We start from the raw sequence: 60,000 nt of genomic DNA on the forward strand, positions 1-60,000 counted from the left end.
GTGGAATGTTGTCTATTCTCCTATTTTGAGTAAACATCTGCTTTCTGGCAGCATTTACCCTGCTGATGGGGGATGTGAGAGAACAACGAATCTTTCCATCTGCTGTAAATCCTCTGGGAATAATTGGTTTGGAGCATGGGATAAGCGGGCAAAGACCTGATCTAGGTGAGGCATACTGCGCCAAAAAGCCCAAGCCGTTTTCTTTCCAATTCCACGAAATGCTGAAACAGTATCACAGCCTGATACAGCATGGAAAAAAAAGAAGTCCATAAGATGCATCTTTACCTAGTTCACTTGCGATTAGATGGCAAGGGATGTAACGTAGTTTATTACCATGTCCGAATGCTATCCAAATTTCACAGTTATGGGAAACACTTGATACTGCTACTGCAATGACCACCACATCAGTATCTGTTGCATGTATCATCACCTTGCTGAGACCATGACAGAAGGAATGAGAAGCATGGAACAAGAGTCTGGTATCTGCTTGTGCAAAACAAGCCTGACACATCAGCTATAGGAGATGATACAGCATTCGGGCCATGTGTACTGATCACTTGATTCTGTGCTGGAGTTTCAAATTCTTGTAAGGCACTAGCTAAGAGTTTGAAGAAGTTTTCTTGGTTTGCATCGCAGCAAAGAAAGTTTTTCCAGTTTGAAGGAATCTTAGTGGTGTTATCAACCCGGATATGATTACCGCTGCCACGTGCTTGTGTCTTCAAGCTATTCTCCTTGTAAACGTCCCAAACAACATCAATGCGAACCACGTCTTGCAGTAAATGCTTTATATAGGGCAAAAACAACAACTGTGAATAGTCCCTGAATGTCCTAATCGGAATACTGGATCTATGTGGATCAAGCATATGCACAAGGGCAGCACCGTCAATTATTCTGACATCAACTTTTGGGATGGATTCTGGTTGCGGAACAAGTGACTCCAAACATTCCAATAAATCTGATTTGCTTGTATGGTGCATTATGCCATTGGATGCCAATGATGGAGGCCAGGCATGATTTTCGTGAGCAAAGAAGGCATCCATATCACTGTCCCGAGATTGGCATGATATATACATACGGGAGAAGAGCTGGACATCATTCTGAAGATTGGAAATCTTAGAGGTTGCATTTGATTTCTTTGTAGCAACAGAGTTCAGAAGAGGAAAATTGTTCTTATGTATTGTGTCATTGAAAGCAGTTGCACTGCTACTGATGCGGTCCTCAAGAAATTGCTGATACTGCCTTTTCCCCATGTCTTCTGTACACCTCACAGCTTCTATTACCCTTTCAGACATTATTGTTTTGTTTTGTTTCAAGTGAGTACAGATCTGCACTTGTATCAGCAAATGGGTTACCAAGTTCCTCCATTACGTCAGTGACATTCTTAACATGAGACAGGAAAGTCTTTTGCACACTTGGTATTTGTTCATGGTGGCGCTCAGTGTCATTTAGCTTTTTGGACCGGTTGTCATTGTACTCCATTAATAGTCTAGCCATTTCTGGTCCTGCTATCATCCACCTTCTCAAGGCTGTATCACTTTCCGTTATTCCTATTATACCACCATCTCCCTTCACCATTGCATTTAGTTGTTCATGAACTTGATCATGCTAAAAAATGCTGAAAATTTGGGCTTGGATTTTTGTGTCACAAAGTTGCCTTGGAGGAATTCAGCATGTGTTGTGGGACACTTCTTCTGCAGGGCAAGTAAATCACTGACATGAACTGTCATCCAGCGAGCATAGTGGTAACGAAGCGGTTATTTGTACTACCACTACAAATAGCGAAAACTACCGCTTTTCACTATTTGTACTCCCAGAACTCTTATGTGTTTAAAGTTGCAAACCACCGCTCCTTTACCTATTTGTAGCTACTCCCAGCACTCTTATGCGTTTAAAGTTGCATTTGTGAGCTTTCAAGGACCAGCCGACCAGCCTCCACTTTTCGCGGTCTTTCTTTGAGAAGTGTGAAGCAAAAAAAAAGTAAATGGCCCTCTCGGTAAACGAGACATTCTCATCTTTTCTCCAATTTGAAAACATTCGAAAATGAGAATAATGTACTTTTTATTAAAAAGTCAACAAAGAAGGTAAGTAAACTAGATACGACAATTTTTTTCCTTAATTAAGTGGCAACTCATTTCTCGTCATTCTCACTCTTAACTCTATCAACTAAGAAGAGTACACCACCTCAAACATTTGTCAGTTCATATCTTTGCTTTTATGGGGTCTATTTTCATTTTGAAAAGTTCAAAGTGAACAACTAAATGACGCCGATTCAGTGGTGTATTTGGTCTATCTTCATGTGAATAAATATTTTATTATTGACTTTTCCAAAATTCCAATAGGTCATTCATTTGTATGTCGTGATCTATTTTTCCTTGATTTCAGCTGTCTCAGCTCTAAACTATACTTTTCTTTCTCAATAAATAATTCATTTTCTGTTTGCAATGTATTACAGAGATGTTGATTTACCACATGTAAAAATTTCAAAGTTGTATCTGAAGCTGTTTCTGAATTATACGTGATTATCCATTGGGATGGATAGAATAAAAAATGAAGAAGTATGGAAAAGAACACAGCAGAAACCAGTGGGAGGGGATATAGGAAGAAGACGATGGAGGTGGATTGGACACACGCTTAGAAAAAATGACTCAACTATAACAAAGAAAGTATTGGACTGGAACCCTCAGGGCAGAAGATCAAGGGGAAGGCCACGAGGAACATGGAGAAGAATTAAAGAAGCGGATATACAGAGAAGTGGTAAGACCTGGAATGAGATAAAAAAGTTGGCTCAGGATAGAGAAGGATGGAAACTGTTTGTCTGTGGCCTATACCCTGACCCAGGGTGAAAAAGGCATTGATGATGATGATCCATTGGGATGCTGTGCTTTGGTCACATTTTTTCCTATTAAGCTATATATAGAGATTTTCCACCACATAAACGGTCATAACTTTTTAACCAGTTGAGACAGAGCGATAATTTTTCACTCTAGTTAATGTTTCACTCCCCTTTATTTTTCTACGCTAAATTAATACCCATAGCCACTATTTTGAAAAATTCTTGCAAGTGCCTACTAAGACTAAGAGGGTTGAACTTGAACCTGAACATGCTCCTTCTTCTTCTTCTTCTTCTACTAATAACTACAACTAGATAGGTGCTACTCCTCTCCTGAATGATCGGAACCGTTTAAGAAGCTAAATTACGGGTTCCACCGGCGCAGCTCTCTAGACTTCCAGTCCCACAGTGCCCAGTATGGGCGGGAGACCTTACCCCCGATGTTCCTCGAGCCTCGAGGTAGTTTCACCTTATATTTGTTTTAGTTTTAGCTTTTGAACTGTGGATCTTTTGTCAAACGTTTTATTTTAATTTTTCAAATTTAGTAGCACTTTAAAGGCCTGCGTTAGGTATCGCTCTGCTGTACTGTAACTGTAAGAGCGTAAGAATAACATGGTAAAAGTATGCTGATGAAAATGATATTGACAATGAAATTACAGTGCAACCTCGATATAACGACATCGTCGGGACCGGGAAAACGTGTCGTTATAGAGGGATGTCGTTACAGAGAGGTTTCCTATGTGTGTATATCAGGAGGTGTTTTGGGTCTTGTGTAGTGAATGTATACTTTTTCATTTTCCCTCTGTAGTTTATCCGGGCTTGGGACCGGCAATGAATGGAGAGTGGACAAAGGATTTATAAACAGTCCAGTTTTGACGTCACAGGCATTCATTGTGTGAAAGGCGAGCCTTCTGATTGGCTGCGGTTTTGTACAAATGTGACTATTGATTGGCTGAAAAAGAAGCGTTTTCATTGGCTACAATAAGAACTAGCTCTGGGCTTATTACGAGTAGACAACATACATAGAATGGAAGATACCACTTGTAATAGTTACGAATAATTTCATGGTAGACAAACACCTTCAAGGTTTGTCGGACCAGAAATGTCGTTATACAGGGGTTTTGCTGAAATGTACGTCGCTATAGAGGGGTTTTTATTACTAATGATATATAGTAAAATAAAATGGGACCTGAGTACCATGTCGTTATACAGGGAATGTCGCTATAACGGATGTCGTTACATCGGGGTTGCACTGTATAAGAAGAAGAACAATAGAACTTATAAACAAATCAATAAAGAAGTAAGAAAAGACTGCCTCAAGAAGTGAAAAAATTGTCCCTGTTGTTGAGATGTGAAGTGGACATAATCGTGTCTGTTAAGAATTAGAAGAAATGAAAGATGCCACTTTTTATTTTAAATGTAGATTGCACATTAGCAGAACACTAAAAAAAAAAAGTAAAGAAAGAAAATCCAATGTGGCAACTTGGTTGCTAGTGAAAAAAGTAAAATTACTCCGCTCAGCATTGCTGCTGATGTGATGTCTAGTGTTAGTTAGGTGTCACTATATTAGAGTGATATCTTGTTACTTCATATTTTCATTTTAAAACCTGTAGAACAACTTGATTGATTTGTAAATTTCCTTATATGACCATTGTTTTAGTTTTCCGCAGCCATTATAATTCAATTTGAAATATTGAAAGGTACTGGAGAGGAGTCTTAGCGGGGTTTTTTTTTTTTGTCTGTTAGTTTTAGTTATAGGTCATAGTGCAGGTCCAAGTGTTGGAAATGTACAAGGTTTTATTTATTATTTTAAGGTTAGTTGAAGGAATACTTTCCTTAGCTCAAGGAACGTGCAGAAGACCTCCCCTATTTACTACTTACTACAAGTACTAGTGCTAGACTACTTCTTCCGCCACCTCACTCCTAAACGGACTGACACCACAGGCAACTGATATTATTCTCTCTCTCTCTCTCTCTCTCTCTCTCTCTCTCTCTCTCTCTCTCTCTCTCTCTCTGAGTGTGTATCTGTCTGTCTATTTCTGCCCATCTCCCCTCTTTTTACTAATTAGTTTGTAGGTGTTTGGCAAATTCTCAAGAACAGCCAAGATATATGCGGCTGTGTGGCACTCACTTCCGGATTGGAAGGTCCTGGGGTCGAGCCTCGAGAGAGATAGTGGAGGAAGGAGGTGTAACAAAGTTCAGTGTGAATGAGGATGGTGGTTTTGAGTATTTGTTTTAAGTAACGGGAAGAATGAGGCGTGATTTGAGTGTTTTTTGTGATGTGTTTGTTATGGATGCAACATAGAAAGTAAATCGATATTTGTATCCACTTGTGAATGTTATGTGCATAGATGATGAGGGTCATGGCGGGCGAAAGACTGGAAATTCATGACCAACCTGAAACTGACATTGTACCATTATGACGTGTGACAAATACACAGGAAGGACGGTATCGAATTGTATCTTCAGTGACAAACAGGATCAATAGCTTGTTTCAAGTTATGGGAGAACATCAGTTTCTGCAAAGAATCTCCCAGTTGGAACAGTTTTTGACTCTTGTCTCTGAAGATAAAGACTTTGACATTGTTGACATGACTGACTTAATACAGACAAATCCCCATTCTAACCCTCTTTCTGACTTTTCAGAGACACCAGACATTGTAAATGCACATACTGACCAGAGACCACAGACATTATAAATACACACTCTGCCCAGACAGAGACCACAGAAGTTATGGACACACAAACTGACCAGACAGAGAGACCACAGACGTTATGGACACACCGACAGAGACATGCGACCATAAAGATGCCCTTGACACGACAGAGACAGTTAGACCGAAATTTTTCAAATGTGACTCTACACAGGAAATTTCATACAGAATTCCCTTAATACCTTTACTCATTGTCCATTTGTAAAATTTATTTTCATGTAATAAACCACCAAAAAAGTAAATTTTTAACGTGGGTGGGGGCTGTCACGTTACTGTAGAACGAGCTTAAGTCTCAATGGGATATTAGCTTTAGGCAACCACGAGTTGGTATTTTTCAAACCTGTTGCTATGCTATCTTGTGATGACAACGTCTCTCAGTCGCCAAACGTCACTAGCTATCCTTCACATAATGCAGGGTTGATTGTGTGAAGTACGTTTGGGGCCGGAAGATAGCAAGGCATAGTGCAGGCTACTGTATTGTGTCAGTCCGTGAACGGGTGACCAATTCATAGTACAGAGAAGGCAAATCTGTTACTATATGTCCCAATAAAAATATAATACAGAGAAGGCCGAAACTGTGTTATACAGGCCGGTACAGAATAAAACAAATATAACACAGGAGACCAAACACTGTGTTGTAGAATATCAAAATTTCAAAAGCTGGTCGGTCAGTGACGAAATAAAAAGGGACATTATAAGTCGTAATATCACATCTCAATAAAAGAGTGTGATAGTAAAAAGGTGCCTGTTAACAATTGAGTCGGTCAAGTCTCTATCCAGATTCAAAAGGATAGTGCAAAGTCCTGTATGTAAAACAAATTTGAGAAGCACGGTTGTTCTCAATACTTGTTGGGTAGTGTTCATGCTACACATCTTCACGAAAAATCAGAGCAATGCTGTGTCAAGATTACAGAGGAGCAAGAATACAAGATTTGTTTGTGTGTCTTTAAATGTTACGGAATAGGTACATTTTCGTTGTCAAAACTTTCATTTTTAATTTGACATTTTCTTGATCTTTTAAAATAAAATTATAATTTAATTTAATCAACAGACTTGTTTAATAATTTAAAGATATACTTTTGTGGGGACCTTTTGTAAAATTATTAGTCCGATTGTAGTTGTAAATTTCTTTATATTCTAATGTCATAAAATCAGTGACACCACTGAATCCCTACCAGCGCTTTTACTCACTGAGTCCCTACCACCAGTGCTATTACTCACCGAGTCCCTACCACCAGTGCTATTACTCACCGAGTCCCTACCACCAGTGCTATTACTCACCGAGTCATAGAGCTTTACTCACCGAGTCCCTACCACCAGTGCTATAACTCACTGAGTCCCTACCACCAGCTCTTTTACTGACTGAGTCATAGAGCTTTTACTCACCGAGTCCCTACCACCAGTGCTATAACTCACCGAGTCCCTACCACCAGCGCTTTTACTCTTCGAGTCCCTACCACCAGCGCTTTTACTCACTGAGTCATAGAGCTTTTACTCACTGAGTCCCTACCACCAGCGCTTTTACTCTTCGAGTCCCTACCACCAGTGCTATTACCGAGTCATAGAGCTTTTACTCACTGAGTCCCTACCACCAGCGCTATTACCGAGTCATTGAGCTTTTACTCACTGAGTCCCTACCACCAGCGCTATAACTCACCGAGTCCCTACCACCAGTGCTATTACCGAGTCATTGAGCTTTTACTCACTGAGTCCCTACCACCAGCGCTATAACTCACGGAGTCCCTACCACCAGCGCTTTTACTGGAGTCATAGAGCTTTTACTCACCTAGTCCCTACCACCAGTGCTATTACCGAGTCATTGAGCTTTTACTCACTGAGTCCCTACGACCAGCGCTATTACTCACTGAGCCCCTACCACCAGCGTTATTACTCACCGAGTCCCTACCACAAGCGCTATTACAGAGTCATAGAGCTTTTACTCACTGAGCACCTACGACCAGCGCTATTACTCACTGAGTCCCTACCACCAGCGCTATTACTCACTGAGTCCCTACCACCAGCGCAGATACTATTAGCCACCAAATCCCTGCCACCAGGGGGGACAATATAAGCTCAAATTAGACCCCAAATATTCTTACAGTGATACAGAAAAAAACAACGAACAGATCTCTTTCAAATTTACACAAAATGTTTCTTACAACAAGATGGATAGGTTTAGCAATAGTCTTGAAAATAAATTTTTCAGAATTTTTTTTCCGATTTCTTAGTGAAAATTTGGTGTGACATGACAGGAAAAAAAATTGATTTAAAAATTCATAAAACTGCTAAATTTTTGTTTAGCCCAAAAGCCAACCATCATGATGCAAAACACATCATAAGAAAAATTCTGACCAAATTTGAAGACAATCTGATGGGGAAACAATCCAGATGTGAATGTTAGAAAATCAGAGAATGACGCACAATGAAATTTTGAGAAAATGAAAAATTTGTCTTTAATTTGATAATAAAGCTAATTATGCAGACAAAGGCCAACATTCATCAAGTATAACCAATATGGAACAAGAAAACAGTAATATTTTATAAATTGATCAAATTCTGAAAAAAATTATAAACGATTCGCTAACCCATACCTCTAAGAAAAGAAATTGCGAAATAATTTAATATCTGCTGTTATTCACCAAAAAATTACTTTAGTGGTCAAATATGCTTTATAGTTCTAATTCTTTAATTATATCTCATGAACTAATAATGTAATGTATAATTTGATGCTAAACACCAAAAATAACTGAATTAAAAAAAAAACTTTTTTAAGGGGCAACATAAGCTAAAATTAGACGTAAAACCCTAAAATTTCTAACATAGATGCACCAAAAACTAGCATATAAATTTCTTTCAAATTTAAACACAATGTTTCTTTCATAAATAGCTATATCATGAAAACTCTTGGAATAATTTTTTTAGAATTTTTATTTGATTTCAACTGAAAATTTAGCGCGGATCGACAGGAACAAATGAATTTTAAAATTTATAAAATTGCTAAATTTTAATTTACCCCCAAACACTTACATCATGATGTAAAACACATCATAGAAAAGATTCTGAATAAATTTGAAGATAATTTAAAGGAAAATGACTAAGGTAGGATTGCTAGAAAATCAGACAAATGACATAAAACAGACATTTGAGAAAGCGCAAGCTTTTTCTATAATTTGACATAAAGTTAAAAGGCTGATTTTGCAGACAACTAAAAGAAATGATCCATCAAACTTTCAAAATATGACCGTAATAGGACAAGAAAACGAAAATTTTGTAGATTGATCTAAGTCTAAAAACATTATCATCGGTTCACTAACCCATACCCCTTAGATAAAAAAAAATGCTGTAAAATTGATTTTTTTACGCCCAGAGATAAAATAATTTTGTGGTCAAATATGATGTCATACCTTATGAATTCATCATTATAATCACAAAACCTAATTTTTTACTGTATACAATAAGTTATACAGATGATTTCTAGATATATTAAATGATTTTTCAAAATATGATATGGCACGCTGTCCTCATTTTTCATTTTTTTATTCTACTTGAGAGACAAGTCGTATAAAATTAGATATCTAGTCAAGTTGAACTGCAAAATCAATTTTATTTTAGACAATAAAACAGTTAAATAGTGCACTAGCTCTGAATAAAAAGCAATTTGCTTTCCCAAACCCTTGGAATAAAAATCTCTTTCGCCTCAATACAGAAAAAGTCAACACTACTTGTTTGCCTCCACTTTTTTTGTAGTTCCACAAAGAGGGTTGATCCTGCTCTGGATGGAAAAATTGAAATAAAAAAGAGACACATTTCATTAGCAATTTTTGGAAATGACATTATTGTCATAAAATGCATTTGTCAAAGACTAGCAATTTTTAAAAAATGATCATTATTCACACCAACACACTTGAAATTTCATTGGTTTTACATCCATAGAACAAAACTCTTGGCAACAAACTATAGTCTGTCGTTAAGTTAATACATTCAGTAGTAATTCAATTCAAATGATGCTTTGCCATTTTCATTTAGAAAAATGAGCATTTATTTTATTGATCACCAATAAAAAATGTAAAGGCGCTATGGAGCAGGCACTTATGTTGGTAACAACAAGATATGTTGTTACCAACATAAGTGCCTGCTCCACTCACTTTTCTGAATTAAAAAATTCACCCCATATACCGGAGCATACTCAATGTCTCAATCGTTTCTATGTTATGTGTTTGTGTTGAGAATATTAACAAGATATGAAGTGAATAGAAAAGTGCCAGAAGACAATAGAGAATAAAAATTTTTTCGCGGCGGTGGTGGGGTTTGAACCTGCGACCTTATTGGTACGACAACTCCGCCTGGCAGGTGAGAGCGTGGCTCTACCGTGTGAGCTATCCACGAACACAAAAATATTCGTTTCAAACTCAAAGTCATTACTAGATCCCTCTCTCACCCACTTCTTGAGACCGCCGATTCGTTCGTACACCACCATCGCGAATAATTTTGACCAGCAGTTAAGCTTAATAGCCAATATTCTCAACACAAACATATAACATAGAAACGATTGAGACATTGAGTATGCTCCGGTGTATGGGGTGAATTTTTAATTCAGAAAAGTGAGTGGAGCAGGCACTTATGTTGGTAACAACAAGATATGAAGTGAATAGAAAAGTGCCAGAAGACAATAGAGAATAAAAATTTTTTCGCGGCGGTGGTGGGGTTTGAACCTGCGACCTTATTGGTACGACAACTCCGCCTGGCAGGTGAGAGCGTGGCTCTACCGTGTGAGCTATCCACGAACACAAAAATATTCGTTTCAAACTCAAAGTCATTACTAGATCCCTCTCTCACCCACTTCTTGAGACCGCCGATTCGTTCGTACACCACCATCGCGAATAATTTTGACCAGCAGTTAAGCTTAATAGCCAATATTCTCAACACAAACATATAACATAGAAACGATTGAGACATTGAGTATGCTCCGGTGTATGGGGTGAATTTTTAATTCAGAAAAGTGAGTGGAGCAGGCACTTATGTTGGTAACAACAAGATATGAAGTGAATAGAAAAGTGCCAGAAGACAATAGAGAATAAAAATTTTTTCGCGGCGGTGGTGGGGTTTGAACCTGCGACCTTATTGGTACGACAACTCCGCCTGGCAGGTGAGAGCGTGGCTCTACCGTGTGAGCTATCCACGAACACAAAAATATTCGTTTCAAACTCAAAGTCATTACTAGATCCCTCTCTCACCCACTTCTTGAGACCGCCGATTCGTTCGTACACCACCATCGCGAATAATTTTGACCAGCAGTTAAGCTTAATAGCCAATATTCTCAACACAAACATATAACATAGAAACGATTGAGACATTGAGTATGCTCCGGTGTATGGGGTGAATTTTTAATTCAGAAAAGTGAGTGGAGCAGGCACTTATGTTGGTAACAACAAGATATGAAGTGAATAGAAAAGTGCCAGAAGACAATAGAGAATAAAAACCCCACCGCCGCGAAAAAATTTTTATTCTCTATTGTCTTCTGGCACTTTTCTATTCACTTCATATCTTGTTGTTACCAACATAAGTGCCTGCTCCACTCACTTTTCTGAATTAAAAATTCACCCCATACACCGGAGCATACTCAATGTCTCAATCGTTTCTATGTTATATGTTTGTGTTGAGAATATTGGCTATTAAACTTAACTGCTGGTCAAAATTATTCGCGATGGTGGTGTACGAACGAATCGGCGGTCTCAAGAAGTGGGTGAGAGAGGGATCTAGTAATGACTTTGAGTTTGAAACGAATATTTTTGTGTTCGTGGATAGCTCACACGGTAGAGCCACGCTCTCACCTGCCAGGCGGAGTTGTCGTACCAATAAGGTCGCAGGTTCAAACCCCACCACCGCCGCGAAAAAATTTTTATTCTCTATTGTCTTCTGGCACTTTTCTATTCACTTCATATCTTGTTGTTACCAACATAAGTGCCTGCTCCACTCACTTTTCTGAATTAAAAATTCACCCCATACACCGGAGCATACTCAATGTCTCAATCGTTTCTATGTTATATGTTTGTGTTGAGAATATTGGCTATTAAGCTTAACTGCTGGTCAAAATTATTCGCGATGGTGGTGTACGAACGAATCGGCGGTCTCAAGAAGTGGGTGAGAGAGGGATCTAGTAATGACTTTGAGTTTGAAACGAATATTTTTGTGTTCGTGGATAGCTCACACGGTAGAGCCACGCTCTCACCTGCCAGGCGGAGTTGTCGTACCAATAAGGTCGCAGGTTCAAACCCCACCACCACCGCGAAAAAATTTTTATTCTCTATTGTCTTCTGGCACTTTTCTATTCACTTCATATCTTGTTGTTACCAACATAAGTGCCTGCTCCACTCACTTTTCTGAATTAAAAATTCACCCCATACACCGGAGCATACTCAATGTCTCAATCGTTTCTATGTTATATGTTTGTGTTGAGAATATTGGCTATTAAGCTTAACTGCTGGTCAAAATTATTCGCGATGGTGGTGTACGAACGAATCGGCGGTCTCAAGAAGTGGGTGAGAGAGGGATCTAGTAATGACTTTGAGTTTGAAACGAATATTTTTGTGTTCGTGGATAGCTCACACGGTAGAGCCACGCTCTCACCTGCCAGGCGGAGTTGTCGTACCAATAAGGTCGCAGGTTCAAACCCCACCACGCGCCGCGAAAAAATTTTTATTCTCTATTGTCTTCTGGCACTTTTCTATTCACTTCATATCTTGTTGTTACCAACATAAGTGCCTGCTCCACTCACTTTTCTGTGTTGAGAATATTGGTTATTAAGCTTAACTGCTAGTAAAAAAAAAAACAAAAAAAACTTCGCGATGGTGGCGCGCGAACGAGCCGGCGATCTCCAGTAGTGGGTGAGAGAAGGCTTTAGAAATATGACTTGGGTTTGATACGAATATTTTTGTGTTCGTGGATAGCTCAGACGGTAGAGCCACGCTCTCACCTGCCAGGCGGAGTTGTCGTACCAATAAGGTCGCAGGTTCAAACCCCACCACCGCCGCGAAAAATTTTTTATTCTCTATTGTCTTCTGGCACTTTTCTACTCACTTCATATCTTGTTGTTATCAAAATCAACTTGGAATAATAGTAATAATGTGATTGTGATGAGATGAAGTGTTCACTTTTTGACTTCCAGATAATTCATTGTATATTGCAGTTCTATCCGTATAAAATGATATATTTTTAGTAATTACGCAAATTCTATTTTTAGTAAGAGTACAAATAAGCTCTGGCGTTATTTGCAATGGTAGTACAAATAAGCGTAGCCTAGTGGTAATGGTCAAGAGCAAAGAACCATGGAATTATCTTTCGTAGTGACTCTACATATGCATCATAATTCTGTTCACGTTGTGATCTTAGAAATTGTAGCAAAAGGAGCTCCAGTTGCCAAACTTGGTACCAGTAATAGAACTGAGGATAGTCAGAACACATCTTTTCACACCAGGCATCAAAGTGTAGCTGCTCACTCTCTGATGTGTTGATTTGGTACTCAACATATGCCCTATGGAGAAGAATGTACAAAACTGCTGCTGTTACTTGATGTGCCCACTGCCCTCTTGATATGTGTGATCCCTTTTGTACACTAGCTGCACGCCCCTCAGTTGTTACATTGCCTGAAATCATCACATGTGTCCAACCGCTTCCATCCAGCCAGTCACCAATCGCTTTCAACATAGCCATTTCTATATGGAGACCACCCATCAGTATGACATATTGTCGCTCCCCATACTCATCTGGCCATTTCCATTGAATCCTTTTAGCAATGGCATACAGTGGTTGGTCAACAGTGAGCACTGGAATCTGTCCTGGATTGACATGGTGAGTTATTTCTTTGATGACATTCACCCCATGCTTGACCATGGCAGGTGTATGTGCAGAATCCCGAAACAAGGGTAGTAGAGAAATAATTGCAGGTGGTTTAGGTGCAGATAACTGGGATGTAGCAAAAAAGGCAGACCATGATATCATATTCATCTGATCCACTGTCTGATCTTTAGCCAGTTCTGTTCTGACATGTTCCAGCCACAGCTTGTGCCTTTGATCATCATTTTTCTTAGTAGGAAGTGCATGTAGTTGGTGATCAGCTATTGTTGGAGCTACGTTATTTGAGAGTGGCACTGGTGGCACGTCAGTGTAAGATTTTGGTAATGGCCTGATTGATTTCAATGGTTGATTTGCATTGTTATCTCCTCTAATCTCTGGGAGAACTCTAGCAACACCAAAATTATCATTTGTGACATGTTGTGTGATGGATATTGCAGTGCCATGGAAAGAATCTTGACTTCAGGTAGATGAGGGATTGTGATCTATATTGTCAAGGTTTCCGGTGGTGAACAGTTTGTCTTTTAGGGTTGATGGACAGACATAGCCTTCATTCTCATATCTGTCAATTACTCTATTGGCTTCTTCTGTGGAGAGCTGCAACCGACAGACCTTTATCAAATAAATTGTCAACGAGATCCCGTTTGCGTGTTTTGTTGTGGATGAGTAGGCCTAGATACAATAGAAGAGCAGTTTCACGGTCTAAATTGTGTCTTGCTGCTACAGAATCTGCCCTACCCCGTTTGATAGCATTGAAGACAAGCAGCTGTGTGATGGATGAGTCAGCTGTGCTTATTTCTTTATCATGAATGTGTTATGTTTTGTGTTTGAGTCATTCAAAATCATGCTCACTAATGCAGATAAAGATGATGGTAGACAGTTATATTGTTCATCACACAAAGAGCCATTGAAGTGATAGTTTGTCTCAAAAATCTCTTTACGGATTATTTTTGCTACTCTCATTAACATGATCGCCACGTCGTCACAGTCAAAATTACATGCATTAAGTAAAGCATCACCAACATCTTTCTTGAATGAAAGCACAGTACCAGATTTGCTGTTATGAGATTCAAGTGCTGGAATGTGTTCTTGGAGTTTCTGTACAAGTTTGTGGAATGAATATGGCCAGTTGGGTCTCCATCAAATATTTGCAGGGAGTCACAATACACTTTCTTAATATCAGAGAGTTTGAAAACATGATTTAGGTCTCCACCTAGCTGGCCATACTCTTCTATGTAGGACACCACCTCAGCAAATGCAAATGACTCTGCGTTTATGTGATGAGGTGTTTCAATTGAGCGTCTTTTCCGAGATCTACATCTGTTGTAGTATGCTGCCAAACACTTCAAATGATATTGGGCATCAATAGCGACCACATCCCCAGCTGATAACTTAGCCAGTAGTTTGGTATCTCTGAATTCTGTGGCAATCCGTCTGACACGAGTATCAAGGGACATAGTCTCAACCTTGTTAAGATTTCCGGTGGTGCTGTCACAGAAAAAACAAGTCGGCACATCACTAGAGTCTGTTGTCGTGGAACTTGAGGGAGTGCTTGTACTGCGTAGATGCTGTTCCACTGGTGAAGAAGGAAGTTCTTGGGAAACTTTTTCTTTTCGCTTCCTGGCTCGTTCTACTTTTCCAGCATTACATAGAACGTAGCACGCTTTATGCCATTTAGCAGAATGTGAAGTAAGAGCTTCCGCCAAATCATTACCATCATTGAGTGTGGATATGTTAATATTTAGTGGCAAACTGTTAAGTTCATGAAGAGCAGATAGACTGTTGGCAAGTGATGTGTATCCTACTCCCGTTGGACATATAAGTGTTCCACCATGTTCTTGGCACAGAATACAAATGCTCCAGTTAATTGGCTGTACTGATGCCGCACATGGGTGAGTAGCCAATCGAAGTTTCTTGCAAGACATAATTAGCTATATATGATGTTTACTGTTTAGGTCCGTAGTTTCTGGTGGAAAAGAAGAAAAGACAATAGTTGTAGCGCTCTCTTCCTGATAAAAATGTGTGATTTTCACATGAACAAAACTAAAGTTATTGTCAGTTATTAGCTGAGAACGATTACTACGATGGCACAATTCGTAAATATGAGGTCAATTTGGATTTTTAAACATTATAATATGTTGTTTTTCATTTTGGGAGGAAACTATTAATATAATGGAATTAAAATGTGTTTTATCGTATTCCCCGCCCTTATAAACATATATATAGACACCAAAATCTCTAAAATCGGTGCATTTATAATTAAAATACAGGCAAATCCGAGTTTGATGGCGGCCATTTTGAATATTTAATTTTTGGCAGGAAAGACCGGAGATACAAGTTGGTTCCCGCGATTTTTGAATTCAGCATACTCAAAAACCCCTAGGTCCAAATTTTCATGCTTCTATCCGGAAGTGCACGATATGACAAAAAATGTTACATATCCGCTTCAGTAACATTAACTATCTTTGCCTATCGTAGCATCTTCGAAGATCCGATCCGCCATACTTTTGGTACGTATGTTATAAGAATCAGGCTAGACCGGGAAGATTCCCGAGGTGGTCTAGAGCATTTTTTAACCGCCCATATATGTCCTCTACATATATGGGGAACGCCCACTTCGGTGGAGACTTTTTCTGAACTTTTTCCTTATTTTGTACATCGTGAACGAGCTTGGGAAATCCGTTCACGACAGTTTGAACATTATTATTATTATTATTATTATTATTATTATTATTATTATTATTATTATTATTATTATTATTATTATTATTATTATTATTTTATTATTATTATTATTATTATACATGTAGTTGTATTTTTTATTACCATGCACTTTTCACTACATTTTGTCTTGCCTTTTGAAATAAGGTCGTTTAATAAATTTTGAACTGAAATCAAACAACATACAACCTATTTGTTTAATCTTTTCCCTCATTGTTACTTTGATTTTATGTCACTCGTTGCATCTTTGTATTCTGTTCTCGAATTCATGAACAGCCACTTGAAAATAGGGGGATAATTAATTCCAATAGACATTGCTGTGAGCCTGAAATCGATCTCAAATCTCGATACCATGGTTGCCAGATAGCCATTGGTCTGGCCAATTTGGCCAAAATTGACCACACAGAGAATAATGTTTCTATAAGTAATCTAAAATTGACATTTATATCTATTTTTAATGTTTCCTAGTCCGATATAATTTTTATGATTACCAAAACTGATGAGTTTTCCAAGGAGACCATAGTTTTAGTATTGTTTGCCCACGTAAAGTTCTATTTGGTCACTTTTCACATCGATCACTGGTCTCGGGCACGCCTGTGTACTCCCTTGGCAAAAAAATTCTTAATTTTCAAGTTCAACACGTTGACGCCATTCCTGGTGACTCGAGAATTTTGATCGACTTTTAATTTTGTAAAAAGATGATTTACTTTTACTCACTTTTAAGATTATTATTTTAATTTAGAACACAGTGAGTCGTCAAAATGTATTGCCTTGTGTATTTCTTGTACGTAACAATATGAATCCGGAGAAAAACGAAACAAAAACGAACAAACAAAACAAAAACCAACCAAAAAAAAAAAAAAAAAAAAAAAAAAAAAAAAAAAAACAAAGATAAAAGAAAAATAGAGAACATCTTTAGGTATAGTTATAGGGTCTTGAATGTGTTTAAGGGAGCGTCAGAGAGAAAAGGGGGGGGGGGGTGGGAGAGATTGGAGATAAAGTATAGATAAATATATATATAGAGAGAGAAGGACTGCTTTGTAGCTACTTGTACTCGATTTTTATTTTTTATTTTGGTTCCTATCCTTATTTATAAGGTTACAGCTTGGGACACTTTTGGTGTAGACAATATCGGCGTGAGCAGCAAGGAAGATAACTTGACACTCTTTTAAGGACTCTTTTGTTTTTAAAGGTTTGAGGTCATTTTAGGGCTAGTAGAAAGGAAAAAACGGGATGCCAGTCAAAACAAATTACAGTTGTAGAAGACATGATAGACGATGAACAATAGACCAGCCCTACAATTCAAAGGACAAGGGATTATTTTGAAAGAACAGGATCTTGGAAGAAGACAAAGACTGCCCGGGGGGGAAGGCCTCGAAGCACAGCCGTACTCGAGGCCAGTGATCGATGTGAAAAGTGACCAAATAGAACCTGACTTGTGCAAGCAATACTAATACTCTGATCTCCTTGGAAAATTCATCGGTTTTGATAATCACAAAAACAATTCTAAAGGACTAGGAAAAATTAAAAATAGATGTAAATGTTAATTTTAAATTAATTGTAGAAACATTATTCTCCGTGTGGTCAATTTTGGCCAAATTGGCCAGGCCAATGGCTATCTCGCAGCCACGGTAAGAATCTCGTCAATGTTTGATAAATCGGTTTCGAGAATTGAGATCTATTTCAGGCACCCGGTTTCGAACAACTCTCAATCAAGATTTCCTGAGATTAAATAAAACACTGTAAATGATATTATTCAGCCGTTGAATTGCTATAAATTTAATGCCTGTCCATTTCTGATGCCTATAATAGGCTCAGTATCAAAGTTGTCACTATCGATTAAGGCAAAGAGAGTGTAGGGTAACGTAGTTACCAAGAGCTCTCACATCTCTTAACCGCAATGCTATTGTGGCGTGCCAGGCGAGACAGCGAGGTGGGTGTGCTCCGCGTGTATCATGCGCGCTAGGCTTACTGATACAATGAAGAAAATACGAGTAGAAGACTGAAGATGCGTGGCTTCACCAAAAGCGGGAAGTGGGAGCTCTTGGTAACATAGCAATCGTTACCTACACGCTCTTTGATTAAGGTAAGCATAGACGATAATTGGTCCTTTTAAAATATTTTTATTTCCGGTGGACTGAATACACAGCTGTGTTTTCAGTCCACTGGTGGACTGAAAACACAGTTCCAAATAAAAGATGTTAAGAGTCAATCAAACTTCTCGAGTCACCAGGAATGGTGTAAACGTGTTGAAGTTGAAAATTAAGAAATTTTTTGTTAAGGAAGTACCAAAAAAAAAAGTAAAAATAAAAAAAAAAATTAAGGAAGAAAGAAAGAAAATATGCCTAGAAAAGAGCTCGAATCCCTAACTCACCCCACCTGGGTTACAGTTACGCTGTGCTAAACAGCAGGCCACCTCGCTTTCTCGCGCTTGGTCAAACAGCCCGTGGCGTAACATCTCTTCCGGTGGACTGAAAACACAGCTGTGTATTCAGTCCACTGGTGGACTGAAAACACACTTCCTAAATGTTATGCCTATCCACTTTTGATGATGACTACCTTACAATAGGCTCAGTATCAATGTCGTCATTATCGATAAATGGTCCGTTTTAAATATTTTTATTTCCGGTGGACTGAATACACAGCTGTGTTTTCAGTCCAGGACTGAGAACACATTTTTTTTACAAAATACAGACATGCCCATCAGCTGAATCAGCTCAGCTCCCGATTTGTAAATAAAGCTGTTCGAAGCCGGAAACTGGAAAATAATGATGATGTAAATCTTCAGTTTCAGGTTTTAAAAGACGAATAAGGTTTGGACATTTTTATAGCACATTTTTGTGTATTCACCAAGCTCAATGCACTCCAGATATCTTCATTTTTTTACTCCCAGCAGGCCATGGAGAACCAAATTCCATTTCATAGTGTATGCAAGTTATCTGTTGGTGTTTCTGAATGTGCTAGAACTGGAAGTCTTACAATATCCATCACTGCCTATAGCCAGATACACGTTCATACACATATTTTCTCACTTTACTCAGACACATGCTCATGTCCCCACTAAGAAGGGATACACCCAAATTATATCATAATATAAAACAATAATAATAATACAGCGCATAACAGAGAGATGATTTTCAAGACAAAAATTATCATCTCATAAAACTTTTAACTGTACATTTGACTGTTTCCCTCCCAGCCAGGGCCAGGATAAAACCAAGTAATCTCATTCCATGACAAAGACAAAGAGCATTTTGGATAACAGATATAGGGGATAGAAAACACAGTAAGTGTGTCCCTGCCCACTATGGGAGATCAGGAACCCCACCCAGAGCGCCTGATAGTTACCCTGACATTATAATACATACACGGCATTGAGATGAATTCACACATTCAGCCCTCCATGTAATACTCTTCCAACAGTCGTAACGTCATTTCCTTCCTAATGACGCATGGTAACTTAGTAACACTGGCTCTAAACTATCGGAACAATGGCGGACGCCGTATGAAATATTTCTCCGGCGAGCATAAAAGCGTATCCAGTGGGGAAAAAACATAAATCTGATCATGTTTTTACTTTTACACATTCTGATCACAAGGCATATGAAAAGGTCTAGCCAGCATGAAGAATAAAAAGTAATGATTTTCTTTGTTTAGAACCAAGATGGCCGCCGTTGCCGGGCGGCGTGACATCAGACTATTGAATCGTATTGCTGCCAAATGAGACATTTCTTTGCCGATATTAAGGAGGGGGAGCTCGATCACTAGACGACCTGACTCACACTCAAAGTCTGCTTTGCCGGAAGTGGAAGTCGCTGAGGTTTACTTACTCGTTCTGGGTGGGGTTCCTGACCTCCCATAGTGGGTAGGAGGGTACATACTGTGTCTTCTATCCCCTTATATCTGTTTTCCAACATGCTTTCTGTCTTTGCCTTGGAATGAGATTACTTGTTTTGTCCTGGCCCTGGCCGGAGTCCTAGCTGGGAGGGAAACAGTCAAATGCATAGTTATTATTTTGGGAGATGATATTTTTTTCCTTGTAAATCATCTCTCTGTTATGTATTATTATATTTGTTATTTTGAATTTATAATGTAAGCATTTGAGTGTATTCCTCCTTGTTGGATTTTGTGCTTATGTCCGGAAGAGACTTATAGGTGATCTCAAACTAAGTGCATTAGTGGTATGCTCTTGGAATCTACATCTGATCCCTATTTGTTTTCAGTTCCCCTATGTCTTAATTTATCTTGGGTGCTTTTATTGTAATTCTAGAACTTTTTACCATCCCATTTTCTTCCTTTTTACTGGCGCTGATATAACCTAAATGTGTTGCAAGCGCCGTAAAACCCTTAAAAACTTACTTACTCGTTAGGTATTGCATCTTACCATCTTTCCTTTCTGAGAATCTTGTTTCTTGATGGAATTAACATATAGAAGCTATCTGTTTTCAAAGATATCACTAGACAAGAGCAAACATTCTTTCGCCACATCATCTTCTATAAAAGATCTATCCTGATCCGAAAGTCGTGGGTTCTAACCTTCGTAGCGGCACTTTTTATAAAGATAGTTTAAGAAAAATGTAGAAAACCACAGGAGCCATGGTCAAGGTATGCCCCCCCCCCCCTTGGAGTGTCAAATGTTAAGGACCGAAACATTTGTTAAGGAAAGGAAGGGGGGGGGGGGGCTCTTCACTTTAGCTCTACCTGAGTTTTTTGTGACTGAAAGATGGATTTTAAAAATAAAAAATGCCCTTCCGCCGTGACATCGTAAGATATCGTCGCCCAGGCATTCCACGAAGAAATAAAATAGATAATTCACCAAACAAGATGTCTGTTGTCAACAGGAATCGCCCATGTTGTCCAAGTGAGCAAATTGGGGGTTAATACTCTTGCTCCAGGGAAAAAATACGAAAGTGCCTGAAGTGGGGTTCGAACCCGGGACCTTCCGGCTCACAGTGCAGTGCCTTAACCACTCGGCTACTTCGCCCCGTTACACCATGTAAAAAATTAAGAGGATTCGTCTTTCTTTTCTTTTTTTTTTTAAATAGCCTTTACTTTTACGGCGTTTACGACATAATTTTGTGTCAATTCATTGGCAGTTAAAAGTTTGTTTTGTTTGTTTTTAAGGGTTTTACGGCGCTTGCACATTTAGGTCATTTCAGCGCCAGTAAAAAGGAAGAAAATGGGATAGTAAAAAAAAAAAAGAATGGTAATAATTCTAGGGAACAAGTGTAGATTCCAAGAGCCAAGAGCACACAATCTTTGTGCATAGTTCAAGATCACCTGAAAGTCTCATCCAGACACTAGCACAAGATCCCAGTAAGAGGAACACACTCAAATGCTTACGTTATAGGCCTACATTCAAAACAACAAATATAACATACATAACAGAGAGATGATTTACAAGGGAAAAAAACTAAACATCATCTCCGAAAACTTTAAATACACATTTGAATCGTTTTCCTCCGAGCCAAGGACAACGATAAGGCTATGTGGTCTTGTGGTATGTCAATCGCTTTCGGTTCGGAAGGTCCTGGGTTCGAGCCTCGGGCTCGGCGCATAGTTGAGTCTCTGGAAAAGGCTCTTTACTCACATTCTCTCACCGTACTCAGGTGTAAAATGAGTACCTGGCCGTTAACAGCGTTGTCTTTGTCCGAAAAATTGTAATACCGCCTAACAGGCGTCATGTCCCGTCCTACATGTTAAATGTTGCTGTTGACCAGGGACCCCTTGTAAAGCGCTTTGAGCACATTTAGTGGATATTGCGCTATATAAAGCTCAATTATTAAAACCTGTCACTCCAGGAAATCGCGGCGCTTGCGGCCGCAACGCGGCCGCGATTTTTCGCAATTTTGACAATTGCCGTAATTTTTTGCAATTTTCCATGTTCTGGAGTCACATATAATCATATAATGCTAAACATAGGAAAATACTACTGCCACCGTCACACAAAACTATTAAAGATGCTATATAATAATAGTTTTATTGCTAACATCTATCTATCTATCTATCTATATATATATATATTATATATATATATATATTTTTTTTTTTTTTTATTTTTTTAATTTTTTTATTTTTTTTTTATTATGGGTGTTTAATATACTACCATAAACATAGATTCATGTAAATCGGAAATAGAAAGTTTTTATGGTCGGTCCCCTCGACCTCGTTATTCCCGAGTGCCACTGTATTATTATGATGTATAGAGATGTACTTGGAAAAATAATAATAATAATAATAATAATAATAATAATAATAATAATAATAATAATAATAATAATAATAATAATAATAATTTTAATAATAATGATATTAATAATAATATAATAATAATAATAATAATAATAATAATATAATAATAATATAATAATAATATAATAATAATAATAATAATAATAATAATAATAATAATAATAATAATAATAATAATAATAATAATAATAATAATAATAATAATAATAATAATAATAATAAATAATAATAATAATAATAATAATAATATTTTTAAAAATTCATGAGCTTTTCTACCACATAAATGTTAGGAATCCATGCATTTGTGAAAAAGTGTTGTTTTTTTGGGTTTTTTTTCAAAATCTCCTGGTGGCATCCCCTGTATATACCTGACATATTTCTTTACTGAGTATGCAATGTCAATATCAATGTAATTTAATGTCATTTATGGACACAATACTGTATAATACAAACCAACTAAAATTGGTGGACTGTGCTTGTCATAGAATTAAAGCAAGAATAAATTATTGTGCGCTGTTTATTGAAAACAATGTCTTAAATTTGCAATTTTTCCTTGCAATTTTTGCATTTTTTTGCATGCAATTTTTGGAATTTTGGGTGCAATTTTTTGGGTTTTCATTTGCAATTTTCCGCGGGGACAGTAAAACCAAGTAATCTCATTCCAAGAGAAAGACAGAAAGAAGACATTAATTAGAGGGACAGGAGACATAGCAGGCGACCTACCTCTGTCCACTATGGGAGGTCAGGAACCCCACCCAGACAGTAAAGAGCTCTTAATCTTACAAGCATCCAGGAGAAAGATGACAGATTAGGCTAGTTCAAACAGAGAATAAGTAGAAGTGGATTCAGCAATGTTCGAGTTTGAGACCGCGTCAAAAGTCCAACCAAGATGCTCCTAAAGCCGTGGACTGCTACGCGTATTTCTGGCAACCAAAGGGCAAAGGGCAAACCCTCGACTTGTCTCCTTCCAGACAGTTCCTTGAAAAGATGTGCTGCTCTTTGGTGCAAGGTTGCCAATTTCCCGTATATTTATGGAAAATTCAGTATGTTATAAATCCTCAGTATATTTTCCAATCACCTGTTAAACAAGAAAAAAAAACTGTTTTTTTTTTTAAAGTGGAGTTCAGCACTAAGAAAGGGGATGGTCTATGTTTTTGTGTAAAAGTTTAGTACACTTTTGCCTCCTTAATTGGCACCTCTATTGATGAGATACGAGCGGTCAGCACTTGTACAGGTCAGAAAAGGGGAAGGGAGACTATACTATAAAACTAACGAGAAGTCCTTATTAGGGTGAAGAGGGCTAATTCATTTATCCTTAACCGTAAAATATCATAAGTTCCTCTCATCTGTTTTCAAATCAACAAATAAGCAAACAAGGTATTGACGTAAAACAAACATTTATTAAATCATAATCACTTCATACTTCCCTTTATTCCGAACATCTGCTGAAACGTTTCCCGATAATTCGAACTGTTTTTGAAATAAATCAACGTATTCATTCCAGAGTTCAGTGATTGGGTGAAAAATGAAAATATTCCACAGACAATTAATAGATGAGCTTTGGAGCCGTGGAGTCTAAAGCTTGGGTCCAGAGTCTTCGCAATCCACACAGCGACAGACGGTAAATAACAGACGATGAAAAGAAAAGAAATGATCATGACCATCTTGGCAATCTTTGTCTCTTTCGAGGACGAAGTCTGATCACTTTTATCCATTTCTTCTTTCGATTTAGTACTGCTCGTTACACTTTGACGCCATTTGAGGTTTTTCTTGAGAGTTATAGCGAGTAGCACAGTGCAAAAAATGATAAGCGTGTACAGAATGACGTAGAAAATGGCGGCGTCTGCAGGAGTATACCACGAGTTGATGACGTCATAATCTGAGGCCAAAACGAGGCCAAACATGGTCTTGTTGAGATAAGGATTAAACCGCCAACCGAAGCGATGCAAGTAGTAAGAAGGAACCATCCATAGTCCGACTAAGACAAATGCAAGAAAAACGCTGATCCTCACTCTAGTCCGTGTAAAGAGTGTTTTCACCTTTAAGGGCAGAACAACGCACAGACATCTTTCGATCGTGATAAAAGCTGTCAACACTATGGTTATCCTTGCAAAAAACACAAGAGGAATCATAAATATTAAATAGTTCACCTCGATCACGTTGATATCTAATTTTTGCGAGACTTCTCTCCCGACCAACGGGATTTCAAAAATGGCGGATAGAAGAGTTAATAAACAAACCATGAAATCGGAGACGGCTATTCCCAGCAAGCTTATGTTGATGGATTCGTTATTACCAAGATTTAAGAAGACTGCAATGTTGACGCAATTTGTGGCCGCCCCTAATAGTGACGTCACAAGGTTAATGATGGAAAGAACTGTATGGAGTTCCTCTGTCAGAACAAATTCTTGCTGTCCCTGAGAATTTGTGATTGATTGCAGTGTTGAATTCATGTTTGTTTGTTATGGAGAAGCAAATTATGTGGTGTGTTGGTTAAACATATGTTAGTGTTTCAGAGAATTAATCTCACATCTGTAAGAAGTTGAAATAGAGGAAGGGTCAACTCTCTCCATACCAGCCATTTTCAGAACTATTCCCAAAACTTCACACCCACCCAACACAAAAATTATTTTTCTTACTCAAACAACGAAAAAGCAACGAAAACATTTTATACATAATATTGTTCAGCTAAAAAAATAAAAAATAAAGCTCTACAACGCATTGTTTAGTTTTTATTAGTGTAACGAAACAGTTTCTTCATTTTTTTTGATGGACAAAAAGAACTGAATGAGTAAAATGTTCGTTGTATCGTAACAGAATGTGACAATTTTCCTATGGTTGGTAAGGAGAGGGTTAAGGAAACAAAGGTGAGTGCATTATTAATTTACTAATTATATTTGATTGGGCTTCTTCTGAGTGATTGACTTTGCTGCCTGCACTGACGTTTCCTTCATATTCTAGTTATGTATGTATCATGAGGGGGGCTGAATTTAATTATGGTAGAATCAGATGTAGAATGGTTGCATTCATTGTATTGTATCGTCGTGTAGTGTTGGACAAGCCTGTAGGAGAAGAAGAGGGTACAAGAATGATATTAAACCGTAAAAGAATGCTATGGCATTGTGTGCATGTTTTTTCCCTGTAATAATTATAGGGAATGAGATTAGCGGAAGAGTAGCGTCCCTTGATTGGACGTCACCCATAGTCTGTGACGTCACCGGCGGAAAAGTTATTAGAGAGAGAACGTCATGTTTGTTGTGCGCATGCGTCTCTCGTCCTCGCTTCCGGTGAAAGCGGCTTGAGACACTTCAAAACCAAATTGACGTTCTCTCTGTAAGGTGACGTCCAATCAAGGGACGCTACTCTTCCGCTAATCTCATTCCCTAACTATTAGTGCACGAAATCTTAACCATTATCTCTCATATAGATAGTATGAAGTTGACGTCACACCGGCCTTTGTTATTGTTTTTTTTTTTGCCATTTGAGTAATTCTCACTAAACTGTATTAACCACACTATAAACGTTTAAAGTTACATAGTTTTGTGTATTTGTCCGTTATACTTCCGGATGGCAATGTTGTGAGCTTCTTTGCCAAGCGCACACTATCTATATTGGTGAAGCATTCCTCCTATTTAATAATTGCTTTATTATTATTATTATTATTATTATTATTATTATTATTTATTATTATTATTATTATTATTATTATTATTATTATTATTATTATTATTATTATTATTATTATTATTATTATTATTATTACTACTATTATATACTAATAGAACATTCCTCATTCACAAGTGTTTTTGTAATAGTTGAGTTTTCCCAACGGGAAGGGAGGTACAACAACGTCACTCTTTTTGATACAGTGACTTTGGTGTGCGTCCCTAGCTGTATGGAAATTGGTCGGGCCAATAGATGTAAAACATTGGGTGTTGCACGGTCTTATTCTTATAATATTTTGTTAGGTATGACGGCCATAATCATAATCATATATAAACCAACTCCCTTTATTTATTATTAACTCCCATTAACCCTCTTCCGCACTAGGACAGGACTGTCCTGGGACAGTCCTGTCCCAAATCTGTAACATATAGAATTTAGAGAAATCTTCCGCACCTATTGGGACGGGACAAAACAGTCCCGTTGTGTCCCAAGCCGTTGTTAGACTCCTTCCGCACTAGGACAAAACTGTCCCAGGACAAATTTGTCCTGTCCCACTGGTGAAAACTTCTATTCAAAAGGGGTTCCGCACTAGGACAGGACTGTCCCGGGACACACCTGCGCGAATGCATTATTTTTTAAAAATTTTTTACAAGATTCAAAAGTTTATTTGTAGGCAATTGTCAATATAACTCATACAAGAATATAATATTTTCATCAACAAATCAAGTAAATAAAATCAATAATAAAGCAAGGCAAACAATGATAGTAATAATGATAATAATAGTAATAATAATAATAATAATAATAATAATAATAATAATAATAATAATAATAATAATAATATATAATAATATTAAAAATAATAATAATAATAATGATAATTATAATGGTGATAATAATAATGTATAATCTTCTAATTAATGGATTAGTTATTTAATAGTTTGAATTATAGATTAATAATTTAAAAAATAAGTCCTTTGTACAACTCTAATAATTCACATTTTATGAATCAACATAAGATACGACATGACGATAATGATTTTTTACACTGTACAATGGGATTTGTTTACATAAGATTTTTATAATCATGAAATATTCTTATAGCAAGAGTAATATTATTGCTGCTGCTACTACTACTACAACAACTACTACTACTACTACTACTACTATTACTACTACTACTACTACTACTACTACTACTACTACTACTACTACTACTACTACTACTACTACTAGTAATGGATGAAATAGAGGTTGCATATTTCTGTGCTTTACTACGTGGAAAAAAAAAAAGACAAATTGAAAGAGAAAACAATATTGGGTGCATCCTTTAATGACCCAAAGATTGCTCAAGGGTCAATTCCGTAGACTCTATGGTGATCTCCGATCTTATCTTAAAATGACTTTCTTGGAATCACCTCATTTTACCCAGGTGCAAATGAGTACCAGTTCGCTGATGAAAGTAATCTTTGACGGACTAGCATCATTCAAGAGGATAATAGAAAGTCAGCATGGCTCGGTGGTACGGTCTTTGCTTCGTACCCGAAAGGCATCAGTTCGATCACCCGCTGATGCGCTGTGTTGCCTTGAGTAAGTCACCTCGCCTAGCTCAATTTGCGGTGCTGCACTGCGGCTAACGCCTGGTTATACCTCGCCCTAGCTCAATTTGCGGCGCTGCATTGCGGCTGACGCCTGGGTTATTCCAGTCTTCCCTTGGAATAGACCCTCTAGAAAAATTTCCTCTATGGGATGAAAAAGGGAATTTTATTTTTTTTAATTTTAAACTGTTATCTGTCTGCTCAACGCTACAGAAACATGGATAAGTTCCGGATTTATAAGCTAAGGAGGCAAGATGGCCCATGGTTAGTGCGTTGTACTCTGGACTCAGAGGTTCTGTGTTCGATTCCGACCGAAGCCAATTTGTACTTTCTAGAGCAAGAAAATTTACTCCAATCACTCACTCCATTCAGGTGTAAAAGGGTACCTGTCAAGTTGGGATAGTAATCTGCGATAGACTAGCGTCCTGTTCAAAGGTTTTCAAACAAATACGTTAATTATCCGCTTCACGCTATTGAAACCGGAATAACTCCTGCACCATTGGCTACAAGGCTTTAAAGGAGTTCATTTGTCTTACAATGAGTCCAAGTGGCTCAGAAGGACTTACTTTAAAATATTTTCATTGAAAATTCCCGAAATAAATAACTATAAAGATAATTGATCCCACAAGGTACCGAACAGATGTGCGACCGGTTTTAGACACGTTACTGCTGTGTCACAAAGTGTGACACTTCTTAAATTATATTTATAAACATACGTTTTTAAATTGCCGAAAATGTTTATGTTGCTATTCCTTCTGTACGTGGTTTCATCACATAGAATTATTTTTTGAATTGTTCTTGCTTTTTTATATTCAGAATTGAAATAAATAAATAAATCATAACTGTGAAATTGAATGTAAGCTTCAGTTTAATATACGAAAACAGATAAAATGGACGTTTCGGGTTTCCCCTTCATCAACAACACATGATGAATTAAAAACTACAGACGAATGAGATAATGTGGTAGTGGCGTTGATAAGATGCATAAACAAAAACATTGATGGGCAGGAAATTGTTTGCTACTTTCTGAGGAAGCGCGAATTAAAACAGAGCAATAGAAATTTATAAAAGGTGCGTACTTAATTAATTTAAAAGAGGGGAGGCGGGAAGGAACTGTGTAATGCAGTATAGAAAGTGAACTAAAATAAAGTGTGGACTATTGTTGGAAAATAAATACAATGGAATTGGAAATAAATACAAAATGTAAAGGATGTAGGTATTAATATATTAGTGGCATTAGCAGCAGCAGAAGCAACAGTAGTAGTAGTAGTAGCAGTAGTAGTAGTGGTGGTGGTAGTAGTAGTAGTAGTAGTAGTAGTAGTAGTAGTAGTAGTGGTAGTAGTAGTAGTAGTAGTAGTAGTAGGGATGCAGAAAATAAAGACAGGCATTTCAATTTTGACACGACGCCGCCAAGTCTGGGACTTTTTGTCCTAGTGCGGAAGGCTGCTATATTTTTCTACTATCACAAACGATATGAACACGGGACTGGACAGTCCTGTCCCGTTGATTTTGTAGCATTTCACAACGGCTTGGGACACAACGGGACTGTTTTGTCCCGTCCCAATAGGTGCGGAAGATTTCTCTAAATTCTATATGTTACAGATTTGGGACAGGACTGTCCGAGGACAGTCCTGTCCTAGTGCGGAAGAGGTTTAAATGTCACAAAATCAACGGGACAGGACTGTCCCAGTCCCGTGTTCATATCCTTTGTGATAGTAGAAAATTATAGCAGACTTCCGCACTAGGACAAAAAAGTCCCAGACTTGGCGGCGCCGTGTCAAAATTGAAATGCCTGTCTTTATTTTCTGCATCCCTACTACTACTGCTACTACTACTACTACTAATACTACTTCTACTGTTGCTTCTGCTGCTGCTAATGCCACAAATATATTAATACCTACATCCCTTACATTTTGTATTTATTTCCAATTCCATTGTATTTATTTTCCAACAATAGTCCACACTTTATTTTAGTTCACTGCATTACACAGTTCCTACCCGCCTCCCCTCTTTTAACATAATTAAGTACGCACCTTTTATAAATTTCTATTGCTCTGTTTTAATTCGCGCTTCCTCACAAAGTAGCATACAATTTCCTGCCCATCAATGTTTTTGTTTATGCATCTTAACAACGCCACTACCACATTATCTCATTTGTCTGTGGTTTTTAATTCATCATGTGTTGTTGATGAAGGGGAAACCCGAAACGTCCATTTTATCTGTTTTCGTATATTAAACTGAAGCTTACATTCAATTTCACAGTTATGATTCATTTATTTATTTCAATTCTGAATATAAAAAAGCAAGAACAATTCAAAAAATAATTATATGTGATGAAACCGCGTACAGAAGGCATAGCAACATAAACATTTTCGGCAATTTAAAAACGTATGTTTATAAATATAATTTAAGAAGTGTCACACTTTGTGACACAGCAGTAACGTGTCTAAAACCGGTCGCACATCTATTCGGTACCTTGTGGGATCAATTATCTTTATCGTTATTTATTTCGGGAATTTTCAATGAAAATATTTTTAAGTAAGTCCTTCTGAGCCACTTGGACTCACTGTAAGACAAATTAACTCCTTTAGAGCCTTGTAGCCAATGGTGCAGGAGTTATTCCGGTTTCAATAGCGTGAAGCAGACAATTAACGTATTTGTTTGAAAACCTTTGAACAGGACGCTAGTCTATCGCAGATTACTATCCCAGCTTGACAGGTACCCTTTTACACCTGAATGGAGTGAGTGATTGGAGTAAATTTTCTTGCTCTAGAAAGTACAAATTGGCTTCGGTCGGCATCGAACACAGAACCTCTGAGTCCAGAGTACAACGCGCTAACCATGGGCCATCTTGCCTCCTAAGCTGATAAATCCGGAACTTATCCATGTTGCTGTAGCGTTGAGCAGACAGATAACAGTTTAAAATTTTAAAAAAATAAAATTCCCTTTATTCATCCCATAGGGGAAATTTTTCTCGAGTGTCTTTCCCAAGGGAAGATTGGAATAACCCAGGCGTTAGCCGCAATGCAGCGCCGCAAATTGAGCTAGGGCGAGGTATAACCCAGGCGTTAGCCGCAGTGCAGCGCCGCAAATTGAGCTAGGCGAGGTGACTTACTCAAGGCAACATAGCGCATCAGCGGGTGATCGAACTGATGCCTTTCGGGTACGAAGCAAAGACCGTACCACCGAGCCATGCTGACTTTCTATTACCCTCTTGAATGATGCTAGTCCGTCAAAGATTACTTTCGTCAGCGAACTGGTACTCATTTGCACCTGGGTAAAATGAGGTGATTCCAAGAAAGTCATTTTAAGATAAGATCGGAGATCACCATAGAGTCTACGGAATTGACCCTTGAGCAATCTTTGGGTCATTAAAGGATGCACCCAATATTGTTTTCTCTTTCAATTTGTCTTTTTTTTTTCCCACGTAGTAAAGCACAGAAATATGCAACCTCTATTTCATCCATTACTAGTAGTAGTAGTAGTAGTAGTTGTAGTAGTAGAAGTAGTGGTAGAAGAGGTGGTAGTTGTAGTGGTGGTAGTAGTAGTAGTAGTAGTAGTAGTAGTAGTAGTAGTAGTAGTATTAGTTGTTGTTGTTGTTGTTGTTGTTGTAGATGTAGTAGTCGTAATAGTAGAAGTAGTGGTAGTAGTAGTAGTAGTAGTAGTAGTAGTAGTAGTAGCAGTAGTAGTAGTAGTAGTAGCAGTAGTAGTAGTAGTAGTAGTAGTAGTAGTAGTAGTAGTAGTAGTAGTAGTTGTTGTTGTTGTTGTTGTTGTAGTAGTAGCAGCAGCAATAATATTACTCTTGCTATAAGAATATTTCATGATTATATAAAGCTTATGTAAACAAATCCCATTGTACTGTGTAAAAAATCATTATCGTCATGTCGTATCTTATGTTGATTCATAAAATGTGAATTATTAGAGTTGTACCAAGGACTTATTTTTTAAATTATTAATTTATAATTCAAACTATTAAATAACTAATCTATTAATTAGAAGATTTTACATTATTATTATCACCATTTTAATTATCATTATTTATTATTATTATTATTATTATTATTATTATTATTATTATTATTATTATTATTATTATTATTATTATTATTATTATTATTATTATTATTATTATATTATTATTATTATTATTATTATTATTATTATTATTATTATTATTATTATTATTATTATATTACTATTATTATCATTATTACTATCATTGTTTGCCTTGCTTTATTATTGATTTTATTTACTTGATTTGTTGATGAAAATATTATATTCTTGTATGAGTTATATTGACAATTGCCTACAAATAAACTTTTGAATCTTGTACAAAAAATAAAAAAAATAATGCATTCGCGCAGGTGTGTCCCGGGACAGTCCTGTCCTAGTGCGGAACCCCTTTTGAATAGAAGTTTTCTCCAGTGGGACAGGACAAATTTGTCCTGGGACAGTTTTGTCCTAGTGCGGAAGGAGTCTTACACGTATTTTTAAGGGTTTTACGGCGCTTGCAACACATTAAGGTCATATCACGACGTAAATACTGAATATGGAGAATTTATCGATAAAGTAATTTTAATCTCAAATAAACATGCCCCTTTCAAAATTAGATACCCACTAAGGAAGCCAGTACCATTCATGAACAGTGAATTAAGGAAAGCTATATATAGAAAAAAGAATGCTTCATAACAAATACTTGAAAGAAAAAACAAAAATATCATGGGAAAGTTATAAAGAACAACGAAATTATGTGGTAAAATTAAAAAGAAGTTCAATTAAACGTTAGTTGCTTCTTAGAAAGGTGCACGGAGGACAGAAGTCAAAAGATTTCTGGCCAACGGCCAAACCATTCTTATCGAAGAAGCACAACAAAGATCAACAAAAGATTGTACTTCAAGATGGTGAAAAGATATTGAATAATGTTGGTGATATCTGTAACAATTTTAACTCTTTCTTTGTAAATGTTGCAAATGACATTGGTAAAGACGTTGTTTATTATCCAGAAACTCACCCAAGCATCAAATCCATCAAAGAAAACTTACCCGACCTTCCGAAATTGGAATTCAAAGAAACTGATTCACACACTGTCCAGAAAGTTATCAACAATATCAATGTTAAGAAAGAAACTGGTTTTGACAATTTTCCGGCCAGACTTCTTAAAGCTGACTCCCCCGTGCTGGCTGAACCAATAACGAATCTAATTAACAAATCAATTTCTTTTGGTGTGTTTCCTGATCAATTGAAATTAGCCCAAGTCACGCCTTTATATAAAAAACAATATCCTCTAAATGTGACAAACTATCGTCCTGTTACCTGTTGTTTCCAAAGTATTTGAAAAAAATATATTTCAGCAATTATCAATATATTTCGATGACTTTTTAAATGACTACTTGTGTGCTTTTCGTAAAGGCCATGGTTGCCAAACACTTTTACGTTTAATTGAAGATTGGAAAGAGGCATTAGACGATAACAAATATTTCTCTGCAATCCTCATGGACCTTTCGAAGGCGTTCGACTGCTTGCCTCACAACATTCTTATTGCTAAACTAGCTGCCTATGGGCTAGAACAAAAAGCTCTTTATTTAATTGAAAATTACTTGAGCAGAAGAAAACAACAAATAAAATTAGAGGATGATGTGAGCGAGTGGGCAAGCATTAAAAAAGGCGTTCCACAGGGATCAATTCTTGGACCATTACTTTTTAAACATTTTTATAAATGATATATTTTACTTTATCAGAGAGGGAAACTTATATAATTATGCTGACGATAATACCCTGTCATATGCTCATTCAAATTTCGATATGCTTTTAAAAACTATTGAAAATGAAAGCGAAATCCTTATCAAATGGTTCGAAATAAACTGTATGCAAGCAAACCCGGACAAATTCCAGGCAATTGCAGTAGGTACAAAAACACACACAAAAAAACCCACGTTCAATATTGGAACTGCAAGTACTACATGTGAAGAAGTTGTGAAATTACTAGGGATCGACATAGACTACCAACTAAAATTTGATTTACACATTAAAACCATCTGCCGTAAAGCTTCTCAGCAATTAAATGTCTTTAAAAGGCTTGGAAAATACCTTTCAAAATTGAACAAGTTAACAATATTTCACTCTTTTGTATTGTCAAATTTCAATTTCTGTCCACTAGCTTGGCATTTCTGTTCTAAAACTAATTGTGATAAACTTGAAAAGAAACAAGAAATAGCACTGCGTTTTATTTATGAAGATGACAAAAAATCATACGACCAATTACTTTCAAAGGCCAAAGTTCCCTCCCTACAAATAAGACGAATGAGAACAATTGCTTTGGAAACGTTTAAAATTTTATACAAAATTGCTCCTCCTTGTCTATCTGATATGGTCATTTTGAAAAATAACAGATACAATTTTAGATATTCAAACCTCCTTGATATTATAAGGGTCAGAACAACGTCTTATGGCAAAAGATCTTTCAGATATTCTGCTGCTGTGCTTTGGAATGAACTTCCCGAGCACATCAGGAAAATCTCAAATTTTAATGTTTTCAAAAATCATATTATCTTCTCATGGAATGGCCAGCCATGCAAATGTAATATTTGTAATTAATCTAACCGTACACACACACACACAAACACACACACACACACACACACACATATATATATATATATATATATATATATATAATGTAAATTTCACTCACATTTTTTAGCCGAGACGACTCGTTTCTGTGTTCCTTACACTTACACTTCCTCAGTCGGCATAATCCATTTGCAATGTCCGTAGAAAACTCCAAACTAAAGTTGTTTCGCTGTGTAGTGGTGATTAGTTTTGATGTGTATTGTGATGTGCTCTCATGTTTATATTATGAGTGTGTGTGTGTGTGTATGTGTGTGTGTAGGTGTGTTGCGTGTTGTGTGTACATGTGTGTGTGTGATATTGTAGTGGAATGTGGTTGCGGCGGGGGGGGGGGAGGAGGGGTATAATGGGGTCGGGAGTGGGGGAAAGGGGGGGGGGGGGTTATTTGGCCTTTTGCGTTTTGAGCTTGAATTTGTTAGAGTGTCTGCACATTGTCATCAGTTCAGATCTTTTGTTTAAGGTGCTATTGTTTCTGTGGTTGTGTAGTAAAATCTCCAGTTTCTCTGTCAGGCATAAATTGCATTTTCTAGCACCGCATCTGTAGGGGCTGCTTTGCTTGACGACCTCCCAGGTTATTGTTGGTGTTTTTAAGTGTGTTTATTTGTTCCCAATAGTGCATTGCTAATTTGGTGCTTTTTGCTTTGCGTTCGTGTGTTATGGAGGCTTTGTGGTTGTTGTATCGTGTTTTGAATGGGGGTTCTGTGCTGCCGATGTATTGTGCTGCGGTGTTATCAGTGGTTATGGTGGCTTTGTAGACTATGGCGCTTTTTTGGCAGTTTCCTTTAAGAGGGCAATTGTCTTTCTGCAGTTACAGTTGTCTTTATTTGTATTGATGTTGTTGGGTTCGGCTATGATTTGTCTGTTGTGGTTGATAATGATGTGTTTCATGTTTTGTGCACAGTTGTAGCTTATCTTGACGTTGTTTCTGTTGATTATTTTGTGCAGACGGTGGTTCTTCGGGAAGTGCTTATCGATGAGTGCAAGGAACTGCTTGCTGATATTTGAAGTGATTGCGTTGTTGAACGGCGGGTTGAACCATATTATATTCCTTTTTCTGTTTTGTTTTGGTGTTGTGGCGTGTGTTAGATTTTTGTATTTCAGTGTTGAGGTGTGTCCGCTCTGTTTGAGTGCCATTTCGTAGTCTTGTTTTGTTTCGTTGAATATGTTTTCATTTGAAGAGAGGTTGTTTAGCCGTTGTTCTATCATGGTGGGTATTTGTTTTATTATCGTAGGTGGGTGGTTGGAGTGTTTGTGGACGTACAATTGGGCGCTGTTGGGTTTCTTGTATGGTCTATACGTGTTAGTTTTGAGGCAGAGGGTTGTGTCCAGGAAATCGACTTGGTGTAGGTTACTTTCTAGTGTGATTTTGAGGTCGAGATCCTTGAATAATTTTATGAGTTTTTTCTTCATTCTTTCAATGTTGGATTTTGATGTTGTGGTGTGTGTTCCTAGTCCGTCGTCCCTGTAGAGGCCGAAGTTTATGTTAGGCAGTTGGTTCTTGATCTGGTGTGTGATGTAAAGGCCCACTAGTTCGCACACTTCTGCTCCGTCGTATGCACCCATGGTGACGTCAAATTGGCCCTTTTTCTTGGTCCAGATTTCTCCGTTGTGGAAGAGGAGCGACCGTCTTGCGTGTTTGATTATGTTTATGGTGTTTTGTCGATGTCGGTGTGCTCTGTTGCGAATGTGATGGCTCTGGTGAATGTTTTTTCTGTTATACTGGCGTAAAAATCAGAGATATCAAGCTGTATGAATTGTAGGTTGCGTTTGTTGGTGAGGGTTTTAAACCATTTGATGACTGCTTGTGTGTTTGTCCATTGTTGTATGTTTGTGTTTTTTCTAATTGTGTTGTTGATTTCTTGGAGGTAGTGCTTGCTTATAATACCTATTTCTGATTTGGCTGGGTTATTAATCTGCATGATGGGTTGTTGTTGAAGTCTGTTTTCTGGTCTTTTAGTGTTATAAAAGCCTCGTTGGGTGCGATACATTCTATCCTCTCCTCCATATATATAATATATATATATATAATATTATGTTACTATTCTTTGTGTGTCATGATTGGAATCTTGATGAAAGAATGTTTTTAAGGGAAAATGTATTACTATGTATTTTTATGCACTATGTGTTAAAACCTATGTCGGTCAAAGGCTTCTATTAGCCTGACTACATTATCTATGAAACATTTTTTAAATGCCGACAATAAATAAATATTTGAATTGAATTGAATTGAAATCAGCGCCAGTAAAAAGGAAGAAAATGGGATAGTAAAAGGGTCTAGAATTACAATTAAAGCATCCAAGAATAAGGCAGACAAAGGGGAATTGGTTCAAATAGGGTACAGATGTAGATTCCAAGAGCACACTATCAGTGTACTCAGTTTGAGATCACCTAAAAGTCTCATCCAGACACAAGCACAGATCCCCACTAAGAGAAATACACTCAAATGTTTACAAATCATATATAATACATAAACAAAACATTATACAGTGCATAACAGAGCTGATTTAGAAGGAAAAAATATCTCCCAAAACTAACTGTACATTTGACTGTTTCCCTCCCAGTCCCAGCCAGGGTATCCGGTCAGGGCCAGGACAAAACCAATTAATCTCATTCCAAGACAAAGACAGAAAGCATGTTGTTGGAAAACAAACATAGGGGGATAGAAGGCACAGTATGTACCCCCCTGCCCACTATGGGAGGTCAGGATCCCCACCCAGAAGTGATAACTTATAGGAACTGTGCTCTTATGCAGTTTTGCCAAATCAAGTTAACAAGTCTAAATTATTTATCTCAATTTTGAATTTTAACCTTAGATCTATACTGTTTTCCCGTTTAATGCGTTTGTGCGGCTATGAGGTCTTGTGGTATGACACTCGCTTTCGGATCGGAAGGTCTTGGGTTCCAGCCTCACTCGGCGCATAGTTGAGTCCTTGGAAAATACTCTTAACTCACATTCTCTCACCGTAGTCAGGTGTAAAATGAGTACCTGGCCTTTGACAGCGTTGTCTCTGTCACAAAAATTGTAATATTGCCTAACAGGCGTAATGTTTCGTTCTACATGTTACGTGTTGCTGTTGGTCAGGGACCCCTTGTAAAGTGCTTTGAGCACATTTAGTGGATATTGCACTATATAAAAGCTCATTTAAAAATGCCCGTGGACGGTGATAATCTCGACGTCTTATTGTCGACGACAATATACCGTGTCTGTTCAATTATTTTTTCTGTTCTTTTTTTTTTTCTAAAAGTGATCTATTGGTTTTTATTTTCTTACATGTTTTTAAAAAATCATCTTTAAAAAAAGGGTTTTTCGGCGCTTTAAACCCTTTGATATCATTTCAATAGAAGAAAATGAGAAGGTCAAAATATTCTAGCTTTACAATTGAAAGCAACCAAGAAATGAAGACAAAGTGGTCTAGTTAAAATAGGAAATAGAAGTGGATTTCAAGCTCAAGAGCAATCCGTCCTTATGTTTATTTGATATCACCCGAAAGTCGCATCCTGGCATATAATGTACAGGAGCCCACAAACTGGAACACACTCAAATGCTTACAGAGTAATCAATTCAAAGGAAACATAAAACAAAACAAAACAAAAAAACACACAAAAAAAGAAACAAACCCCAAAACAAGACAACAAGCCTCGTGTTGTATATAAAAGAGATATGATTTACAAAGAAGAAAGAATATCATCTCCCAAAAATAATACTTTACATTTGACTTTCCCCCTCAGCTAAGGACTGCGGCCAGTATCAAGACAAAACCAAGTAATCCCATTTCAAGACAAAGACAAAAGGCAACACGGAAAGAGAAAACATTTGTGGAGAATATAAGTATTAAAATTGTGCCAACTATCGGGAACCTCCGTGGTGTAATGGTAGCAGGTCTGACCGGTAATCAGAAGGTCTGGGGTTCGATGCCCAGTCGAGGTCGACTGATTTTTTGTGATGGTCTTTTTCTTGTATTTTTCTTTCTTGCTTAGTCTTGTACCGTTCATACACACTTGTTCAGTTTACTAAATTCCTAAACGCTAAATCTTTTGTTTTGAAAAAGATTAAAACGTCATCACTCAATTGTCTTCTGTAATTATTAAAGCTTAAAATATTTTCATGTTCAGTTGGATTCAATAGTCTGATGTCACGTCGCCCATCAACGGCGGCCATCGTGGATTTAAACAAAGAAAATCTGTACTTTTAATTCTTCATGCTGGCTAGAACTTTTCATATTTCTTGTGATCAGAATGTGCAAAAGTCAAAACATGATCAAATTTATAATGTTTTTTTCCCCTCTGGATACGCTTTTATGATCGTAGGAGAAATATTTCATAAAGGCCTCCGCCATTGTTCCGATAGTTTCGAGCCAGTTACTAAGTTACCATGCGTCATTACGAGGGAAGTGTTGAATATTCGTTTGAAACGTTGATCATGTTTAAATTTTCTCCTAACATCCTTGCGTTTTATCGCTATCTGGCTCAATATAGATAGTATGCGCTTGGCTATGAAGCTCACAACATTGTCATTCAGAAGTATAACGGACCAACACACAAAACTTTGTGTAACCATGAACGTTCATAGTCAGGTTAATACAGTTTAGTGAGAATAACTCATAAACGCGGATGGAAAAAAAAACAATAACAAAGACCTGGGTGACGTCAACTTCGAACTATCTATATATCGATCTACTTATTGTCAGTAAAAAAAGAAATCTCGAAATTGAGTCTCTGACACAATTGATGGTAAATCGAGTATAGGAAAAGTATTTGGCACGGGTTGTGTTCATTGTTGTCATGGAAATATACTCTAGAATCAACACTTCCCGGACAGGACTGAAAGAGGGGGTGTGGGGCAGTCAAATGTATACGTAGTTATAGTTTTGGGAGAACATATTTTTGTTGGTGTAAATCATCTCTCTTTTGTGTATTGTTATATATATGTTGTTCTGAATGAGTAATTGTGTTCCTCCTTGTCGAGTCATGAGCTTGTGTCTTGATGAGACATTTAGGTGATCTCAAACTATTAACTACATTGATGGTATGCTCCTGGAATCTACATCTGTTTCCTATTTCCTCCCACTTCCCCTTTGTCTTACTTTTCCTTGAGTGCTTTAATTGTAAATCTAGAATCTTTTGACTATCCCATTTTCTTCCTTTTTACTGGCGCCGATATGACCTAAATGCGTTGCAAGCCACGTTTTACTAAAAAAAAAAAAAAAGAGTTGACGCAATGGTAATTCTTATGATCACATATTTTGATATTGCTAACATTTCACTCGTCGTTGTAAATAAGGCCAAATTATATTGATGAGAAATTATATAGGTGACGTTATTGAAGGAATAAAATAAAGTATTCTTGAACTCGTGCATTTTAAATTTAGAACTCATTCTCAATTCGCGCTTCTAAGAAAATGGGATGGTGAAAAAGTTCTAGAATTACAATTAAAAGCACATTAGAAAAGTAAGACAAATGGAAATAACTCAAATTGGGAACAGATGTAGATTCCCAGAGCATAGTAACATTGTGCATAGTTTGAGTTTGAGATCACCTAAAAGTCTCATCCTGACACAAGCACATGTCCCCACTATGAGAAATACACTCAAATGTTTACAAATCGTACGGGTACGTTAAAAAAAATTACACCACATCACAGAGAGATGATTTACAAAGGAAAAGAAATATCATCTCCCAAAACTAATACTAGCCTACACATTTGGCTGTTTCCCTCCCAGCCAAGGATCCTGTCCAGAGAAAGAACAAAACCAAGTAATCTCATTCACTATGAGACAAAGACGGAAACCAGATATAGGGATATAGAAGACGTAGTAAGTGACCTTCCTGCCTATTATGGGAGGACCAGAACCCCATCCAATAATAAAAATGTTGCTGTTTGAAGTTCGAAGAAAAAATAACAATGCGTATTGAATTTTAAACTTCAATTTATTAGACGAAGACAGATACTGTGGACGTTTCGGGTTTCCCCTTTATCAACAAAACAGGATGAATGAAACACTACAGACGAATGATGTTTTTGTTTGTTGTTTTTGAGGGTTTTACGGCGCTTGCAACACATTAAGTTCATATCAGCGCCAGTAAAAAAGGAAGAAAATGGGATAGAAAAAAGTTCTAGAATTATAATTAAAGCACCCAAGAAAAGGTAAGACAAAGGGGAATTGGATCATATAAGAAAGTAAACAGATGTAGATTCCAAGAGCACAGTATCAAAGTACTTAGTTTGAGATCACTAAAAGTCTCATCCAGACACAAGCACAGGTCCCCACTAAGAGGAATACACTCAAATGTTTTACAAATCATATATAATACAAAGAAAACATAATGCAGGAAGATAATTTACAAGGAAAAAAATATCATCTCCCAAAACTAACTATACATTTGCCTGTTTCCCTCTAAGCCAGGATATCCTGGCAGGGTCAGGACAAAACCAAGTAATCTCATTCCAAGACAAAGACAGAAAGCATGTTGGAAAACAGATATAGGGGGATAGAATACCCAGTATGTACCTCCCTGCCCACTATGGGAGGTCAGGAACCCCACCCAGACAGACGAATGAGAGAATGTGATAGTGGCGTAGTTAAGGTGAAGGTGAATCCACATTCACCTTAACTAAGCCACTATCACATTCTTCATTCGTCTGTAGTGTTATATTTATCCTGTTTTGTTGTTAAAGGGGAAACAACGAAACGTCAACAGTATCTGTCTTCTTCTAATGAATTGAAGCTTACAATTCAATACGTATCGATAGTTTTTCAGCAAAGAATAATGACGTCACCCTCACGTCTTATATATTATTTTGATTGTAAATCCAATTTCTTAGCATCAAAATTACCCTGAGATAATATCTAGTTACTTCTTTGAGGAGATTGGCTACGATTTCATTTTAATATAAATCAATAGCAGACAACTGCATCATATGCTTACAATAAAAATAATAAAAAAAAAACAACAACAACAACAACAAACAAAACAAAACAAAAGAAAATCCCATTAAATCGATAGGGCATTGGCGTGTGATTATTCAACTTGAATAGTTACTATTTTAAACTATTGAATTCAAACTATATGTTTATACATAATTATCTATAAGTAGCAGATTATATTGATATCAAAATAATATATTATGATATCGTTTTATAGATGTTATTGCTCTGATTTGAGTTAGACTAGACTAATTTTGCAAGAAATTATTAGATAAATATATATAATAGTTATCTTTTAGCGATCGACAAAATACTTAAATGCCTCTTGTTATCGATATAATGGGGGAAAGAAGACATTCAATTCTTTGAACCAAAATAATATTATGCAATTTATTAATCATACCAATTCTGGATCGATTTTGTTGGAAATTTTGATATCGATTTGAACATTAGAAATAATAATAATAATAATAATAATAATAATAATAATAATAATAATAATAATAATAATAATAATAATAATAATAATAATAATGATAATAATAATAATAAATAATAATAATAATAATAATAATAATAATAATAATAATAATAATAATAATAATAATAATGATAATAATAATATAATAATAATAATAATAATAATAATAATAATAATAATAATAATAATAATAATAATAATAATCTTTATTGTCCAAATTAAAGGCAATTCATGTGAGGTAAACAATGCTCAGTTTGGTTCATGGTATGAACATCAACACATTTACAAATACAGACACAGCCATACACGAACATACACGCTTGCACATTGTTTCTACACATGTATACAAAAGAAATGAGCTTACATACATACACATATACATACATACATACATACATGCAGACATATAATACAAATAATAGATACATCGAATAATATCGAGCAAACATTGCAAGTTATTATTAACTCACTCAACCCTAACACCGACTATATCCGTAGTTAACGCTGGTTACTTTTACCCCATGCCTATTTATTACATTTTTTGTATATAGGTGTAGTATCAAAGCTAATGTTTTATAGTTTTTACATGTTAATGATAGTTGAATAAATCTATCTACGCAAATGCTCATTTTAAATACATTTTTTTTCCTATTTTGAAAAGTAGCAAAAATCTCTAGGATTGAGTGAGTTAAAAAGATTATAATACATCGATTTTGAATCTGTATCTATTTTCCCATTGTTATTGATAACAATAACAATGATGATAATGTTAGCAACTGATTATTGAATTATATATTATATTAAAGGAATTCATATTCACTCGACTGTACAAGAACTTTTATTTTGTTTTAACTCACTCAATCCTAGAGATTTTTGCTGCTTTTCAAAATTGGAAAAAAATGTATTATAAATGAGCATGTGCATAGATAATTTTATTCAACTACCCAAAACATGTAAACATTAAGAACATTAGCTTTGATACTACGTCTATAATTTGTCTCATAAAAATGTAATAAATAGGCATGTAGTAAAAGTAACCTGGGTAAACTACGGATATAGTCGGTGTTAGGGCTGAGTGAGTTAAAAGACCCATGGATAAGGAGATATAGAAGCTTCAATTCAATACACACATACACAAAAATAAATAAATAAATAAAGTAGATAGATGGATGTTCTGGGTCTCCCCATTATCAACAGATAGAATGATGAACAAGGAACGAAAGATGGATGGGTGGTGAGAGGATGACGTTGTTTAGGCGAATAAACAACACAACGATGTTATTTCATTTAGCAATGCCACCCTCTCATCTCGAATTCGTCTTTAGCATTCATTTTATATATCGGCCTATTCTGTTGACAAAGGGGAAACCCGAACCGTCCATATCATGCATAAATAATTTATCTGCTTACGGTTTTTTATTCCGTATAATTAGAAATTGTCTAAGAAGAACAACGAGGCTTAAATAAACGTGCGAACGAACGAATGATCCTGTAGGTAAGTAGACACCCTTTGGGTTATATTCGTCACTTTGATTAAATTATAGTAGTAGTAGTAGTAGTAGTAGTAGTAGTAGTAGTAGTAGTAGTAGTAGTAGTAGTAGTAGTAGTAGTAGTAGTGGTGGTGGTAGTTGTAGTAGTGGTGGTAGTACTAGTAATAGTAGTAGTAGTAGAAGTTGTGGTAATAGTAGTAGTAGTAGTAGTAGTAGTAGTAGTAGTAGTAGTAGTAGTAGTAGTAGTAGTAGTGGTATTAGTAGTAGTGGTGGTAGTAGTAGTGGTAATAGTAGTATTCAAAGTAGTAGTAATAGTAGTAGTAGGTAGAGGTAGAGTGGATATACTTAGTAATGTTTTTAACTTATATATAGCCAGACTCCGGTAAACAGGATCTATGCTTTTCACAAATTGATAGTTATAAAAGAACTGACAAAATATCCAACAGACGCATACACAAACCCCCCCCCCCACACACACCCCCCCCCACACACACACCCCCCCCACACACACACCCCCCCCCACACACACACACCCCCCACACACACACACACCCCCCCCACACACACACCCCCCCCCACCCACACACCCCCCCACACACACCCCCCCACACACACACACACACACACACACACACACACAAATACATTAGTCGCCACAACGCTCTCTCTCTTTCTCTTACTAAATGAGCTAAAATTCCAAGCAACAAACACATTAAGCTTTTAAAAAAATAGATAATTAAAGTTTGAAAAGTGTGATATTTGATTTATCCCCCCAAAAATATATATATATACGGTAAAGTAAAACGTTAACTATTTTATTTTCATCAAACCATTGGAGCATATAGGCGTGAAATGGAAAATTAATGATTGGAAAAAATGGATGGAACGGGTTTGGCTAATGTTTGTTTGGTCGGTGGGGAAAAGTGAAATCGATGGCAAAGCAGTTGAATCAAAATATGTTGTATATAGAGAAAAATAAAAGAATACAACTCCCTTTTATTCATCTTATCTTATCTTACTTATCTTATCTTACTAAAGGTTTAATAGGAATTATCCTTTAAATGCCTTATACAATAGTTTATAATTACAGAATCTCATATAGCTTGTATTGTATCATTCACAGACAGTTTTACACAACTTTGAATGTCAGGAAAAATGTATCAATCGAAAAATCCAATCATAGAATACTGGTAATTGAAAACTGGTCAAGATCGAATAAATCATAAATGTACAAAGTTCATAGTACAATGAAATATTAATGACAAAAATAATCATGAAAGCAACAACGATAATGAAGCATACATAAGTCTTTGATAAATTATGATTTTACATTGTTTCAGATGTCATGCATTTTACTGGTCAACATTTACAAACCAGTCTACAAAATCATGAAATTAATGGAAACAGTTATATCCACATGACAATTTTAAGTTTAAAAGATAAATAAATAAATGGATAAATAACTACATAAACAAACAAATAAATGAATAGATAGATAAATAAATAAAAATCAATAAGATCAAATTAAATTTAAAAATTAATCAATTAATCATTTATTATTATTGTCACTACCATCATCACCATCACCACCACCATCACTACCATTACCACTACCATCACTACCATCACCATCATCATCATCATCATCATCATCATCATCATCACCATCATCATCACCATTATCATCACCATCATCATCACCATCACCATCACTACCATCATCATCACTATCAATCGTATTTTTTTTAATTGGTAAAATAGAACAAAACATATTAGTCGTACTTAAATCTCAGAGACTTGAACTCCCTATAATCCAAGACTTTAAACTGATTCAAAGAACATGAATTTTTGTGTTAAAACAGAGACTATTCCAGGTTTTCACTATACGTATAATAAATGAGCTCTATCTTATTTTGGTCTGAAATCTTGAAATATATATTTTATATTTGTCGCCTCTGGTATACGTAATCTTGGAAAATGTAAACAAAATTAATGGATTTATATCATTTATATTATATATTATCTTGTAGAGCTGAATTAAGTCTCCCCTAATTCTTCTGTATTTGAGACTAGCTAGATCGAGGAATGCAAAACGTTCGTCATATAACATGTTCTCAAAGGGAAATTTGTCTTTCGGATCTATTCCAAAGGAAGACTGGAATAATCCAGGCGTCAGCCGCAGTGCAGCGCCGCAAAGTGAGATAGGGATAGGTGACTTGCTCAAGGCCACACAATGAGGCGGGTAATCGAACTCGGTACATTTTGGGTACGAAGCAAAGACCGTACCACTGAGCCACGCTGCCCCCAAAACTGAGGATTTCAAAAGTTCAGTTGTTAGAGCTTTCAGCCCACAATTAAAGGACTATTGTCGGTTTTAGGCGCAGTAGAGAAGTCTGTTTCCTGATTCCTTTGTTCACCATGCAGTGACTGGGTAGGTGGGATGTCAGATCTGGCGGAAGGTATTAGCTAATAGACGAACATCCTATATAAAGAGTAGCAAGCAATTGTTACTCTACGTTTAACGCTACAGAAAACAATTAATTATTTATAACACGCCTTCATTAGCCTTATGACTCTAAAAGTCTTTAAAGGAAAACAAAAAATTAACATGCCCATTAATAAGAAACAAAAAATTATTCAATTGATACATTCACGTACACACACATTCACAAGACCCTACATACATACACACACACACACACACACACGCACAAGACTCTACATACACTAACACACACACACACACACACACACACACACACATATATATATATATATATATATATATATATATATATCAGAGCTCATTTTGCTGAACAATATTATGTATAGAATGTACTTATTGCTTTTCTGTGTGAGTAAAGTGTGACGTTTTTGGGAAAATTCGATATATACACGATTTAAAGTAGCATTAACATCATTATCATTGCCTTTTTCAGCCTGGGTCAGGGTATAGGTCACATACAAACAGTTTACTTCTATACATCAATTTTATTCTGAGTAGCTTACTCGCGCACCTGTTTACGAAAATCTGTACCCTCCTTATACATGCCTGTGATGCGTTCCAAGTTTCACATCCATGCACTAGGACAGACTTCACGTTTGAGTTGAAAAGTCTTAGCTTTAGTCGAAGGGAGATATCTTTAGTTATCCAAACTCTGTTCAAAGATGTGAATGCAGCCTGTGCCATTCCTATCCCTGCTTTCACCTCTGCTTCCGTGCCTCCATCCTTGTCAATTATACTCCCGAGATAGCAGAAAGAGTCTATATATTCAAGTTCATGATCTTTTACTTTAATCTGCTCCCTTTGACGCCTACCAATCCTTAAGACCTTTGACTTTGCAGGGTGAATTCTTTGACCAATTGATTTCGAGAGGCTGTTTATAAATGTGTTTTTTGCTTGCATCTGTCCTGGGTGTGGGGCAGAAGAAACCAGATCATCTGCAAAATCCAGAACATCCAACTGTGTCCAGGGGTCCACTGTATGCCATTTCTACCTCCTTTGGAGATTTCCTTCATTAGCCAATCAATGGCAAGGAAGAACAGGAATGGTGAGAGCAAGCATCCCTGCGTGACACCAGTCTTAATTTCAAAGCTGTCATATTTGGGATTAATCAATTCAGTCCCTTTTCAGACGTGGCTGAATATGAAAAAAGTAGTCCTTCAGAACCATAAGGCCCATTGAGCCCGAGTTTATCCCGGTTTCTATAGCGTGAAACGGACAATAGCAATTGCTTGCTACCCTTTGGATAGGACGCTAGTCGATCGCAAAGTACCTTCCACAGATCTGGCAGACCCAGCTACCCAATCACTGCTCGGTGGACAGGGGGTTAGAAAAAACCTCCGACTGCCTCCGGGATCGACTCGGCCCCTTTGCGTGGGAAGCGAGTGCTCTACCAACTGAGCTGTCGGGACCCCCCCCCCCTCCCCCATAGCATTAACATACTTGAGCTTAATCAATTCAAGCCCTTTTCAGATGTGGTTGATTATGAAGTAAGAATAAATAGTGGGGAAAAAATCACAAAATGTTGAATGGGATACATTGATTAGTCTCAGTGCGGTGCAGTTGTTAACACAGTCCTGTATAATATTATATCTTAGATGGAATCCATGAGCCTAATGACTCTGAAGGACTAGTTTGTTCATATTGAGCCACATCTAAAAATGGACTGAAATGATTAATCCCAAGTATGTTAATGATCATTTAAATCGTGTAGGTTTAGAGGCTTAGAGAGAACCCGTATATGTAAATATTTTCAATGAGTTTACTTTGTTTTAATAAAAAAATCTCTCTCCTTGCCAGCCATTTTTAACACAGTCCTGTATAATATTATAATATCTTAACCCTCTCCTTAGCACCTATTGGAAAATCGTCACATTTGTTACGATACAACCGTCATTTTTCTCATCCAGATTTCATTTCTTTTTGCTATAAGTATAAAAACTTGACATCGTGTAATAGATCTCATATTGTCGAACACTATTATGCATAGAATGTGCTTGTTGCTTTTCTGTTTGAATAAGAAATGTCTGTTTTTTTGTGTTGGGTGGGTGTGAAGTTTTGGGGAAAATTCAGAAAATGGCTGACAAGGAGAGGGTTAAATGGATATCCCAAAAGCGTTTGATATAATTGATAAGAGTATTATATACTATTGTCATTGGATAAGGAGTAAACAGCGATAAATTATATTAAAGTAATGTGGAGATGAGATAAAACGACGATAAACGTCATATTAACTTTAAAATGTTGGGCTTATATAGAGCAATACCAACTAAACGTGCTCAGAGCGCTTTACAAGGGATCACTGGCCAACAGCAACATTTAACATGTAGGACGGGACATGACGCCTGTTATGCGATATTCCATTTTGAATCGGACAGTGACAACGCTGTTAAAGGCCAGGTACTCATTTTAGACCTGAGTATGGTGAGAGAAAGTGAGTAAAGAGTCTTTTCCAAGGATTCAACTATGCGCCGAGCGAGGCTGGAACCCAGGAAAATCCGATCCGAAAGCGACTGTCATACCACAAGACCACATAGCCGCACATAAATAATATAGTTATCACGGTTATTTTTGGATGGACTACATTTAATAAATATTGGAGTAAGACAAGGGTGGATTAATCGCCTGCCTCTCTTTAACAACTGAAAGCTGGTTTTCCAACGCTCGTAAAGTAAATTTTTCTACTTTTTGAGATTTTCTATCCAGCGATGAATTGAAATGTAAACTTTACTTTAAGCATCAAATGCCACAAGAATTTTCCTAGGTTTATGTGAATTTGATGATTAAATATTGATAAAATAATAGATTGAATGAGAAATTGTAGGGGAAATATGTAATCCTCAATATCTCAAAATGGGGAAATGGGAGTTAGGGAGTTTTGGAAAACCACTCTTCAATAGGCTTCAACAGTCGTGACGTCACTTACCTCATAATGACGCATAGTAACTTAGTAACTGGTTCTAAATTATCGGAACCATGGCGGACGCGCTTATGAAATACTTCCCCGACGAGCATTAAAGTGTATCCAGATAAGAAATACATTATAAATCTGATCATGTTTTGACTTATATACATTCTGATCACATGACATGTGAAAAAGTTCTATCCAGCATGAAAAATAAAAAGTACCGATTTTCTTTGTTTACAATCAAGCTCCTCGTTGCTGGGCATACGTGACATCAGACTATTGAATCTTATTGAATAAAAAAATCCCATAGGATCGGAAAGATAACAGTTGTGTGATAAGCATGGTCGAAAAGATAATTCAAAAAACAAATTAATAACTCTAAAACGATTCTTTCTCTGTCAGTGCAAAAATTAATATTAGGACTTGAGAAAGTGCTAAAACTCCTACGGAACTAAACAAAAACACCCAGCCTTGAGAGGCAAGAATCCAATGGGTAAACCAGGGGACTACCAGTACCAGAATGTTACTGAAGGTGAGAATAATTCCAAATATTGTGGAGAAATGAGACTGACCAAAGATCTTGACGCAGCACGAGGCGGATAAACAAAATAGGCTGAACAAAGCACATCCGTACAACACCATTGAAAACATGTACAGCCACTTGTCCACCGCTGTTAAGTAGAAGAAACTGGAGACGATACAGAAGATGCTTGCCACGCCAACCATCGTTGGTTTGACGCCAAATCTGTCCACACAGTAACCGGCAATCCAAGTGCACACCGGTGTTACGAAACATTTGACCATCACTGCAACGGTCAAGAAATGGTCGTCTGGAATGTACAAAAGTCCGAATGCTTTGTAGTAAGTGTTGATAACGAAGAATGCGTAGTTTAAAAGAGCATTGAAAATCCATAAGACGTGAAATGATCTCATTTTTAAAGCGTCTCTTGGTGTAATATGGTGACTCGAGTTATCGTTAATGTTTGCTACGTCATTTTCTATTGAAATTCTGGGCGGCGTCGTGGTTTCCGTTTCCGAAGTGTGACGTCGACATTTCTTGTGTTTTATGTCATGTAGTGACTCGTACGTTGCCACGGAAGGTTTATGTTTTAACCACAATTCCCCATCTTCTTTTTCTTTTTCGGAACATATTTTGGCTCTAATGCTTACGAAAAAATCATAAATTATATTATTGTCTTCTCTGTTTATTCGGATTAGGAAAAAGCCTAGCATGCCCACTGTAAAAGACATCATTCCGTACAAAACAAATGCGTATGGTACTCGGGCGATAAGGTCCGGTTGTGTGAAAATATCTACATTGGCCTCGGATGAGTTTGTGACTTCATTAGATGGGTTTATGAACATCGTCAGTATCAGATTCATGACCACAGCTCCGAGTATATTAGACGAAGGGACACTGCTCGAAGAAAGTCCCTGATATCGGTTTGTCCATCGAATGATAAGGCTCAGCTGACAGTTTTCAATCATTCCTCCGGCGGCGCCGGCCAGAGCCCCGAAAGTGATACACAGAGCAGTGGCCGAGTTCTTTAGCGCGAAATATGACAGAGTTACTGCCAAGTTGTATACGACGATGGAGAAGAGTAGGGAGGGTCGAATTCCAATTTTCTTAGCTAGGAGTCCTCCGAGTAGCAATCCTATATTAAATGCTGTGGAAGGACAAAATAGTAGAACGTTAATTGAGCTTTGAGTTAAAAAAAATATAGCGCGATATCCACTACACGTGTTCAAAGCGCTAAACAAGGGGTCCCTGGTAAACAACATCATTTAACATTTAGGAAGGGGCATGACGCCTGTTAGGCGATATTACCCGAGTACGGTGAGAGAATGTGAGTAAAGAACCTTCTCCAAGGACTCAACTGTGCGCCGAGCGAGGTTCGAACCCAGGATCTTCCGATCCGAAAGCGAGTATCTTACCACAAGACCTTGTTCTATATGTTACGTGTTGCTGTTGGTCAGGGGCCCTTTGTTAAGCGCTTTGAGCACGTTTAGTGGATTTGCGCTATATAAAAGCTCAAGTTATTAAAAAAAAACCATTAGTTTTATTAAAGATTATTCAATTTCTAGATTCAAAGGGTTTACAAGTTACAATGTCACCACGTATCAAGCAAAATCTGGCTTGGAAGTTTAAAGAAATGAGATAAAAGTCAAAATGAGTCTTTAAAAATGATGAGATAGAGTCTAGTTTACATCTGCTACCGTCTATATAAGTTTAATATCTGCGCGATAGGTCCAGTGTTGAGTTTCGTAAACAGGTGCATGCGTAAGCTACCCAGAATAAAATGGATGGATAGAATTAAGAACGAAGAAGTATGGAAAAGAACACAGCAGAAACCAGTGTGAGAGGAAATAGGAAGAAGACGATGAAGGTGGATTGGACACACGCTTAGAAAGAACGACTCCACTATAACAAAGAAAGTATTGGACTGGAACCCTCAGGGTAGAAGATCAAGGGGAAGGTCACAGGGAACATGTAGAAGAATTAAAGAAGCTGATATACAGAGAAGTGATATGACATGGAATGAGTTAAAAAAGTTAGCTCAAGAGAGGGAAGGATGGAAACTGTTTGTCTGTGGCCTATACCCTGACCCAGGGTAAAAAAGGCAATGATGATGATGAGGCCCAGTGTTGAGTTACAAATAACTCTTCATTTATCATTGATTTAATGGATGTTATTTGGCACTGGCTTATAAAAAACATAAATATATTGAGCTTTTTATGAAGCGCAATATCCACTAAACGTGCTCAAAGCACTTTACTTGGGGTCCCTGGCCAACATTAAAAATTAACACGTAGTACGAGACATGACGCCTGTTAGGCGATATTACATTTTATTTTCAGACAGATACAACGCTGGTAACGGCCAGGTATTCGTTTTACACTTGAGTACGGTGAGAGAAAGTAAATAAAGAGCCTTTTCCAAAGACTCAACTATGCACCGAGCGAGGTTCCAAACCCAGGGTCTTCCGATCCGATAGCGAGTGTCATACCACAAGACCACATACATTAAGATTATATTACTCTTGTAATTTGACATTCCGACTGTGATTCAAACCGATGCTCGTATTTACGAGTTCCCGATGGGATCAATGTTTGGATTCTAACGTCGTACAAGGAAAAGGTTTCTTTCATTTTGTATCGCACACGCATAATACTTATAGGATTTCAATATTTATAAAAAAAAAAATAACGATAAATATTGAATTACAATTGTAAGCTTCAGCTTATTCGACGAAGACATACTGTGGCGTTTCGGGTTTTAGGATGAATGGAAACACTACAGACGAATTAGATAGTGTGATTGTGATAGTGGTGTTGTTAAGGTGAATCTATCTGTAATGGAAATAACTAACTATTGTAAATTTTAACAAAGTTCCGTACAACCCAGATTAAATTTTTGCAACCTGCACAGAAATACTCACAAATCTAAAAAAAAAAAGAAAAAAAAACAAAACTATATTTTTAAAATTGATTTACAGGTAAACTGCAAATCTTTTCTAAATTAAGGGTAATTCTGTCATTCGTTGATTTGAATGATAATAATTTAGAATACCTGCTAAAGCATGATGGTGGAAGGTACTTATAATGATATTATGCCATTAATTTTACGTTGGGGATCGCAATAGAGCAGTATAATTAGGTGCCCCAAACGTAAACAATAACAAGTTGCTAGTGATTTTCGTTAGGGACCGGAAAAATTTACGCACAATATAGGTCTCCCAATTTTGTAGTTTGAGTTGTAGGCAATACACTTTCAGTATTGAAAATATGTTTACATAAAATCTAACAGTTGCAGAAATAATAATATTAGACTAAATTATTCAGAAAATCAGGCTCCGAATAATTCTCGTTTTGTTCACACCAGCGCAATAATTTGCTCTGGTCTAAAAATAGATAGACTGTAACTTTTGATAAATTTTACCTTTTGCTCCATAAAATATCCATATCTAGACATTATTTGATGCATGATCGAGTATTTATGAATATGTGTTTCTTTTGCCACCTAACAGCAAATTTTAAAGGTTATTTTTTTCTATAATTTACATTGAAACTTGAGCTGTCAAGACAGGAACATGTGGTTTGCCATGTGCTTCTAGACCTTTGTTTACGTTTGGGGCACCTAATTATACTGCTCTATTGGGAATGGGATTAGCGGAAGAAAGGCGTCCCTTTCTTCCGCGTCACCCATAGTCTGTGACGTCACCGGCGGAAAAGTTATTAGAGAGAGAACGTCATGTTGGTTGTGCGCATGCGTCTCTCGTCCTCGCTCGTAGTTCAATCATTCAAATAAGATGAATGTATGTTGGTAATGGCCTTTATTTCCCCGCAAATATTGCGATTTCTTCACTAGTATTTAAAAAAAGTATTTTTCCTATACCAACTATTATTGTCTTCAATACATCATTGTTAAAATTAAATCAGAGACTTCGCAATTTTAACGTCATAATCATTTGTTTAAACTTGACGTCATGCATTAAAATGAGCTTTTATATAGCGCAATATCCACTAAACGTGCTCAAAGCGCTTTACAAGGGGTCCCTGGCCAACAGCAACATTTAACATGTAGGACGGGACATGACGCCTGTTAGGCGATATTACAATTTTTACGGACAGAGACAACGCTGTTAACGGCCAGGTATTCATTTTACACCTGAGTACGGTGAGAGAATGTGAGTAAAGAGCCTTCTCCAAGGACTCAATTATGCGTCGAGCGAGGCTCGAACCCAGGACCTTCCGATCCGAAAGCGAGTGTCATACCACAAGACCACATAGCCGCCATGCATTACGCGTTACTAAGAATTTATGGGAAGGATAGAATATGGAGATCTTCTCCATTGTAACAATGAAACCATAAAATGGTAATAAATTATTTTGGTTGTTAGACTTCCAAACTTCAAATTGTAATGGCCTTCATTCTTACAAATTATGACTCCACTATAACAAAGAAACTATTGGACTGGAACCCTCAGGGCAGAGGATCAAAGGGAAGGCCACGAGGAACATGGAGAAGAATTAAAGAAGCTGATATACAGAGAAGTGATAAGACATGGAACAAGATAAAAAAAAAAGGTAGCTCGGGATAGAGAAGGATGGAAACTGTTTGTCTGTGGCCTATACCCTGACCCAGGGTGAAAAAGGCAATGATGATGATGATGACGATAGAGAAGGATGGAAATTTTGTCTGTGTGGCCTATACCCTGACCCAGGGTGAAAAAGGCAATGATGGTGATGATGACGATAGAGAAGGATGGTAACTTTGTCTGTGGCTTATACTCTGGCCCAGGGTGAAAAAGGCAATGATGGTGATGATGACGATAGAGAAGGATGGAAACTGTTTGTCTGTGGCCTATGCCCTGGCCCAGGCTGAAAAAGGCAATGATGGATGATGATGACGATAGAGAAGGATGGAAACTGTTTGTCTGTGGCCTATACCCTGACCCAGGCTGAAAAAGGCAATGATGTGATGATGACGATAGAGAAGGATGGAAACTGTTGTCTGTGGCCTATGACCCTGACCCAGGTGAAAAAGGCAATGATGGTGATGATGACGATAGAGAAGGATGGAAACTTTGTCTGTGGCTTATACCCTGCCCAGGGTGAAAAAGGCAATGATGATGATGATGACGATAGAGAAGGATGGAAACTTTGTCTGTGGCTTATACTCTGGCCCAGGGTGAAAAAGGCAATGATGGTGATGATGACGATAGAGAAGGATGGAAACTGTTTGTCTGTGGCCTATGCCCTGACCCAGGGCGAAAAAGGCAATGATGATGATGATGATTCTTACAAAAGCTGCAGACGCTGATCAGCCAGTTAGTTGAGGTTGCCGATGAGTCATCCCCATGGACGTAATAATAGGAAGTGACGTACACACCGAGGTTACCCCATATCCAGGGAATTCCATCCAATATTCGTAACATGAAAATTCCAGCAAAAACACTGAACTTGACGAGGGAGGACGGTTGGTATAATTTTGTTTTGTTGGACTCGGGATTTTGGAGGTCCGGGATGCTGGAATTGGGGTTATGGGAATCGGAACTTTTGGGGTCAGAACATTTGGGGTTAGGATTTTTGGGGTCAGAATTGCCGGGGTCATCGTAGATTTGAGGTATTGTTGGGGTCGTATCTTCCATTTTTTGTGTGGTCAGGATACGTCTCTGTCGATGGGTAGGTATGATCCAAGCTTTAAAACGTCATCGCATTGACACTGAAATTAGAAGAAAAAAGAAATAAGAAGTTGAACATAAGAATAATGATGTCCGTGCTCGGGAGCTTATCCGTGTTTTTATAGCATTAAACAGACAGTAATAGGGTTCAACAGCCGTGACGTCACTTCCCTCGTAATGACGCATAGTAACTTAGTAACTGGTTCTGAACAATGGTGGACGCCCTTTTGAAATACTTCCCCGACGAGCATAAAAGTGTATCCGGAGGAGAAAAACATGATAAAACTGATCATGTTTTGACTTTATACATTATGATCACATGACATGTGAACAAGTTCTAGCCAGCATGAAAAATAAAAATAACCGATTTTCTTTGTTTAGAACCAAGCTGCTCGTTGTTGGACGGACGTGACATCAGAATATTGAATCCTATTACGAGCTATCCTGAGTTATTTTTTCTCTCACTCTAACACTTTCTTATTCTGTGAATTGTATTAACGTCCCTGGTTCGAGAGTTTTTGACAACCTGTCGATATTTGAAAGGCCAGTTTTCTGGCCAGAATCTTAAATATACGTGTATTTGTTTTTCAAAGTACGTCAGAAAAGGCCCAGATTTATAATCACTGTCGGATGGAATGATGGGTCCAAAAAATTCACAGTTCACAAGGGAGAAACAATAGGGAATGAGATTAGCGGAAGAGCAGTGTCCCTTGATTGGACGTCACCCATAGTCTGTGACGTCATGCGGAAAAGTTCTTAGAGAGAGAACGTCATGTTGGTTGTGCGCATGCTCCTCTCGTCCTCGCTTCACCGGTAGTGAAACAGAAACATGGATTGAAAAGACCTCCATAGTTTATCCGTTTAGGGGGACAGCCTGGCTCAGCTGGACGGTCTTTGCTTCCTACCCGAAAGGTATCGAGTTCGATCACCCGCCGCTGTGCTGTGTGGCCTTGAGCCAGTTACCTCGCCTTGGCTCAATTTGCGGCGCTGCACTGCGGCTGACGCCAGAATTATTCCTGTCTTCCCTTGGAATAGACCCTAAAGACAAATTTCGCCTATGTGATGAACGAAGGGAATTTTATTTTATATTTTTATTTATTTTACGATGGGCGCTATTGTTAATTTTGTTTTTGATTAATGGGGAATTAATGCGGATTACACTTCAGTAAAATTGATTAAATTATCAATTAAAAAAAAACCAACAACAAAAACAAGTTATGTGAATTTTTTGTTATTTTTCTATTCATATTTCATAGTTATTTCTTTCTCAAAAGAATTGTTTTTTTCTAAGTTGATTTTAAACACAAGAATCCTACTCAATGTCTTGTATACTCGTACCTTTTACAAAATACTGTTAGATGTACCCAAATATTCTGATATAGATAGAATGAAGTTGACGTCACTCAGGTCTTTGTTATTGTTTTTTTTTGCCATTCGCGTTTATGAGTAATTCTCACTAAACTGTATTAACTGTATTATGTGTTGGTCCATTATACTTCCGGATGGCAATGTTGTGAGCTTCTGAGCCAAGCTCATACTATCTATAAACCAATCAGCATCATCATCATAGCTTGTCGCTCCAACACCGAACCCACTCCACAGCATCTGTGGAGCAAACTCTTAGGTCATGGTCAGTGCAGCTGGGCCCATCCTGGCATTGATTCTCCAAGGACGTGCTCCATCGTCTGCTCTGGGCATCCACATATGTATGTATACAAGCTAGTCTTGTTTGTTTTTGTTGTTTTTAAGGGTTTTACGGCGCTTGCAACACATTAAGGTCATACCAGCGCCAGTAAAAAATGGAAAAAATGGGATAGTAAAAAGTTCTAGAGTGACAATTAAAGCAGTCGAGAAAAGGTAAGACAAAGGGGAATTGGTTGAAATAGGAAACAGATGTAAATTCCAAAAGCACACTGTCAAAGTACTTAGTTTGAGATCACCTAAAGTCTCATCCAGACACGAGCACAGGTTCCGACTAAGAGGAATACACTCAAATATTTACAAATCATATATATAACATGTAAACAAATATAATACAGTGCATAACAGAGAGATGATTTACAAGGAAAAAAATATCATCTCCCAAAATTCTAACTATATATTTGAATGTTTCACTCTCAGCCAGGGTATTTGGCCAGGGTCAAGACAAAACCAAGTAATCTCATTCCAAGACAAAGACAGAAAACAAGTTGGAAAACAGATATAGGGGGATAGAAGATACAGTAAGTACCTCCCTGCCCACTATGGGAGGTCAGGAACCCCACTCAGCAAGCTAGTCTCAGCCAACCCCCACTTTTTCATGCTCCCAGCTGTTCTCCCAAGTTTTGCCCGTGCTCTCTCTGTTCAGTGTTGCCCAATAATTCTCTCTTATGCACTAAGTGATTTCTTCTACGTTATTCATTAAAATTTTTAAAAAAATAGAGAAATGAAATTCCCTTTATTCATCTCATACGGAAATTTGTCTTTAGGGTCTCCCAAGGGAAGACTGGAATAAACCAGGCTTCAGCCGCAGTGGGGCGCCGCAAATTGAGCTAGGCTGAGGTGACTTGCTCAAGGACATACAGCGCAGCGGCAAGCGATCGAACTCGGTACGTTTCGGGTACGAAGCAAAGACCGTACCGCAGAGCCACGCTGTACCATGGTGTATTATTAAACATATATTCTGAGAACTATAAGAAGAGTTCTTTGATTAGATGAATATAAATTTTTAAAAATATACTACTCTCTGAAAAAATGCTACTTTCTCATAAAATATGCGTGCTTAGGTTATGTCCACGATTAACATCTACGCTTATTCGAATCGGGGGGGGGGGGGGGCGTGCCGATAGCTCAGTTGGTAGAGCACTCGCTTCACAATCAAAGGGACTGAGATCGATCCGGGTGCAGTCGAGATTTTTTACTGACCCCCCCCCCCCCCACCCCCTTCTGTCCACCCAGCACTGATAGGGTACCTGGGTCTGTTAGATCTGGCGGAGAGTACTTTGCGATAGACTAACGTCCTATCCAAAGGGTAGTAAGAATTTGCTTTTGTCCGTTTCAAGCTATAGAAACCGGATTAAACTCCGACTCCATGGGCCTAATGGCTCTGAAAGACTCCTAAATTCAAATCAATTCATTCTGTGAACAATAAAAATAACGCCTATCTAACAATATAAAACCTTAATTTCTAGTACGGTGTCTCCAACAATTTTATTTGCTTTTAAACGTATTAAAATGTGTGAAAATCTAGCAATTTTTATTACAAAATGAACCCATTTGACTCTTTTTAAAACATCCTTTGTTTTTTTTTTATTTTTACGATCATTTTTTTCTCTTCAATTTAAATTGTGGATTTGATTAATGCTTCATTAAAAATAAATTGTGTTGATTTTCACATCATTTTTTTTGGTCTGTGACGAGAGTAATAAATAATATATGGTTTCCATTAACAACAAGTTAGATGTTTTATAAAACATGTATCCATCGTAATTACGTAAACATCACGCTCTAAACGCTGCAGAAAATGTCATCCCCTGGTGATAGAATAGCGTCCCGACCTGCAATAATTAAAACAGGTCAAGAGAGCTATGACGGTTGGTGGTGGGTGCTCGTACGGGTATGGACAACGAAAACTGCGTTACACGAGGGAATGCCTCGAATCAATGTGTATTTTGTGCGCCTATGTGGTCTAGTGGTATGACATTCGCTTTCGGATCGGAAGGTCCTGCGTTCGAACCTCGCTCGGCGCATAGTTGAGTCCTCGGAGAAGACTCTTTACTCACATTCTCTCACCGTACTCAGGTGTAAAATGAGTACCTGGCCGATAACATCGTTGTCTTTGTCCGAATTTTTTTTTTTAAATATCGCCTAACAGGCGCCATGTCCCGTCCTACATGTTAAATGTTGCTGTTGGCCAGGGACCCATTGTAAAACGATTTGAGAACACTTAGTGGATATTGCTCTATATAAAAGCTCACATTTTTAAAAGCTCCGTTTATTTGCATGTCTGATAACCCAAATTGTCATGGGGTCATTGTGCTAATGGAAATACTCTCAAACCAAAGGGAAAATATTGTCCATTACAACAATGTTAAATCAAGCCTATGCCTGTGTTCCGTTATCAGACCTGCAAATAAGGACACGTCGCCCCGAATTTTAATGTTCATCTCCTTTTCAAAGGGCTTGTCTTATTCCCATCTCTCCTCCAGGTGAACAGGGCGTTTCCAACGGGCATACCGTCTGGGATATGTATATTGATGATGATGATGATGATAATAATAATAATAATAATAATAATAATAATAATAATAATAATAATAATAATAATAATAATAACAATAACAACAATAATAACAACAACAACAACAACAACAACAATAATAATAATAATAATAATAATAATAATAATAATAATAATAATAATAATAATAATAATGATAATAATAATACTTTGACTAAGTGTGACGAGTGATTTTCACTCACTCGCGCGTCTGCTTCAAAACTCCTTCAATAGTATTCAACAGTCGTGACATCACTACCCTCGTAATGACGCATGGGAACTTAGTAACTGGTTCTAAACTATGGGACCAATGGCGGACACCCTTATGAAATACTTCTCCGACGAGCATAAACGTGTATCCAGAGGAGAAAAACATTATAAATCTGATCATGTTTTGACTGGTACACATTCTTTCACGATCACAAGACATATGAAAAGTTCTAGCCAGCATGAAGAATAAAACGTACCGATTTTCTTTGTTCAGAACCAACCTGCTCGTTGCTGGGCGCACGTGACATCAGACTATTGAATCTTATTGTTTAGTGGACAACAATATTTTCAAAAGTAAATTAACACCTAGAATTAAAACACTTAATCCATGGACATTCTCTTCTCCAATTAAGCCAGTGTCAATATAAAACTGTTCTAAATTTCGCTTAAGGGATTATAAGCATAGAATAGTCAAGATATCGGAAACAGGCTCATCGTTAACGGATTGCTATTGGGAATGAGATTAGCGGAAGAGTAGCGTCCCTTGATTGGACGTCACCGGCGAAGAAGTTATTAGAGAGAGAACGTCATTATGGTTCGCGCATGCGTCTCTCGTCCTCTTCCTGTGAAACCGCGCGGTTAGTTAAATAGTTTCTCAGCGATCTTTAAGTTGACTTTCTCTCTGTAAGGTGACGTCCAATAAAGGGACGCTACTCTTCCGCTAATCTCATTCCCTATATCTCTCACTCTCACCCCGTTATCTTCCTAGAGCTTATCTA

The 60,000-nt window shown here is 37.3% G+C and overlaps 2 protein-coding genes across 5 annotated transcripts in view; both read right to left on the reverse strand.

Moving 5' to 3' along the window:
• Window positions 1-23,748: 23,748 nt before the first annotated feature.
• Window positions 23,749-40,894, reverse strand: LOC144957452 (uncharacterized). 2 transcript variants are annotated; one of them, XM_078888723.1, is made up of 2 exons: window positions 40,083-40,894; window positions 23,749-24,900 (listed from the first exon to the last, which is right to left on the reverse strand). In XM_078888723.1, the coding sequence occupies exon 2, from the start codon at window positions 24,819-24,821 to the stop codon at window positions 23,781-23,783; it is 1,041 nt and encodes a 346-aa protein (XP_078744849.1). In that variant the 5' UTR covers window positions 24,822-24,900; window positions 40,083-40,894; the 3' UTR covers window positions 23,749-23,780. The 2 variants fall into 2 exon arrangements, with proteins under 2 accessions (XP_078744849.1, XP_078744850.1); XM_078888724.1 differs by lacking the exon at window positions 40,083-40,894 and adding an exon at window positions 25,257-25,436.
• Window positions 40,895-43,768: 2,874 nt separating this feature from the next.
• The window catches only part of LOC144957451 (uncharacterized), a 41,721-nt gene continuing 25,489 nt past the window's right edge, over window positions 43,769-60,000 (reverse strand). For all 3 annotated transcript variants that reach the window (XM_078888719.1, XM_078888717.1, XM_078888718.1), the window contains 2 exons: window positions 54,375-54,794; window positions 43,769-50,235 (listed from right to left, as the gene is read on the reverse strand). In XM_078888719.1, coding sequence (XP_078744845.1) covers window positions 48,947-50,235; window positions 54,375-54,720 — 1,635 coding nt within the window. In that variant the 5' untranslated portion in view covers window positions 54,721-54,794 and the 3' untranslated portion in view covers window positions 43,769-48,946. The remainder of the gene's footprint in view (window positions 50,236-54,374; window positions 54,795-60,000) is intronic.

Source organism: Berghia stephanieae, chromosome 12 (genome assembly GCF_034508935.2).
Source record: "Berghia stephanieae isolate SIO BIC M18660-M18661 chromosome 12, UCSD_Bste_1.3, whole genome shotgun sequence".
In the NCBI taxonomy this organism is placed as follows: Eukaryota; Metazoa; Mollusca; class Gastropoda; order Nudibranchia; family Aeolidiidae; genus Berghia; species Berghia stephanieae.

Coding starts and splice junctions, on each gene's coding strand:
- LOC144957452 (XM_078888723.1), bottom strand. CDS start 24,821: ATGAATTCAACACTGCAATCAATCACAAATTCTCAGGGACAGCAAGAA.